Genomic DNA, 70,706 nt, shown 5'->3' on the forward strand with positions numbered 1-70,706 from the left:
CTTCCCTTGAGCTCTTCTTCAATCAAAGACTTTTCCCCAAACATCTCAGAAGGTCTCCATTGCGCCCTCCAGTCCTGAACGGAGTCCTGAACGGAGCCGAGAAGGAGGGTCTCAGGACCACCGTCTCCCCCCAGCAGCCATGGAGGGGAGACACATCTTGGGTGGAGAGGGGCCACACTGGGGGACTTTTGCTAGGCTTGTATTCAGGCGGGGAGAGGGGGGAGAAACCCTGCCTGGGGTCTTAGCCACCTCGAAGGGGGGCAGCCACGGCCCGGCTGGCCTTTCTGCCCACGTGGGAAGAGGAGGCTGCCCCTCCCACGGGGTCCTTTCCTCCCTCTGGTCAAGAGGAGGCAGGCTCCCCTGGGCTGCCTCTGCCTGGGGGGGGGGGGGGCTGCCAAAGGCACGGATGCCCAGTCAGGGTCCTGGTAAAAAGGCCTGGCGTCTCCTCCGGATGCCCCGGGGGTGAGGGAGGGTCTTTCCAGGTGGATCTCCCCTCTTTCTCCTCCTCCTCCTCCTCCTCATTTCCTCTTTCTTCTTTCCCAGGACGAAACAGCCACCCGGAAGTGACAAGTCGAGGTAAGCCCTGCCCTTCGGCCACTCACATCCCTCCCGACTTTTTCTGTGCCCACATCTGTGCCCCCCGCCCCAGATTTCTCCCTTGGCGTCCAGAGTGCTGCCCTAGCAGGGGTGAAATCCAGCCGGTTCCGACAGCTTCTGGAGAAATTTTGAGTAGTTTGGAGAACCGGCAAATGCCGCCTGTGGCTGGCCCCAGAGTGGGGAGGGGGTGGGGATTTTGCAGGGTCCTTCCCCTGCCCCGCCCACCGAGCCATGCCACGCCCACAGGACCGGTAGGGGGAAAAAAATGTGGATTTCAGCCCTTTGCCCGGGTCTAGGATGGCAGCCTCCGAGGATTGTCTGTCATGAACTTCGGAGACCCTCCCTCGTCTTCTCTCTGCATATGGGGAAACGTGCGCTGATCACAGCTGTTGGGAACTAAACACGGATAGCAATCAAAGCATTATGCGCTACTCCGTGTATTATCAGGATTATGTATTCTTACGGGAATTGCTGTTTACCCAGACTGCAAATAGTTTTGACTGCATTTAGTGCTTTTTTTTTCTCCTGGATCCTCCCCAAGGGTCCAAGAGAGCGAAGGATCCATTCAGAGGATTCTCTGGTGGGTTCTGGCGTTCGCTAGAGCTTGGTGCTTTTTGTAACGTTCCCATCCTCTGCTACCAAATGTGATGTTCCTGTGGTTCGCCCATGAGGCCAATGTGGAGAAAAGACACGGACACGATCTTTCTCGGGATGGAGCGACCCAGATTGGGGGTCTGGGAGCCCCTTTTATTGAGATAGGACAAAGGCAGGAGGAGCAATCAGCATGTGGTTAAAAACAGCCTGTAAAAGTACAATTTCTAATCTACTGCTCAGGGAAGTTCTGTCTATATATGGTCAAATCCTGGGCGTCATTGGTAGGGCACATCTCAGGATGTTCTGTTATGAACTATCAGGATGTTATGGAGTTTTAGGAGTTTGTTTTCTCCTGTGTGGTTCAGCGTGGCTCTGCATGCCCTGGTATGAACTGGGCCATGGGGGACCCACACCTACACAAGGAACTATATTACAACAGTTTTCCTGCAGGTGTTGTCAGGAGAATCATTTGGGGTTCCAACTGGAACCGGGGAAATAAAAGTGAGATTCGGACAGGCGTGTTTACTCCTGAAAGCAAAACAGTTTGCCTTGAGGGGGGGGGGCTGCAGGGAAGGGGGGGGGTACAGGAGGAGGTTGAAGTGTCTCTATGCTAGGGTGACACTTGAGGGAGGTGTGTGTGTGTGTGTGTGTGTGTGTGGTAGGTAGGTAGGTGGGTTTACTCTTGGGGACGTGCAGTTCCTCCTGGAGGAAGGAATTAATTTAATTGACTCTGCGTTTGCAGACCTTATCCTTTGATATGTGGATTGGGTCTGTGTACCTTATTTTTTTTGGGGGGGGGTGTTGCTAATTTTAGTTGATGAACTGATTCTCGGACCCTTGTGGATCTGTCAAGTGGCTGAAGGGAGGAGGGAAGCAGTCTAAAGAATAGAATATATTTGGGTAGAAAAACTCCTCGCAGTCTTTGTTCTCAAGCCAGTCGGTTTGGGGGGAAAACCCCCTTTCCCAGATTGTCCACTGGCGGCTGGGGATGATGGGAGCTCAGGGACGAATGCTTTCTCTTGCCTTGGTGCCAGCAGGTCCCCGCTCAGCAAGGTGGGTCCCTGTGTCCAGGATGCCGGCCGGCCGCTCTCCTGCACCGTCGGAAAGTCCCAGTTCTGGAGCTCCTACCGAGTGAACGTGACGGAGGTCAACCCCCTGGGCTCCAGCTTCACCCTGCTGGACATCATCGCCCACAGCATCAGTAAGCCCCCCTCCCTCCCCCGTCCTCATTTAGCGCCACCAGGGCATTAAGTGAAGCCGTTGCTAAGCGAGACTGCCAATGTGCTTAGTATCCTCCATCAGCTTTAGTCCTCAACGTACGACCTCAATTGAGCCCCAACAGGTTTGAGACAGTTGTTAAGTGAGTTTTGCCCCCATTTACATCCTTTCCTGCCCCGGTTCTTAAGTGAATCCCTGCAGCTGTCAAATGACTCACATGGTTGTTAAGTGAATCCCACTCCCCCTTCGACTTTGCTCGTCCGGCGGTCGCAAAAGGGGATGACGTGACCCGGGAATGCTGCGACCGTCATAAGTATAAGTCAAGTTGCTGAATTTTGGTCATGCGACCATGGGGATGCTGCAGTGGTCGTAAGTGTGAAAAAGGGTCATAAGTCCCTTTTGTCCGTGTTGTTGTAACTTTGAGCAGTCACTAAATGGACTGCTGTAAGTTGAGGATTTCCTGCATGTAGATAATGGGAGGAAAACATTCTAAAAATGCAAATGATCAGCTATAAATAAAGCTAAAAGGGAGGGAGGGAGGGAGGGAGGAGGCTGAGCGAGGGTGGGGGCAGGTGGGGTCTATTATTAATCTCAACCACTTCCCCCCCCATGTGAAAGGCAACTGGCAGAGTCTTGGTCAGGGGGGTGGGGGCTGACCTCACACCAGGGGGGGAGGGGGGAGCCACAGCAGAGAGGGACCTTCTACAACCCCCCCCCCAGCCCAGAATACCCTTCCTCCTCTGCCGGAATGGGGGGTGGGGGGTGGGCCAGTCCCCCAAGAGTGAGACGGTGCCTCAACCTTCCCAGACAGACGGAGCTTGGGCCCAGATAATGGGGGAAGGGATGGGGGGCCCTGGCTTGTTCCCCCTTCGGGGTCTTAGCTCCCCTTCCCCCCCCTCTGCCTCCCCTCCAGCCAAGCCAGACCCTCCGGAGCATGTCCGGGTGGAGCCGGTGCCCCTGGCCCCCCGACGGCTGCGCGTCAGCTGGGAGTACCCCTCCTCTTGGCCCAAGGAGCCCTCCTTCCAGCTCCACTTCCGGCTGCGCTACCGGCCCGTCCTTCACGACTCCTGGTCCATGGTGAGTCTGGGGGGGGGCAATGGGGGTGGGGGTCTCGGGCAGGGAGGGACCCCCCTGCTTCCACATGGAGGCTTCTGTGCCCTTCCCGGAAGGTGCCCCGTGCGTTTGGGTGGCTGGTGGAAGGGGGCAGTCAGTTCAGAGGGGCTGGGGGGGGTCCAGAGGGGCTGGGGTCAGCAGAGGGGGGGGCTGACGGGGGCCGCCTCCTGACTCGGCAGGTGGAGACCAGCAACGTGTCGGAGGTGATCACGGACGCCGTCATGGGCCTGGAGCACGCGGTGCAGGTGAGCGGCAAGGACTTCCTGGATGCCGGCAGCTGGAGCGAGTGGAGCCCGGAGGCACGAGGATGGCCGGCTGCAGGTGAGGGCAGGGAAAGGGCACCACCTGGAGGGAAATGGGGGAGAGGAGAACAGGGAAACCTGCACGGCGGACCTTGACTTACGATGACAATTCGGCCCAAAATTTCTCTTGCTAAGCAAGACGCTTGTTAAGTGAATTTTGCTCCAGTTCTTGCTCCTTGCTTGCCATGGTCCCTAAGTGAATCACTGCAGTTCTCTAGTTAGTCACAGGGTTGTTAAGTGAACCTGGCTTCCTCGTTCACTTCGCTTGTCAGGCGGTTGCAAAAGGGGATCACGTGACACCCCCCCCCCCCCGGGACACTGCAACCGTCATAAAAGTGAGTCAGTTGCCAAACGTCTGAATTTTGATCACGTGCCCCGGGGAATTGCAGCAACGGTCGTTAAGTGTGAAAAATGGCCCTAGGTCAGTTCTTTCATTGCCACTGACATAGCAGTAAGTCTTATCTACCGCTTCATAGGGCTTTCAGCCCTCTCTAAGCGGTTTACAGAGTCAGCATATCGCCCCCAACAATCCGGGTCCTCATTTCACCCAGATAGATAGATAGATAGATAGATAGATAGATAGATAGATAGATAGATAGATAGATAGATAGATAGATAGATAGATAGATAGATAGATAGATGATAGATAGATAGATAGATAGATAGATGATAGATAGATAGATAGATAGATAGATAGATAGATAGATAGATAGATAGATAGATGATAGATAGATAGATGATAGAAGATAGAAGATAGATAGATAGATAGATAGAGTAGATAGATAGATGATAGAAGATAGATAGATAGATAGATACATAGATAGATAGATAGATAGATAGATAGATAGATAGATGGATGGATGGATGGATGGATGGATGGATGGATGGATGGATGGATGATAGATAGAGAGGCAGAGAAAGACAGATGGCTGATAGATAGGATAAGAAGATTAGATAGATAGATAGATAGATAGATAGATAGATAGATAGATAGATAGATAGATAGATAGATAGATGATAGATAGATAGATGATAGATAGATAGATGATAGATAGATAGATAGATAGAAGATAGATAGATAGATAGATAGATAGATGATAGATTGATAGATGATAGATAGATAGATAGATAGAAGATAGATAGATAGATAGATAGATAGATAGATAGATAGATAGATAGATAGATAGATAGATAGATAGATAGCAATAGCAGTTAGACTTATATACCGCTTCATAGGGCTTTCAGCCCTCTCTAAGCGGTTTACAGAGTCAGCATATCGCCCCCAACAACAATCCGGGTCCTCATTTCACCCACCTCGGAAGGATGGAAGGCTGAGTCAACCCTGAGCCGGTGAGATTTGAACAGCCGAACTGCAGAACTGCAGTCAGCTGAAGTAGCCTGCAGTGCTGCATTTAACCACTGCGCCACCTCGGCTCCTGCAACTTTGAACAGTCACTAGATGGATGGTTATAAGTCGAGGACTGGCTGTATTTGCGGAGAGGAATAATGCTGCAGCCCAGGTGTTTCCCCGGCTGCCCTCCCCCCCCATTTCTTTTCCTTGCATTTTCCCATCTGAAAAATGGGTCCTGGGGCGGGGGGGAGACTTCAGGGCCGGCAGGCTCTTCCCTCGCGTGGCATTGGGGGGTTGAAAGGAGGCCGCCAGATCCGTTGTTGAAGCTGAGGGGAGACGGAGAGAGGCAGGAGGCTCATCTGAGACGGGTGAGTGGGTGGGTCGGCCCCAGAGCTGCGAGGCAACAGGGCTGGGGATTCTGGGCCTGGTGTGATGGCCCTGGGCCCCCTCTGTGGGCCTTGGCTGGCCTTCTCAGCCTCTCCACCCAAGGGGGGCAACTGCGCAACGTGAGCCTGTCATCTGCACCTCCATCACTGTCTGGTTTGGCTCTGCACACCCAACAAGACAGACACGGACTTCCAAGGAGAGTCAGAAGTGCAGAAAACACCATGGCTGCCAACCTGCCTTCCGTCGAGGGTCTGTAACACTGCAGGAGTCAAAAAGAGGGCTGTGAAAATATCGACGGACCCCTCGCATCCTGGACATCGATTGTTTCAGCTCCTACCCTCACAACAACATAGGGCACTGCACACCAAGACAACTAGACACACGGGCAGCTTTTCCCCAAATGCCATCCCTCTGCTAAACAACTGATTCCCTCCCCAGTGTCCCAACTATTCCCTAAGGCAGTGGTTCCCAAACTTGGCAACTTTAAGACTTGTGGACTTCAACTCCCAGAATTCTCCAGCCAGCAGAGCTGGAGAGCAGAGCAGAGCTGGCTGGAGAATTCTGGGAGTTGAAGTCCACAAGTCTTAAAGTTGCCAAGTTTGGGAACCACTGCGCTAAAGCTGCATTACTTCTCATCGTTCCTATCGCCCATCTCCTCCCACTTACAACTGCAGGACTGTCACTTCGTGGCTTGTATCCTCACGATTTACATTGATATTGACAGTTTCCTGATTGCTTATTTATACCCTGCGACTATCATTACGTGCTGTATCTTTTTATTCCTGATGAATGTATCTTGTCTTTCTCTTCCATTCTATATTCCCACTCTAATTCCCGTTCTGTCCTATCCCGTTTAGGACCCGTGAACTTCAATTCCCAGGATTCCTGAATTCTGGGAGTTGAAGTCCAGAGGTCCTAAGGTTCCATGGAGCCAGTGGGTCAGGCCGTGGGGAGGACTGTATCCCCCCCACACACACACCTTGCGTTTTCTCAAGCGGTCCAATTTTGTGCCTCTCCGTCCTGCAGGGCAGGTAGCTGAGCCCAGCGAAGCTGCTCCAGACACCTTTGAAGTGGACCCGCCAGCCAAAGAGCCCTCTCCGGCCCCCGACAACGAGCCAGTCGGTACGTGGGGGGTGGGGTGGGGGGTTGAAACTGAGGTTGGCAGGGAGAGCGAGGCCCAAGGTGCTCGTCCCTCAGTCCTGTCCGAGTTCGTTGCGTACATTCAAACCCAGAGAGCGCACACAGATAACTGGTGCATCAGGATTCATTAACTTCTTTATATACATAAGAATAGATGAATACAAGTACAATACTGTGAAGTAACCATGGTTCGCTCATGAGGCCAATGTTGAGAAAAGACACGGACACGAGCTTTCTCAGGATGAGACGACCCAGATTGGGGGTCTGGTAGCCCCTTTTATTGAGATAGGACAAAGGCAGGAGGAGCAATCAGCATGTGATTTAAGACAGCCTGTCAAACTACAATTGCTAATCTTCTGCTCAGGGAAGTTCTGTCTATATATGGTCATATCCTGGTCAGGATGTTTTATCTTTTGGGACTGGTTTTTTCCTGTGTGGTTCAGCGTGGCTCTGCATGCCCTGTTATGCACTGGGCCATGGGTGACCGCCACACCTACACAAGGAGTTATATGACAACAAATACTAACAGGTGGTTCTTCTAAGTAAAGACAAGGCAGGAGAGTTGCAGGCAAACACAAGCAGTTAGTTTCATTTCAGCAGACAAGCCCAGTCAAGACTGCTAGTTTACTTCTCAGAGCGGCAGGCTGCTAAAGTTTCAGTTTCAATTTATTGCTTAAGCTATGCCTATTCATTGGCTGACCTTGTTCCCGTGTCTCTCCCAGTCACGAATATTTTCACAAGTCCCAGGATATTTGCTTCGAAGGACGAAGATCTCTGCAAAGATATTTAGATTCCCATCACACTCTCTGTGTGTGTGTGGGGAGGGCCTTGCAGCTCCCTCTTGCTGGCCTGGCCTGGATTGGGGCCCCACCGCCTCTGCCCCTGACTTGTAAGGGGCAGGGCGACAGCTGTAAGGGGGTGCCCGCAGGGTGAGGGAGCTGACGGGAGGTCTTCTGTCTCCAGCAGGGCAGGGGGACTCCCTGGAGAAGCTGGCCACGCTGGTGTCGCTTGGGGTCTTCGCCTTCTTTGCCCTGGTGGCCCTGCTGCTCTTCGCCTTCCTGGTGTGGTAGGTGGAACAGCTGGAGACGGGACGGCCGGGTGGGGGAGCCTGCTTGCTCTCTGGGCTCGGCAAGCACCCTCCGTCTGAGGGGAGAAGCCTTGTAGGAGGACCTGGATGTGGATTCTGTCCTCCAGGTCACGGTTGCCCCAAGGGGGCTTTTCCCAAAGTCAGTGGGACTTTCCTTCAACGTGGGTTGCTTCTCGCCCAAGCAGCTTCCTGAGAATGAGCCCCTTGGGTGAGTTTTTGGAGGAAGCGCCTTTGTTGGGACAGTTTCTCCATCTTTCTTCCTCTCTCCCTCTTTCCGTGGAAAGGATCCGGGCGAAGAGGCAGAGCAAAGAGGCCGACAAGCACCAGGGAGTTGCTCTCAGCTGCCACCCACCTGAAGGCCTTGCCCAGTGAGTATGAAATGCCACCGGTAGTAAGAAAGAAATGCGACCAGTTCGGTGTTTCTGACTATCAGTTGTGACGGCACAATTTACAGTGGCTAGAATCGTCCTGCTTTCCAGCTGATTTAAATTTCACAGCTGATTGTCGGAAATCGAAGGTTCTGCGTCTGCTCCAGAGGGGGGGGGTCGCTCCCGGTTTGGCCCAGTTCGGGTGAACCGGTAGTGGCGGTGGCACGAGACTCCGCCCACCTGCCTGGATGCTTCTGCGCATAACCGTTGCAAGCGCAGGAGCAGGCATGCCAGCACAAGCGAACCAGTAGCGCTTTGCAACCCACCTCTGGCGCACTCGCATTGCCCGAACTGGTAGCGACGGTCAGTTGATTTCAGCCCCGCCCCCTCCCCTCGGTTGGTGGGACCCCGTCAAGAAAAGGGGGCTCAGGTCCCATGCAGGGAACAGTTGGGACCCTGCTGGGGGGAGGATCCTGGAGGAACAATCAAATCAGGGCAGGTCACTGTATATATAAGCCAAGAGAAAACCCCACACCCCCTTCTAGCATGGGTGGTGTTACCTCGCTGGGTCGTGAAACGTTGGCAAGGAAACAGTGAAGCTCAGGGAGCACCAAGGACCCCGCAGTTCAATCCTCAACTCCACAGATCCTCTTCCGTTGCTATCCAATGGGTGAAGAGGGCTCTTTTGGGGGGCTCCCCATCCATCGGAGGCCTCCAGGAGGTGGGAGGTTCCCATGGCTCAAAGTGGTCTCCAGAATCGAATCGTTTTTAATCCCGGGACATTTGTCCAGGCCAGAGGTGCCTGGGGAGGGCCTGCAGCTGGGCAGAAAAGATCCAGGTGTGTTGTGGGCAGAAGCCTCGGTCCCAGCACAAAGCCAGGGGCTGCTTGAGCCGAAGGAGGCTGGGGGTTTGGGGGGTCCACTTGTTGATAGGCTGCCCGTCCTAGGAGACCTGCAAGCGCAGCTTCCCTCCAGAGGTTGCTGGGTGCTCCGTCACTGGAGGCTTTCAAGGAGAGAGTGGACAGCCATTCGTCTCCTGCTTGAGCAGGGGGCTGGACTAGAAGACCTCCAGGGTCCCTCCCAACCCTGTTTTCTAAGGCAGATTTTGGTTTCCGTTCTGTGTTGACCAGCCTCTGTCTCTCTCTGTCTCTCCTTCCCTCTCTGTTCCTCTCCCTCCCTCCATTTCTCCCTCCCTCTCTCCATTTCTCCCTCTCTCCCTCCATTTCTCCCTCTCCCTCTGTAACTCTCCCTCCCTCCCTCCCTCCCTCCCTCCCTCCCTCCCTGCAGAAGGCCAGATCTTGTAGCCCAGCTCTTCCTGTGCTTGGCAGAGCAGCCTCCTCCCCCAGGCAGGGGACCATGGACCTCACCCACTGCAGCTGCTGTTGATTCTCCAGGGCACGTGACCCGGGCACCCGGCCCTGCCCAGCCACCCTGGACCTGCGCTGCTTATCTGCCGGAAGTTGGCATCGGAGGCCCAGCCGGTCCCACCCTCGGCTGCAAACAGGCTGCCTGCCAGAGGCTGCGGAGTTTGGACTCGTCCGGGAGCTGCCAGTGGGAGAAGGGCTGCTGTCGGCTGAGCCAGCCCCTGGCACCACCCGTCTCTCCCGGGAAGCCGAAGCTCAGCAGACTGGGGGGCAGGGGGGGGACCAGGCTCCCCAGGACGGCCTTGCTGAGAGAGAGAGAGAGAGAGAGAGAACACAGCCTGGCAGGACACCCGAAAGAGCCTTTGGCACAAGGGGAGAAAGACAGCCGACCAGAAGTGACGGCCGAGGCCTCCCTGTATGCCAGTTGTGGGGCTGTGTGTGTGCGTGTGTGTGTGTGTTTGTGTGCAGATACATCTGTGCTTGGTTTGGTTCAGAGAATTAAATTTCAAATTTTTTTAATGAATGGTGGCCAGTGCAAACCCTGCTTGCGCGGAGAAGATGCCTCGGGTTCTGCTCGGAGCCCTGCCCAGATGGACTCCCTGGCCAGAGGGCTCAGGACCCCCCACCGCTGCCTCTTAACAGAGCCCCCCCCTGGCTGTGACAGCCGAGTGCCAGCCACAAAGGCCAGAGGAAGACGGGCAGAGAGGTTGGCGTGTCTGCAGAGGCAGAGGGCAGTCCTTGGCTGCTCCAGAGGACTTCCAGCCCTGACCCCTGGCATGGAAGAAGTGGGCACCTGTCCGGGCTTGCTTCTCCCCCCCCCCCTCCCAAAGGAGGGCGGAGACAGAGTTCTGGAGTTGGGGAGCAGGGGGGGGGCCCACCTCCTGACACCAGCCAGGCACTATGTGGGAGGCAGCCCTGGGTGGGCAGGAGGAGGGAGACGGGCAGCGGGCAGCCTCGCCCAAATGGACAGAAGACTGGATGGGGTCACCGCAGGCTGGTGTGTGGACTCGCCCCTGGGTGGGCTTCTCTGTTGGCCACCAGACCTTGAGGGAATGAGACCCCCCCCCCAAGATGGGGAGGATCCTCTTTGGAACATGCAGGAGTCGATTGGAGAGGAAGAGGGGGGGGAAAGGGGGGGCTGCTTCCCTCCAGGATCCGCCCCTCTTTCCTGCATCCCTGCACCAGCCTCCCATCCTGGGGGTGGGGGGGGGAGCGAGGCAGCTGCCCTGAGTTCAAGAGCGGTTGGGTTGGAGGCCCAGGGCAGGTTGCCAGAAAGGAGAGGACGGCTGAGAACTAAGACCAGGCTAAAGAGGCTAGAAGGGGCCTTGGAGGCCATCTAGCCCAACCCCTTGCTCAAGGCTGGAGTCCCAGTCAAATGGTTCTCTGGTGGAAATTCAGGAGCCTCCAGTGTTGTGTGAAGAAAGGACTTGCAGGCGCCCTGCGAGGATGGAGGACCAGATCCGTCTCCAGACAGAGGACCCTTGGGGGTCCAATCTTGGCCTCGCTCAGGGGGAAGGGAGCGAACGGCCTCCCTTGAGGGCCTCCGACCACTCGCCACGGGGGCGAGAGTTACACTCCCATCAAAGAAATGGCGGAATGGAATCATTTTTAAAAGGCTGCAAAAGGAGAGACCGCATGAAATGTGAATGTCAAAAAAAACCTAAAATAACTTAAAATTATTTTAAGTACCATATTTTTCAGACTATAAGATGTACTGGTGTATAAGACGCACCAATATTTCCAAGAGGTACAGTAAGAAAAAGAGTTTTTGCCTTCCCCCAGCAGCCCTCTGCAGGCTTCAGCAGGGCTGGGGGAAGGCAAAAAAGCCTCCCTTTTGGAGAAAATGGCCCGTTTTTAGAAAACGTGGGATGTGGGGGCAGGGATTCGGGAGGCCAAAAATGGCTGCATTCGGTGTATAAGACGCACCAACATTTCCACGCTCTCTTAGGGGGGGGGGGAAGGTGCGTCTTATACGCCAAAAAATACGGTAATTGAATCGTTGAATTGGCCCATGTCAAGTTGGCCAAGGCAATTTGTCCCTTTCCCCCCACAGGGCATGAGTGGGTGGGCATTGCACAGACCCCAACGGCTAGTATGAAATTGTCTGCCCTAGTCCTCACCCGCCTTCCCAATTCGCTGGGGCTCCCAGTTCCAAGCTGGGGAGGGGCCCCGGGGAGCAGCCCAAAGCTTCTCTGGCTCCTCCAGAGACTTTGGTTGTGCCAGGCTGGCCCGGGCTTGTCCAGAGACGCCAGGCAGCCGAGCGGTGTGGCGGGAGAGCCGTCAGCTTTTGGCAAACCCCAGGGGCAGAAAACGGGTGGAAATTTCCTGAGCTCTGGAAGGCCAGATGGGCGGAGAGGCTAAAAATAGCCGGGAACAGGCTCTCCTGCCAGGAGCTGCCCTGGCCGGCCTCCCGGATGGCTCACGGCGGCCCTGCCCGCCCATGGGGGGGGGGGGCTACCTGGGAATGTGGGTGGAGGGGGACATTTGCACCCAAAAAGGCTCATTTCTGCAATTCAGAGCTGGGGTCCGGGGAGATGAGTAGCAACAGCAATAGCAATTAGACTTATATATACCGCTTCATAGGGCTTTCAACCCTCTCTAAGCGGTTTACAGAGAGTCATCATATTGCCCCAACAACAATCCGGGTCCTCATTTCACCCACCTTGGAAGGCTGAGTCAACCCTGAGCCGGTGAGATTTGAACAGCCGAACTGCAGAACTAGCAGTCAGCTGAAGTGGCCTGCAGTATTGCACCCTAACCACTGCGCCACCTCGGCTCTTATGATGAGAGGCCCTGGGTGGCTGGGAGGGGGTCCTGGGGTCCTGCCCAGGGAGGGACAGAGGTGGTGATGCAGAATTGGCACTTCTTGGGCTCCCTGGACATCTCTGGACAAGCCCAGGGTCTGGGGCATCAGACTCACACAGCTCATAAGGAAATCTGACAATGGGTGGAATATCTAATCTGCTTTCAAACAGGATTCTGGGCTTTTTTGGTGGGGGGTTGTTTAGTCTGGGTGTGTTATGAACTATGAACACCCCCCAAAGTTTGGAAGCTGGGGGAGTCAAGCCATTGATGCCTCCCCCAACAACTGGCCTGCAGCAGAGCCCCTCGGAACAGGGATGGCCAAACTTTTTCTAAAGGTGTGCCAAAATTGTGTATACACATGCTATCACATGACCCCCTGCGCATATGAGTGTGCACCCCCATGTGCGGGGGGAGTTTTCACCCTCCCAGGCTCCGGAGGTTCTCCTGTTCACCCCTTTGGGCCGTTTTTCACCCTCCTTGGGTTTCAGGAAAGCCTTCCGGTTGACCTGTTGCCCTCCCCAGGCTCCAAGGCTCTCCTGAAGCCTGTGGGGGTGGGCGAAAACTGCCTCCCCTTACCCCCCAGGGGGCCGAAAATCAGTTGGCCAGTGCACACATGGGTGCCGGAGCCGAGGGCTGCCATGCTGGCAAATATGGCTCTGTGCGCCACAGATTCACCATCATGGATCTAGAATAGCAGAGTTGGAAGGGACCTCAGAGGTCTTCTAGTCCACCCCCCTGCTCAGACAGGAGAGCCTACACAATTTGAGACGAATGGTTGTCCAATCTCTTCTTTAAAATCTCCAGCGATTGAGCGCCCACAACTTCTGGTGGCAAGTCGTTCCACTGGCTATAATAGAATCATAGGGGTGAAAGGGACCTTGAAGGTCTTCTAGTCCAGTGTTTCTCAACCTTGGCAACTTGGAAGATGTCCGGACTTCAACTCCCAGAATTCCCCAGCCAGCATTCGCTGGCTGGGGAATTCTGGGAATTGAAGTCCAGACATCTTCAAGTTGCCAAGGTTGAGAAACACTGTTCTAGTCCAATCCCCTCCTCAAGCAGGAGACCCCACACCATTCCAGAGAAATGGCCGTCCAGACTCTCCTTAAAATTTTCCAGCCTTGGCGCAACTCTCCACAACTTCTGGAGGCCAACGGTTCCCGTGATTAATTAACAGGGAAAAAAACAGTTGGGAAGGAAAGTTCAAGTTGGTTCTGAAGGCCCCCAGCTTCGAAGGCTGAAGTTTTATAAGTCAAGGCGCGTCTCTCTCATGTGGCCGTCCCACTTCTACGCAGGCACGCTCTTCCCTTTGTCTCAGACGGAGCATCGTTCTGCAGCAGGAACCTCATGAATTAGCAGAAGGTCATGATAATTGGTCCCTCCTGGGATCTCCTGACCCCGAATCTCCCAGCACTTTCCCCACTGGAGTCTGCAAGGGGAGGCTCAAAGTAGCTTTCTTGAATCTGGCCGTTTTTCTTCCTGCTTAAGGTCTGTCCAAGGTCCATTCAAGCCGGAAGGGCCAAAAGAGCTTCAGTGAAGCTGGAGCCTCGAACTCTTGAGCTCTTCGCAGCTTCGGGCCCTGGAGATAGAAGTCCAGGAAGGCAGACGCCCTCCACGGAGGAACAGCCAGGCCACAAATATTCTGGCCATCAACACAGCAACCTTGTTCTGCCTCTTAGCAATATCCTTGGCTGCCCAGGGGAGGTTTTGCTCACCCGGCTAGTGGTCGGCAACTGGCCAGCTACCACCGTAAGGGAGGGAAACTCCATGTGGTGCGGCTGCACCAGGTAACCGGGGGTCTCCGGCCTTTGACACACCTGTTGTGGTGTGGTTATGCTTCATTAAGGTCACAGGTGTTTGGTCCTTGATTGTTTTATGGCCTGGACTTTCTAGTTCTTGCAGGCTTTGTCCAGCTGCCAGCCTCTGGCCCTCATAAAGAGCCCCCCCGTCCATTCAATCCCCCCCCACCACCACCATGAAAGGAATTGGCAGAAGATCCTTTGGGGGTGTTTTGGGTAGTTCCCATGTCCTCGTCCAGGTGGAAGAGGGAGAAAGAAGTGGGCTGGGGGAACAAGGGGTTAAATGAGAGTTGCCCAATGCCAACCATGAGGTCCAGCCGGGCTCCCTGGCCGCATGCCAGGAGAAACGGAACTGGTTGGCACCTCCTGTTCCTGGTTCTACAGTCAAAGGCCGACCAGGTCAAGGCTGCTCGGTTTGGCCAATCGATCGTTTATGAGCAAATCCGGGATCATCCGGGATCAGCATTTAATGGGAGGAAGGAAATAAAAACTAACTTTAGCCTGGTGACTTTTCAGTTACTTCTCCCCCCCCCCCCTCAAGAATCCAGGCTCCCTTCAAATATGACTATGCAGCGCCCCCTAGGGGCAGAAGAGAGAGAGAGAGGTCGCTCAAGGTTCCTTTCAGGTCTGACCTTGCAGCGCCCCCTAGTGGCAGTGGGGAGAAATTGCTCAAGGTTCCTAAAGGGGCAAACCGAAGGGGCTTCATCCAGCGGAAATGAGGCACAGTGGGAGCAAGGGAGCCTGGGGGCCCCCAGGGTGAGCCTCAGTGCCCCCAACCCACTGGGGGGGGGAGGCAAAGTGGAACAGCTGAGGGCACAAGCCACACCTTGACTCTGGCACAGAACAGCCCTACCCAGCTGAGAGGACCACAGACCCATGCTTCCCTGCCTCCCGCCCAATGATTCTGCCTGTGCTTCCAGAGGCGGGAGACGCTTCAGAGGACCCTGGGGTGGGCAAGGCTGCCCTAAGGTGGGCATTCTGCCCCATTCAGCCACAGGCAGAAGAGTCCCAAGTGCTGGGAGTCCCAACTCACCAGTTGGGAGGGGGGAGGGGTCTGCCTTGATCCACAGTGAGGAGATGACCCAGAGCTGCCCCTTCGGACAGGGGAGGCTCCGTTGATCTGCGACAAGGGACATTCACGCCACGGGACAAAAGTTACATGCCAGCAATGTCGAAGAAATGGTGCAAAAAAGGAGGGACGGAAAGAAACGTGAATGACAAAAATTCAAAATATTTTTTAAATTACTTAAAATAATTAAGTAAATTGTTCGAATTGTCCCGTGGGGAAATTGGTGGTGAACTGGCCACAGCAATTTGGCAGCAGGGAGTTGTCTGTTACTTCGAGCCTTGGGCCGGTGTTCCTGCCATCGGCTGCCCTCTCAACCACCCAGACCTGGCAATTGGGCTGGGAATCCAAACCAGCCAAGGAGTGGCACATGGGCCTTCACTCACAAACAGCTCCAGGCTCTGTTTTAGGCAGCATCTCCAGTTGAAAGCCCCCCCCCCCCCGGTTATGACATTGGGCCTCCTCCCTATGCCCTCATGGGCTTGGCAAGGGTTGATCCTTGATTTAGAAACCTCTGTCCAGGTGTGGGCGTTTGATCCCCTCCTTCCTGCCTTGTTCCTTAAATCAGGGGTCTCCAACATTGGCGAATTTAAGACTTGTGGACTTCAACTCCCAGAATCCCCCGGCTGGGGAATTCTGGGATTTGAAGTCCACAGGTCTTAAAGTCGCCAAGCTGGAGACCTCTGCCTTAAATGAAAGGTATTTATTGAATTAATTTTTATTTATAACCTGCCTTTATTATGCCTGTAGCAATAGCAATAGCAGTTAGACTTATATACCGCTTCACAGGGCTTTCAGCCCTCTCTAAGCGGTTTACAGAGTCAGCATATTGCCCCCAACAACAATCCGGGTCCTCATTTCACCCACCTCGGAAGGATGGAAGGCTGAGTCAACCCTGAGCCGGTGAGATTTGAACAGCCGAACTGCAGAACTGCAGTCAGCTGAAGTAGCTTGCAGTGCTGCACCCTAACCACTGCGCCACCTCGGCTCAATGCAAGGAGAGGAACGTATCTAACACCACTTCCTCTTCCTATTAAATGAAGGATTCCCGAATCACCGCCAATTCAAAGTTCTCTGGCACTCGAAAAGAGCTCGCACCCGTTTTATACTTTTGCAAAACTTTTATTTCGGGAATATAGAGAGTAGAGAGATGAGTAAAGAGACGGGATGAAGAGGACTACCCCAAATGTGGAACGGATTTAAGCAGCAGCAGCAGCCTTAAAAGTTCGGTGTTCTCAGGATCAAGTCCATCGTTTTGCTGGCATGTGGGGCGAATTTCCCTGGTGATGTGTGGCAGCACCGTTGCGCTGTAGACAAGCTGCGAATGTTCCACCACTAGGATCACAACTGCCATCTGCGGCTGGGCTAGAGGGGAGCAGGGAGTTGGACTAGATCAGTGTTTCTCAACCTTGGCGACTTTAAGTCCTGTGGACTTCAACTCCCAGAATTCCCCCAGCCAGCTATGCTGGTATTCTGGGAGTTGAAGTCCACAGGACTTAAAGTCGCCAAGGTTGAGAAACACTGGACTAGGTGACCTCTATGGCCCCTTCCAACCCTATGAGATTCTATGAGCAACGTGTGGCTATAGGGAAGGGATGGGGAACGACGGCCCTTTCAATGGCTGCAACGTGGCTGGCTCAGGAATCCTGGGGGTTGCAGCCCATAAGTCATAAAGGGGCCATGGTGCTATGGGGGGAGCTCGGTGGCCCCTCCCCACTGTGGCCAAACCACAATCTGCAGCCCCCTTGCTCGCTTTCCCTTGAGCTGTGAGAGGAAGCGCAGGATCCTGGCCGGACTTTAGACAGGACCCCCCCCCTGCTCAAGAGCAAGAAGCCCCCCCCCATCACTCCCCAGCCCCTCCTGCCCAGGATCTCCGCCACAGGGCTGTTTTTGTCCCTGCAGCTGCTGTGGGGACCAAGAGCCCCCTCCTCCCCCTCCTTCAGTTTCCCACCTGCCCAATTAGGAGGGGTCCCTTCTGTCTCGCCAGCACATCCGGAGCCACGGGAAGAAGTAGAAGCACCCCCAGTAGATCCTGGAAAAGAGGGGAGGGGGACAGGAGAAGGCAGCACACACAGACACACACACACACACAGACACACCCTTGGTGAGAGAGCCAAGGCAGAAGGGGGTGGGGGGGGGCTTGCTGGGTGACGGCCATGGGCTGCAGCCATGCTGGACAGAGAGGGCCCGAGGGGGTGTCTGCAGGGTGTAGGTAGTCCTTGGCTTACAACACTTCACTTAGTAACCATATTGAAGTGCAGCCATGGTGTTTTCTCCTTAGTGGCCGTTTCCTAAGTCGAAAATCAGCCTCCTCTAAGGGCCAAATCGCAAACTATTCAGATCCATTTCCGTGTTGGGGGTGATTTTCTAATTACAAGCCGCCCTCGACTTACAACACCTCCGTTTAGTGACCATTTGAAATTGCAACCGCGCTGAAAAAAGCACCAGGGCCGCCGCGTTCCCCAGGGTCGCGTGGCAACTGGCAGGTACTTGTGACGGTTGTCCCCCTTTTGCGACCTTCGACAAGCCGAGTCTATGGGGAAGCCAGATTCGCTCAACAACCGTGTGGCTAACTTAACGACTGTGGTGCTTCACTTAACGAGTGTGGCAAAAAAGGTCGTAAAACGGGGCAAAATCTCTTCACAAACATCTCATTTAGCAAAATGTTGGGCTCCTCAGTTGTGGTCGTATGTCGAGGACTTGGGCCAAGCCGTGAGCCGCAGGGCCTGGCCTGGCTCCTGGGGGAAGTCAAGGGTGGGCTTGCTCTCTCAATATAAATGGGGGGACCCTCCTGCCCTGTTGCCAGCCCCCTGCCCCCCATCTCCTGAAGGCAGCCTTGCCCCCCCCCCCACCAGCATCTCCCATAAAGGGGGCCCTTGGCAGAGGGGCACAAGGGAAGCGCCAGAACCCCCAAACCTCCCCAGGGGGTTGGCCTCTGTCCCAGAGCTTGACCTCTGCCTGGGAGTTGGGGGCTTGGGCTGAGGGTCCTGGGGGGGGGCAGGGCTGGTACTCACTCCTCCTGGGCTGACTCCGATTCAAAGTCCAGCGTCCAGCTGCCCGGCTGCAGCGGCTCCCGGCGCTCCAGCCCCTCCTGCAGGAGAGGAAAGGCATCTCTGGGCGGTTTGGGGAGGGGGCGTGTCCCACATCCCCCCCGGGGCCCCCACCGCCCCCCCAGACCTCTCTCCCCCCTTTCCCACTTCGACCAAGGAAGATTCCTTTGCTGGTCCTCCCGGCCCTCGGAGGTGCCGTTGAAATCGCCCTTGGAGGGTCGCTTGCGGGAGGGGGGGGGCTCCTGCCCGGGGTGGGTGGTCCCACTTACCCGGAGGCGGCACTGCTGCTCCCGCCCTTCGGGGGGCCGCGGAGGCGCCTCTCGATCGCCCCGGTCGCTCTGCGGTCAAAGGAAGGAGAGGTGGGAGGCCGGAGGAGGCGCCCCGCCCGACCGCCAGCTGTTAAAAACGGTGTAGGCAGGGGGGGGGTCTGCTTGGGCGGGGGGGGCTGGACTAGATGACCTCCAAGGTCCCTTCCCACTCTGTTAGTCTGGAATCGGACTCAACGGCCGGCCCCACCCGCTCTACCTGCCTGGGACGCTCCGCTCCTGCGACCGGCGGCTTCTCGCAGCCCCGCGGCTCCCGCCGACGCTGCTCCAGGCGCTCGCTCGGCTTCTGGGGTGCAGATCGGGGGAGGGAGGGGAAGAGGGAGGGGGCGTCAGACCGGGCCTCCCCCCCCCCCGCAGGACTGGAGGGGTGAAAAGGGAGGGGATAACGGGCAGGGGGGGGGTCTTCTGCAGAACCCGCCCACCCCTCCCGCCCGAGCTTCTCCCCTAAAATCGGGGGGTTCTGCCGGCCGGATGGAAGGAGGGGTCTCCCCGCCCATGAACGGATTGGTCTGCTTGGCCGGGGGGGGGGGGCAGCAGGTTCTTCAGAAGGAGGAGGGGGCGCTTAAGGGCGGGGGGGGGGTAGAGGTGGAGGTGCCAGCCCGGGGAGGCCGCCTGCAACGGGGAAGAGGAGGAAGCTGAATCCCCCCCCCACACACCCATTTGGGGGTTCCTAGCGATTTCTCACTCTGGCTACCCGGGTCCGGTGGCTGCTGTGCCCGAGGAGGGTGGCACAAGTGTCCTGCTGGGGTCCAGATTGGTCAAGGGGGGGGTGTCTTTGGGTCCAGCCCCCTCCCTGCCCTTTGCCAAGGTGGCTGGACGGATAACCGAGGAAGGGGACAAAGGTCTGGTCACTGTGCGGGGCAAAGCAGGTGACCCACCTCCATGGCAGGGGAAGGGCCTCGAAGGAAGCACTGACCTTGTAGGGGCCTTCTGCCCGCACGCTCTCCCCCCTCCTCTCCCAGGGCAGCCTGGGCACCGCCTCTCTCTTCCCGGAGATGGCCTGGGCGGGGGGGCTCTGGGGGCTCTTGAGGCTGTACAGCTCAGTCAGCAGGGGCTCCATTGCACTTCGGGGGGGGCGGAGAGAACCTGGAGGGGGGGCAGAACGCAGCGGGACCGGGGTTGGCACCCAGAGCCCCGGTCCCTGCCAGCTGGGCTCCTCCAAGGCCCCCGTGGCTGTAGGACCCGGCCAACCTGCGCAGGGCCAGAGCCGAGGTGTGTGGGGGGGGGGGTTCAGAGAGGCAACAAATCTGGGCCCAAATTCTGATCATTTAATTGTGGGGATGCTGCAGCAGCCATAAGTGCGAGGACCTGTCCTAAGTCAAGGACGGGTTTCAGAGCCGTTGCAACTCTGAATTCTGGCTGAACAAATAAGTAAGACTTCTTGTCAGTGTTATCCACAGCCGTCGCAACTTCGAAGGGCCACTATACAAATGGCCGTAGGTCAAGGACTACTGTACCCGTAAATCTGTTTCAAAGCAGATGTAAATTTGATGGGGTTTTGGTCGAAGGGGAGACGGTCGCTGCCAAAAGGAAAACAACGCCATCAGCATCTTCGGGCAGAGCAAAGCAGGGGGCACACCCTGGCCTGGCTGCCAAAGGGCAGGGATGGCAGAGCGCATGGGCCCGCACCAGAGCGCTGGAAGCCCCAAGACCTGGCGGCTGGTGCACAGGCCTTCGCGGAGGGGCTTGGCTGGGCTTCTGGTGCTCCGGGGCACCCAAAGAGCAGCTGGCCAAGTGCCCATGCGCCAGCCGGAAGCCAGAAGAGCAGCTGGCGACACGCCCACAGAGAGGGCTCTGCGTGCCACAGCTTCGACATCCTGGGCATCAGGGGGGGCCTCTAACTGTGGCTTATTAGGTGTCCCAAGAGTTGGGCTCCAAGGCCGGGCAAGCAAACCACCATATGGTTCAGTGTAACAGGCCAGCTTTCTTCCCCTTTTTAATTCCTGGGGGGCTTCTAGGAATGAACTGGGCCTCCCCCCCTCCCGACCTTCCCCCAGGGAAGTTGCTGTTGGTGGCCCAAGGGAGCCCCCACTCCTCTTGCAAGTCCACCTGGTTCTCCTCCTCCTCCTCCTCCATGGCTACCTGGTCCACCCAGGTCCTCGGCCGCTTCCTTCTACAGAGGACAAGGGGCACGGGGGGGGAGGGTCTTCACCACGTGGGCAACTGCCTTTCCCGGAGACTCTGCAGGAAGCGGGCAGGAGCCCAAGATGGCTGCCAGCGTCTGTTTCTCCTGGCTGCAACGTCTCCGGGGTTCCATGGATGGGACCACCAGACTCAGGAGGTGGGGGGGGGAGGATCCCAAGGTGGGTGGAGGGAGGTGGGCTTCAGACCTTCATCCTGCTCTTCTTGACCTCTATGTATAACCTGGGCTGGGAGAAGAGCTTCTGCCCGCCATGCTGGACGAGGACTGGAGCTCAAATACATCTCTCTCTTTCTCTCTCTCTCTCCCTCCCTCCCTCCCTCCCTCATCTATCTATCTATCTATCTATCTATCTATCTATCTATCTATCTATCTATCTATCTATCTATCTATCTCTCTCTATTTATCTATCTATATCTCTCTATCTATCTATTAGCTATCTAGCTATATCTAGCTATCATACAGTATCTCTCTCTCTCTCTATCATATCTATCTATCTATCTCAATCTCTATTTATCTATATCTCTCTATCACCTATCTATCTATCTATCTATCTATCTATCTATCATCTATCTATCTATCTATCTATCTATCTATCTATCTATCTATCTTTATCTATCTCTATCTCTCTATCTATCATCTATCTATTAGCTATCTAGCTATATCTAGCTATCATACAGTATCTATCTCTCTCTCTATCATAACTATCTATCTATCTATCATCTATCTATCCATCCATCTCTCTCTCTCTCTCCATCCATCTAACTTCATCCATCCATCTCTCCCTATCTCTCCCTCCCCCCCCCCCTGCCCAGCATGGTGGGGAGAACCCCCTCCCCCCCCGCCCAGGCTACCCAGCCCTTCTGCCCATCCTATAGCTGTGGAGGGCAGGAGGGGGCCGGGAACAGCTGGCCGTGTTCTGTGTCCCTCCCACCCACCCCCATTCATCCGGAACCACCCCCAGAGGGCGGCTGGGTGAGGGTGGGGCTGCCCCCCCCCCAACCTGGCTGGGATTTCGATGCTTCATGGTGGTTTTCTGATGAGCCTCTTTTCTCCATCCAAAAATGTGCTCAGCATCTCAGATGTTGCCCAGAATTGCCCGTAAATCCACTCCTCCGGCTTCGGCTGCAGACGCAAACACACGCTTGTGTCTCTGCCAGTAGGAATGCCATGCATGGGTCAGTAAAGGTCCAGGAGGTCCCTTTGGGGGCGGGGGAATTTAACTGTGGGGGGGGGGAGAGGCTTAATTCTGTGCTTCCCAAACGTTTTCCTCTGTAACGCAAAAGTGCTGATCAAAAAGTCCCTTTTGGACTAAGAAAAGAGGCTTGCAGCCCATTAGATCTCCCTGTCAGGTCATGGATTCGAGTGTCGTCACCCCAAAAAAGATCCACTTTTCCCGATTTGGGGGAATTGACCCATGTTTGGGAATGTGGGGCTTAACCCTCCCTCCCTCCCTCCCTCCCCAGCCCCATTTCAACCAGGCTCCTTCCAGGGTTTTATTTCCAAGGAAAAAAAATTAGACCAATAGGGAAGTCCCTGACTTACGGCAGTCCCTGACTTACGACCACAAGTGAGCCCAACTTTTCTGTTGCTAAATGAGACCGTTAAGTGAGTTTGGGCACATTTTACAACCTTTCTTGCGACAGCTGTGAAGTAAATCACTGCATTTGTTAAGTTAGCCACCCGGCCATTAAATGAATCTGGCTCCCCCCCCCCCCGTTGACTCTGCTGGTCAGAAGGTCGCAAAACGGGATCACGTGGCTCCTGGACCCTGCAACCGTCATAAATATGAGTGAGTTGCCAAGTGTCCGAATTTTGACCACATGATTGTTGAGATGCTGCAACGGTTGGTGCCTCCCGTTTTTTTTCAGTGACATTGTAAATTCAAACAGCCACTAAATGAATTGTTGTAAGTTGAGGACTACTTGTGATTAGAAAATCAGCCCAAAAGTGGAAATGGATCTGAATGGTTCAGGATTTGGCCTTTGGAGGCTCACTTTGGAGTTAGGCCAATGGGGGAGAAATTGCCCCCAGCTGCAGGGAAGGATGAAGGCCGCTGATTGGCTTGGTTTTTCCCCTTTCTTTTCCCTTTGAGTCCTTTTTATTAAGTTTCATGGTAAGACGATGCTTTGGGAGAAACGAAAGTTAGAAGAACAAAGAGAAGAAAGTTGTGACTTCTGACGAGGCAAAAAACAATACAGAAACTTTTGTTTTCCTTTTTTTTTTAGCAGATTATTTTAAATTATTTTTTCCCTTCTGCAACACCTTATAGTCATTACGTCAACATTGTTATGTCATCATACCTGTACATGTATATAATATTTCGCTTCTATATTTACACACCTTTATACACAGTTCTCTATATATATTTATATATAGTTCTTGGGCTTAATTAGTTTTATTCTTGTTTTGCAGCCATTTGTACCAATTCTTCCAATGAGTCCCCTTCGGGGGAAAAGGGCAGCATATAAATAAAATAAACATTCAAACATTCAAATTTCATAATATTCCGACTCTTCTTTATCTTTTAATTTCAGTGTTAATTTGTCCATCTCTGCACAATGCAAAGTTTTTTTTTTAATCACTAATTCGTCCGAGGGGGTATTATTTTGTTTCCAGCCTTGGGCAAATGCTATTCTAGCTGTGGTTAGCAGATGTGTTAATATGTACTTAATTTTCTTTGTATATTTCCCTTTGATTATTCCCAGTAGGAAGATTTCGGGTTTGTATTTTATCTCTTCTCCTGTAATTTCTTGCACCCATTTCCAAATTTTTGTCCAGTATTTTTGTGTTTCCGGGCAGGTCCCACCATATGTGATAATAGGCCCCTTGTACTTTTTTACACTTCCAGCAGGTCGGCTTCATGTTTGGGTACATTTTAGCCAATCTTGTTGGTGATAAATGCCAACGATAAAACATTTTGTATATATTTTCTTTAAGTGCTGCTGATTGTGTTTAATTTATAATTTGTGTTCCAAATTCTTTCCCAATCCACTAGATCGATGTTGTAAGTTTTTGGCCCAGGCTATCATGCAAGCTTTAACTTTTTCTTCTTCTAATGTTACCTCTAATAAATATTTGTAAACTTTCGTTATGAATTTATTTTCCGGGCCAATTAAAATTTTATCTTTTGTTTTTCGTTTCACCACATTTTAAGCCACTTCTCCAATTTCAAAGTAAATCATCGAAACCTAAAAAATCAAACCTTCGGGGCTTTTTATTTTTTTTCCAGTTTTGAGCAAAAAGTCCAAAAGTTGTTTCCGAGTTTCCTTTGGACGACTCGGAAGGAGCCCCTGAGAAGCCCTTGGGGGTGAGGTCAGCCTCCAGCTGCGCCCCAAAATGACCCCCAATGTTTTTTGTCTGGCCCCAAAAGAATTATGGCCAAAGTTGCTGGAGTGGACAAGGCAGGTTGCCAAAACCCTTCACTGCGTGCATGAAAATCCGGGGGTGCTCAGGTGGCCCATCGGAGAGCACGCTGGTCCCCCAGAGACCGTGGTTGATGGCCATGTCACCTCAAAACTCAGGCACCCCGTTTGACATGGAGCGGATGAGATCCCACAGATTTGGCCTCCTCCGAATCCCATCTGCCGGCCAATGCCGGCTGTCGACCACCCAGAGGAGGGCCTTCTCTGTGGCTGCTCCGGCCCTCTGGAATGAACTCCCCGTGGAGATCCGGACCCTCACCACCCTCCAGGCTTTCCGTAAAGTCGTTAAGACCTGGCTGTTCCAGCAGGCCTGGGGCTGTTGAGTTCCATCCTCTGCTCGAATTGGTGTGCTTGTCGAGACCTTTTAAATTGTTTTGTGTTGTTGTCTGTTTTTGTTGCCTTCCCTTTTGTATTGTCCCCCCCCCCCCACTTGGTTTTGTTAGCCGCCCTGGGTCCCTCGGGAATAGGGCGGCATACAAATTGAATAAAACCTAAACTTAAAACCTAAACCTGATCTCTGAAACTGATAGAAGAGGCTTCTTCCACCTTTGCAAAGGGGCCCTTTCGCCCGTTCCCCCCCGCAAAAATACAAATCACCAAGTACAGGTAGTCCTTGACTTACGGCAGTTCATTTAACGACCTTTCAAAATTACAACGGCATTGGAAAAAAAGTGACTTGTGGTGATTTTTTGCACTTAAGAGTTTTGCAGCAGCCCCACAATTACGTGATCAAAATTCAGAGGCTTGGTAGCTGTCTCATATTTACGACGGTTTCAGTGTCTCGGGGTCATGTGGTCCCTTTTTGCGGCCTTCTGACAAGCAAAGTCAACGGGGAAGCCGGATTCGCATCACAACTGTGTCGCATCACTTAACAACTGCACAATGATTCTCTTAACAACCTGGGAAAGAAAAATCATGAAATGTTGGAAAACTCACTTAGCAAATGTCTCGCTTAGTAACAAAAAACGTTGGCCGCAGTTGTGGTCCTACGTTGAGGACCCGCCTGTAATTCTGATTTGATTTGATTTGATTTGATTATATTTATATGCAAAACTTTCTGGCAAAGCCGAAAGTTTTAAGGAGGATCAAATCCTTTCACAGGGCGGAGAAATAAATGCTTCGTATATTGGGTTAGATGGGGCACCGCAGAGGCAGGTGTTCAGGCGAGAAAAGAGCCTGATTGCTGGAGAGACTTTGAACAAGGGAAAAAAAGATTGATTCACATTCGCAAGCGGCAAATATGCTTTTTCTCAGCTGGGCTCGTATCTTTCTTAAAACCCCCAAACGCATTCAGGGACTTTCAGAAGATGCCCTCGGTTGCGTAAACGCTGAAAAAGTTCTCACGTACCAAAGAAAGAACAGAAAATTCTTTCTCCCCCCCCCCCCAAAAAAAAGAATTGACAGCCACGTTAATATCCTGTTGCAAAATATAATAATTCCAGACCGCCGGGGTTTTTCTCCTGAAGGCAAAACAGCTGGCAAACAGATGACCTTCTGATGTGACATCTTCTCCGCAATTTCTCAGAATTATTAGACATGACACTTCATTAGCTCTTGCAGAAATAACTCCTAGGGGGGGCTGCAAGGGCAGGAGCCTTTTCTCCAGTGACTGGAAGGTCTGAACTGCAGGTGTAAACCTCCTTCTTAGAGTCTTCTGAACAGGGGGTCTTCCTGCCCCTGGCCCATCCCTTTCCTGCTGTGCCTGGCACTTGGGTAAGATGCCCACGGATGGCTGCCAGGTGGGTGCAAAGGGCATCCAGCTGCCCCCAAAGTGCAGAGGGATAAGCGTCTCCTTCTGTCACCAAGGAGTCTGAGTGGGCAATCCCTTAAACCAGTGTTTCTCAACCTTGGCAACTTGAAGAGGTCTGGACTTCAACTCGCTGGCTGGGGAATTCTGGGAGTTGAAGTCCAGACCTCTTCAAGTTGCCAAGGTTGAGAAACACTGCCTTAAACATGAGCCAGCCGTGTGAGACGGCAGCTTAAAAAACGGATATGATCCCTGGTTGCATAAACAGAGACGTAGAATCAAAATCAGGTGAAGTATTAGTACTGCTTATAAATCCTTTTTTTTTAAAAAATAAATCTTATTTTGTTTGTACAAACTTCACATCTCTGCAACGCGTCGCCCTTTTTTTTACCTATCTGTTGTGTCTGTTTTATCTATACCCTTAAATCTTTTATAACTATGACTTCATATATTTGTGTATTTACATAATTTCATTCATTTTTTTTCATTCTATATATACGTGTTCTATGTATAGCAGTTTTTACTACATTTATGTCGTTTTGTGTAATATTTATTTGCTATAGTCTATCTCATATTTCAACCTTTTAATCCTTTTCCGGTTTTGTAGTTGTCTATTCTTTTGTTGATCTTTCTTCCTTTCTTTTTTTCCTTTCCTGCTTTCCCCCTCCTTTCCTCCAGCCAATTGTACAATAAATCCCATCCGGAGTAGCATTCCGATTCGTCTCTCTCTTTTAGTTCTTTCGTGAGCCTATCCATCTCTGCACATTCCAATATTTTTTTCAGTTACATTTTCTTCTGTTGGTGTATAATTATTTTTCCAGTTTTGTGGGAACATAATTCTCGCTGCCGTAACGATGTGTAAAGTTAAGTATCTAGTATTTTTTTTTTCATAATTTCCTTTTATAATCCCTAACAAAAATAATTCAGGTTTTAGTGCAATTTGATGTGTAGTAGCCAATCTTTTATTTTTTTTCCAATACTTTTTCGCAGCTGTGCATGCCCACCACATATGGTGGCATGTTCCATGTTGTTGATTGCATTTCCAGCAGAGAGGTCATTTCATTTCATTTCATTTATTATTATTTTTTTAATTTTTTTATCAATTTCATATATACATTCATACTTATATGATCTCATAACTGTTATTAATAATATGTATTTATGACAATTTTCCCCTACAGTTGACAATATACTTGAAGATTGCTTTCTTAACATCCCATAGATCCATCTTATCTTACAACGGTCCTACTTCTTCTTTCCTCCCTCCCTCTTTCCTTCCCTCGTTTCTTCTCTCCTACTCTCCTTCCTTCCCTCCTTCCTTCCCTCCTTCCTTCCCTCCCTCCTTCCCCTTCCCTCCTTCTCTCCTTCCCTCCTTCCTTCCCACCTTCCTTCCTTCCCTCCTTTATTTTCTCCTTCTCTCCTTCCTTTCCCCCTTCCTTTCCTCCATCCTTCCCCCTTCCTTCTCTCCTACATTCCCTCCTTCCCTCCTTCCTTCCCTCCTTCTCTCCTTCCTTCCCTCCTTCCTTCCCTCCTTCCTTCCCTCCCTTCTTCCCCTTCCCTCCTTCTCTCCTTCCCTCCTTCCTTCCCTCCCTACTTCCTTCCTTCCCTCCTTTCTTTTCTCCTTCTCTCCTTCCTTTCCCCTTTCCTTTCCTCCTTCCTTCCCCCCTTCCTTCTCTCCTACATTCCCTCCTTCCTTCCCTCCTTTCTTCTCTCCTTCTCTCCTTCCTTCCCTCCTTCCTTCCCTCCTTTCTTCTCTCCTTCTCTCCTCATTTATTAAATTTATAGGCCGCCCAATCCTGGAGGACTCCGGGCGGCTTACAACGAAAGAAGAAAAAAGAAAAGCAAAATAAAAGAATAGTTTAAAAATTCCCAACACACATACGTTCTAATCGGGGCTGGACCGTAACACTAAGGTCAACAGCCCCAGGCCTGCCAGAACAGCCAGGTTTTAACGGCTTTCCTGAAGGCCATGAGAGTGGGTGAGGTCAGGACCTCTGAGGGTAGCTGGTTCCACAGGGTCGGAGCAGCCACAGAGAAGGCCCTCCTCCGGGGGCCCGCCAGCCGACACTGACCGGCTGATGGTATCCGAAGGAGGCCCACCCTGTGGGATCTTATCGGCCGTTATAAATAGGTGAACACTCCAAGAACATTTTTGCAATTCTCGCTGGTGGAAGGTGCCATCTGTAGAACATCTTGTACATGTTTCTCTCCATAAGTCGTTGCCCTTGTTAATTTGTAGTTTATTTCCCAATTTTCCCCCCCATTTTGCTTATAAGTCCTTAGTAAGGCCCCACCTGGAATGCTGCATCCAGTTTTAGTCATCACGTTACAAAAAAGATGTTGAGGCTTTGGGGGAAAAATGCAGAGAAGAGCAACTCAGATGATTAAAGACTGAGACATAATGAAGAAGGGTTGCAGGAGCTGAATATGGCCAGCCTAGTGAAAAGAAGGTCTGGGGGAAACATGATAGCCATTATTCCAGTATTTGAGGGGTTGCCACAAAGAAGAGGGGTGTCAACTTATTTTCCAAAGCACCAGAAGGAAAGAGAAGCAGCGAATCACCAAGGAGTGAACCAACCGGGAATTAAGAAAAAACGCCCTGACAGTGAGGACAATTAACCAGTGGAACAGAATTTGCCTCCAGAAGTTGTGGGTGCTCCATCACTGGAGGTCTTTAAGAAGGGACTGGACAGTCACGGGTCTGAAATGGTATAGGAACCTCCTGCTTGAGCAGGGGGCTGGACTAGAAGGCCTCCAAGGTCCCTCTATTCTGAACTGAAGCAACAAATCAGGGAAGGTCTAAAGTTAAGCCCATGTTCTTCAACCTTGGCAAATTTAACATGGGTGGACTTCCACGCCACGAATTCTGGGAATGGAGTCCACCCGTCGTAAAGCTGCCACGGTGGGAACATCTAGGCCTAAGCCAGAGGTGGTATTCGGGTGAACCGGCAGTGGCAGCGGTGCGAGGCTCCGCCCACCCACCCAGACGTCATCACGGACCTTCTGCGCATGCCCAGACTTGCCGTGTGCGAGCGAAGGACGCACTCCCGCTACCGAACCAGGAGAGAAGAAAAAAGGACACCATTACTGGTCCAAACAATAGTTTATTGGTCCAAAGGTGAGCAGAGGACAATAGGGCCCAGGAGTGCAAAGAGCAGAAGTTCACCTAGATCGGAAGCTGACTTTCTACACGCACCAGATCCATTGGCGAGACCCAGCTTAGTTTAGTGGTTAAAGCAGGAGCTAGAAAGCAGGCGGCTCTGAGTTCTAGTCCTGACTCAGTTATGAAAGCCAGCTGGGTGAACTGGAGCCAGTCCCTCTCGGTCAGCCCAACTCACTTCACAGGGGAAAAATGCAGGTGATCCTCAACATATGACCACAATTGAGTCCAAATTGTCTCTTGCTAAGCGAGACAGTTGTTAAGTGAATTTTGCAGTCTTCCTTGCCGCTGCTGTTAAGTGAATCACTGCGGTTGTTAAACTAGTAACACGAATCCTGCTTTTCAGGAGGTCGCAAAAGGGGATCATGTGGAGACTCCAGAAAGAGTGCAGAGAAGAGGAACAAAGAGGATTAGGGGACTGGAGACTAAAACATGTGAAGAACGGTTGCAGGAACTGGGAATGTCTAGTTTAGTGAAGAAGAGGACATGGGATGATATAATAGCAGCCTTCCAATATCTCAGGGGTTGCCCCAAAGAAGAGGGAGTCAAGCTATTCTCCAAAGCACCCGAATGCAGGACAAGAAGCAATGGGTGGAAACTAATCAAGGAGAGAAGCAACTTAGAACGGAGGAGAAATTTCCTGACAGTCAGAACAATTAACCAGTGGAACAGAAGTTGCCTCCAGAAGTTGTGAATGCCCCAACACTGGAAGTCTTTAAGAAGATGTTGGATAGCCATTTGTCTGGAACGGTATAGGGTCTCCTGCCTAGGCAGGGGGTTGGACTAGAAGACCTCCAAGGTCCCTTCCAACTCTGCTATTGTATTGTATTGTATAATATTGTTGCAACCTAAGTTCTCATTCCAACTCATTGATCTGACACATGGCCAAGATTGTGTAATCATATTCGAACACAACCTTGGCTGACCCGAATCACTTCCTTCCTGCCAAATTCCCTGGCAAGGTGGATGTCTGGCACTTTCCTCCTGGCAGCCGAAGAACGGAAACGCTCTCTTGCCAGTCCCCACTTGCGCCCCGCAGCCTTTCCCCCATCCCTGCAATTCCTTCCCCCCCCGCCCCCCCCCGGGGAAATCCATCAGCTTTGCCTTGACAGAATTGCACAAAGGGGGCTAATTGTCCCTTCCTCTTCGCACGACTTATAACAAAGATTGGAATGAATGGGAGGGCATGGAAAAGGAAAGAAGAAAAGGAAACAAGAAAGCAGAGAGGAGAGAGGGGAGGGGAGGGGAAGGCGGAAGAGAAGGGAAGAGTTGGAAGGGACCTTGCAGGTCATTTAGTCCGACCCCCAACCCCCCCCGCCGCCCCAGCATGGGACCCTGTACCATTTCTGACAAACGGCAGTCCAGTCTCTTCGTGAAAGTCTCAAGTGATGAAGCTCCCATCATCATCAAGAGAAGAGAAGGCAGGAAGGAGAAAGAAAAACAAGAGAGAGAGAGAGAGAGGGAGGGAGAGAGAGAGAGAGAGAGAGAGAGAGAGAGAGAACAAAGGCAGCAAGGAGGGAGGGAAGGAGGGAGGGAGGAAAAGAAGAGAGAAATTTATTTATTTATTTATTTACTTATTTATTTACTTACTTACTTACTTACTTATTTATTTATTTATTTATTTACTTATTTATTTATTTATTTATTTATTATTTATTTATTTATTTATTTATTTATTTATTTATTTATTTATTTATTTATTTATTTATTTGACTTATATACCGCTTCATAGGGCTTTCAGCCCTCTCTAAGCGGTTTACAGATTTTTTTTAGCAAATTGAGTCAGCATATCGGCCCCACAGTCTGGGTCCTCATTTCACCCACCTCGGAAGGATGGAAGGCTGAGTCAACCTTGAGCCGGTGGGATTTGAACCGCTGAACTGCAGATAACAGTCAGCTGAAGTGGCCTGCAGTGCTGCACTCTAACCACTGCGCCACCTCGGCTCTTTTGAATATATAGATATATAGATATAGATATACATATATATATATATATATATAGAGAGAGAGAGAGAGAGATAGATAGATAGATAGATAGATAGATAGATAGATAGATAGATAGATAGATAGATAGATAGATAGATAGATAGATGATAGGGAGAGAGAGGGAGAGATAGGTATAGGTGTAGAGATATAGATAGAGATGTAGAGAGAGAGATAGATAGATATAGGTAGAGATAGAGATATAGATATAAATAGCAATAGCAGTTAGACTTATATACCGCTTCATGGGGCTTTCAGCCCTCTCTAAGCGGTTTACAGAGTCAGCATATATCGCCCCCAACAACAATCCGGGTCCTCATTTTACCCACCTCGGAAGGATGGAAGGCTGAGTCAACCTTTGAGCCGGTGAGATTTGAACCACCGAACTGCAGATAACAGTCAGCTGAAGTGGCCTTCAGTACTGCACCCTAACCACTGCGCCACCTCGGCTTTGGAGAGGGAAGGGATGAATGAAAGGAAGGAGGGGAGGGAGGAGAAGGAAGGAAGGAGGAAGGAAGAGAAAGGAAAAAAAACCAAAAGAGAAAAGGAAAAGAGGGTCTTTCCCAGCCAGGGAACTCGATGTGGCTCCTTTCAATTCCCTGCTGTTCTTTGGGTCTCTTGAGAACGGGGGGGGGATGGGGGGGACCGGCAGTGGCTGCCGGTCAGAGTGGCAGGGAAGGGATCTCGGGGAGTCCGGCAGATGCTTCGGCTGTCCCCCCCCCAGGGCTGCCAGGTAGTGAAGGGGACCAAGAGCCTGCTGACTCCGGCTTCTCCTGCTTGCCCCTTCCTTCAGCCAAGAGGGGGCATCAAACCCCCTTTGGGGAAGGCTGGCAGAGTCCTGCAGTTGCCAGCTGGGCAGTGCTGCCCTTCTCCATCTCTGCACCGGCTGCCAGGCGGCTTTGGTTTCTTCCAACCGCTTCCTCTTCTCTGCTGTGAGGCGGAGGAATCGTGGCCTTCCTGCCAGTGACTTTTCCGTGAACCTGCCTGAGGCTTAGCTGGGCATTCCCCTCCCTGGCACGAATCAGGGTTATTCACTGCATTTTTTTCTCCTTTTTTGGGGGCGGGGGAAGCTTTGGTTCCAGGGAAAACCGGTGGTGCCCCAAAGGAGAAGGGAAAGATGAGCCCCAGGAGGAGGACATCTCCCTCCCTGGGGCTGGGATGGAAAGCCTTGGTGCTTGCTGGCACAAGACGGACATGCCCTGCTCTCACCTGGCCAGGTTGGCATCGTTTTTCTGCTTTCTTCAGCAGGTGGAAAACTGGGCCTCATAGCAGGTCAAGGGAGGCAATTTCAGCTCCGTGGCAGCTTCTGCACAACATGCTCAACCGGAAATTTTAATAGATCTGGACACCCCAATGTTCTGACCCCCCCCCTCGTCCCACAGCAAAGGACACTCCGAGCCAGAGATAAATTACGGCATTTAATTAACAGACAGACAGGTCCTTGGCAGCAACTCAGCACAGACAAGCTCGGGCAGCAATGAGCACAGATAAGACTTGGCATCAATCCAGCCTGCCAAGTTTACAGTAATCCTGCGTTGACTTCTGCAAAGAGGGCCGTGTGCACAAGTAGACTTTTTATAGTCTGGAGAGGAGCCTAATGACCACCAGGTGAGTGCAATCACCTCCTGTAATTGCATAATTGTTCCTGACGCCTAGTAGCTCTTCGATGGTGTGCATCCAGGAACAACTCACTACTGGCTTCCAGCTCACTTTCCCTTGTCTCCTCCCCACTGGTCCAAGGCTCAGGCGCCTCCTGGTGGCCAACCAGCCTCTCTGCGCCCTGCTTGGAGTTGGAACCCTGTCCAGGGTCCTCCACATCCTCCAGAGCCGACTCATAGGGCCCCTTGCTGTCGGAGTCAGGTGGCAGCTCCAACGGCTCCTGCTGGGCCACAACACCCCAACATTTAAATGAATGAATGAATGAATCAGAATAGAGCTTGAAGGGACCTTGGAGGTCTTCTAGTCCAACCCTCTGCTCAAGAAGGAGAACCTATACTATTTCATATAAGTCTCTGAAGACTAGAAGACCTTAAAAGCAGCCATAACTTCTGGAGCGAGTTCTGTTCCACTAGTTAATTGTCCTCACTGTTAGGAAGTCTCTCCTTAAGTCCAGGTTGCTTCACTCCTTGATTAGTTTCCATCCATTGCTGCTTCTCCTGCCTTCTGGTGCTTTTGAAAACATGTTGACCCCTCTTCTTCTTTGGGGCAGCCCCTGAGATATTGGAATGCTGCTATCATGTCACCCGCTGGTCCTCCTTTTCTTTAGACTCACGAGCCAAATCCTGCAACGCTTCTTCATTGCGTTTTCGTCTCCAGGCCTTTGATCATCCTAGTTGCTCTTCTCTGCATTTTTTCCCCCAAAGTCTCGATATATATTTTTTTTTTGTAATGTGGTGACCAAAACTGGATTCCAGGTGTGCAGGATTCCAGGTGTGGCCTTACGAAGGCTTTGTAAAGCAGGACTAATACTTCATATGATTTTGATTCCATGCCTCTGTTTATGCAACTCAGGATCGTATTAGCTTTTTTGGCTGCCCTCTGCTTTCTGGGGATCTCCTTCCTCCCCTTCTCCCTGCCCTTCTACAAGCAGGTCCTGATCCACCTTTGTTGTAACATAAGTGTAGGCATGCAAAGGTATACAACCTGCTGACTCTGAAGTATTAAGAGCCAAGGTGGCGCAGTGGTTAGGGTGCAGTACTGAAGGCCACTACAGCTGACTGTTATCTGCAGTTCAGCGGTTCTAATCTCACCGGCTCAAGGTTGACTCAGCCTTCCATCCTTCCGAGGTGGGTGAATGAGGACCTGGATTGTTGTTGGGGGCAATATGCTGACTCTGTAAACCGCTTAGAGAGGGCTGAAAGCCCTATGAAGCGGTATATAAGTCTAACTGCTATTGCTATTGCTATGCTGAAACACTATGTGGATCAGCAGTAATGATTTACCATAAGGTCAGTAATACAAACTGCTGACTCTGAAGCACTAAGTAGGGCAGAGGTTACAACCTGCTGACTCTGAAGTATTAAGTGGGGTCAGAAGTTTGCATGCTAGTAAAAGATTTATTTGCTGACTATGGGCATTCTCTAGGTTCAGAGGTCTGTGTGGCAGGAGTTACCATATACCATAGACTTGTACAACCATGATTGGTCCACATAGACCTTGCAACTCCGCCCTTTCCTTATGTATGCTCAATAAAAGAGGCCTTCAGACATTGCTCTGAGTCGTCTCATCCCGAAGGGAACTTGTGTCCGTGTCTTCCTTCATCATTGGCCTCATGGGCGACCCGCGGAGAAATCGCACACCTTTCCTCCCTCAGAAGGTGTGCACAGCTCCCATTTTGCAGGTTGGATCCTGGCTCATGTAAGCCAGCCCCTCCTCCCCCCACCAAAGGATCACCAAGGAGCAGAGGACCCAGCCATGACCTCAGGTTGCTAAACTGAGATGCTGCTTCTTTGCAAACAGAACCAAGATCTAGAATAGGATCACGATGCTTCATTGTGTTGGAAGAAACGTCCCCCTGGGTTCAGCTCCAAAATGGGGAAAAAGACACGGGGAACATGGAAGCTGCTTGGGAAGATGATTTCCTTTCACCCCTACTTTTTATACTCTCAATGCTACCACCGACAATCATTTTGAAGAAGATGAACTGTGGATACGAACCTGCAAAGCAAGGACTGAAAATTTCGCACACTTGGTGTACATGGATGATTTGAAGCTGTTTGGTAAAAACAAAAGCTGAACTGAATTTATTAATTGAAAGCACAAAGGAATTTAGCCAAGACATTGGTATGCAGTTTGGAATTGACAAATGTGCAACAATGGAAACCAAAGCAGGCAAGGTCATAGAAGATGATGGAATAGAACTTGAGAATGAAGAAATGATAAAGGCAGTAAAACCAGAAGAAGGCTACAAGTACTTGGGGATTTTAGAGGCCTCTGACTTAATGCATAATAAAGTCAAGGAATTAACTTCAGCCAAGTACATTCGACGAATTCGCAAGATATTAAAGTCCAAATTGAGTGGAGGAAACATCATAAAAGCCATAAATACCTGGGCTATACCTGTGATTCGATACTCTGCAGGAATAATTGACTGGACCCAGATGGAGTTGGACAATTTGGACAGAAAACAAGGAAGCTTATGACAATGAATCATGCTTTGCACCCTAAAAGTGATGTTGACCAAGAGCAGAGGGTGGTCGAGGACTCCTACAAGTAAAGCAGACTGTGGAAGAAGAAAAACACAGCTTGAATGATTACGTCCAGAAAAGTGAAGGACCAATGATTAAGGAAGTAAATAAAGGAGGCCTTTTAAAGGCAACTAAATCAAAAGCTGAATATAAGAAAGAAGTAATGGAGAAGCGAGCTGAAAATTGGAAAAACAAAGCTATGCATAGCCAATACTTGAAAAGTATTGAAGGCAAAGCTGACCCAAAGCTAACTTGGAACTGGTTAAGATCAGGAGCACTGAAAAAAAGAAACAGAAGGCTTTATTTTAGCAGCTCAAGAACAAGCCTTAGCCACAAATTGCATGAACAGGTACATTAAAGAAAGAAACAGAGTCACTAATCCTGGCTGCGCAAGAACAAGCTATCCGCACAAATGCCATTAAGGCCAAAATCGAAAAATCCTCTGATGATGCCAAATGCAGACTTTGCAAAGAAGCTGATGAAACTGTTGATCACATACTCAGCTGCTGTAAAAAAATTGCGCAGACTGATTATAAATTGCAGCACAATTCAGTAGCAGAAATGATCCATTGGAATTTGTGCAAAAATTATATTAAAACAGCAACAAACTGGTGGGAACATCAGCCTGAAAAAGTCACCGAAAATCAGATGATCAAGATCTTGTGGGATTTCCGTATACAAACCGATAAAATACTGGCGCATAATACACCAGACATCACACTGGTTGAGAAAAATAAGGTCACAATCATAGACATCGCAATACCAGGTGATAGCAGGGTCGCCAAGAAGGAACATGAAAAAATCGCAAGATACCAGGACTTAAAAATCGAAATTCAACGACTATGGCACAAACCAGCAGTGGTAATTCCAGTGGTAATTGGCACATTGGGTGCTATTCCAAAAGCACTGGAATTACATTTAAAACAGTTAAAAATTGACAAAATCACCATCAGTCAAATGCAAAAACCCGCACTGCTTGGATCTGCACGCATATTACGAAAATATGTTACGACGTCCTAGGCCCCTGGGTGGGGCCCGACTAGTAACCAATGCCAAATCCGGCGAAACAACTGGCCGCTGTGATACAATTGTATAATAATAATAATCATCATATGATGATGATGATGATGATGATGATGATGATGATGATGATGGTTGGCCAGGATTTCTTAATGGGCACAAAATATCCACCTATAAAGAACTGCTGGGGGGCTGTTTTACTATGCAGGAAATTGGGGCTGCTTCCTGTCTTTAAGAACATGTTTTCTCCATTTCTCCTTTGGGGAAATATAATATTCTGCTTCTTTTAATATTCCCCAAAATATTGCATCCTTCTAGGAGGGGGGAAGGAGGCTTCCCACACATGTGATAACAAATGTTGCAGTGTTTCAGAGTTGCGTGATTGTCATTTGCGACCTTCCCAGACGGCTTCTGAGAAGCAAAGCGCTTGGGGAAAGCCAGGTTCACTCACTTAAGTGTGATTCACTTAACAACGGCAGTGATTTGTTTAAGAGGCCTGGCAAAAAGCTTGTGAAATTGGGCCCAGCTCCCTTCCTTCCTTAGCAAGGGAAATTTTGGTCCCAACTGAGGTTGTAAGTCAAGGGCTACCACTAGAGGGCAGGCTTTGCTGGACATCAGCAACAATTGATGTCCGCATTGGAGAACAACCAGATTGTGGGGGGAGGTTTGATCTGAAGGAGGAGGTAGCAATGCAGAGGGGGGGGGGTCTTGGGGCAGCCCAAGTCTCAGAGTCTGGTCACCAGGTGGCAGATGCCCTCAAGAAGACCCCACCTTGCTATAGGATAGGATAGGAGATAGGATAGGATAGTAGATAGGATAGGATAGGATAGGAGATAGGATAGGATAGGATAGGATAGTGAATAGAATAGAATAGAACGGAACAGAGGATAGGATAGGATTATAAAATATGGAATGGAATGGAATAGAATAGAATAGAAAATATGGAATGGGATAGGATAGTAGATAGGATAGGAAAGAATAGGATAGGATAGGATATGATAGGATAGTAGATAGGATAGGATAGGATAGTGAATAGAATAGAATAGAATAGAATAGAATAGAATAGAATAGAATAGAACGGAACAGAGGATAGGATAGGATTAGAAAATATGGAATGGAATGGAATAGAATAGAATAAGGAATAGAATAAGGAATAGAATATAGAATAGAATAGAATAGAATAGAATAGAATATAGAGGAATAGGAATGGAATAGAATGGAATGGAACGGAACGGAACAGAACAGAACAGAACAGAAAAGAAAAGAACAGAACAGAACAGAACAGAACAGAACAGGAAGTATTGTGAGGTCCCTGATGCTCTCTAAGCTTGGTTTTCTTGCAGACCTTTCATGACCCAACTAGGGAACATCATCAGTATTGGTGAACCAGTTTTAGATTGGTTCTATGCCAATTATTTCACTTATATTCTCATTTCTGATTTTATCTCTTCTTGGTGACCCAGCAGCTTTCCTGAAGGACCACCTTTCCCAGAAGCTGCCCTTCCAGATGTTGGCCTTGTTTGGGGCATGCCATGCCTGCCCCTGGAGGTGCCCAGGACTAGGAAGTGCCCCCCAGGAGGCAGGTGACTCAGTGCCAGGCCCTGGGGTGGCCTTCGGAGGTCTGATCCATCCCCTCTGAACGTTCCTTGGGCGGGGGGAGGCTTTACGGCCACCCCCAAAGTAGCTGGGAGCAGCTGGTTTCTGCTAAGAGGGTCTCTCTGGAGACCCGTGAATGGGAATCTGGCAAGCTGGTTTTCCTTTGTTTGATTTGAACTGAGTTTGTTATCCTTGTAGCTGTCAGGCCGTGAATTATGCGTCCATAAGGGACTGGCCATAACTCAAGAGCAGCCTGGCCCGAAGAGGCTGCCGGGGACGAGGCTGAGTTGAACGGTCTGGTCCAGGGGTGAAATCCACTTACCTTGGCTCCCGGTTCGCAAATGTGAGCGTGCCCGAACACTGCGACGGTCATAAGTACGAGTCAATTGCCAAGCATCCAAATTTTAAGTGTGTGACCACAAGGAAGTTGCAAAGGTCATAAGTGTAAAAAAAAAATAGCCACAAGTCACGTCTTTCACTCATGTTCTAACTTTGGTAGCTAAATGAACTGTAGTTCATTAGGCTACCTGTAGTTAGGAAGTCTATGGCATCACTATTTTTTGTTATGATTCTATGATGGGACGTGGTAGCTCAGTGGCTGAGACGCTGAGCTTGTCGATCAGAAAGGTCAGCAGTTCGGCGGTTCGAATCCCTACCGCTGCGTAGTGGAGTGAGCTCCCGTTCCTTGTCCCAGCTTCTGCCATCCTAGCAGTTCAAAAGCATGTAAAAAATGAAAGTAGAAAAGTAGGCACCACCTTTGGTGGAAGGTATGCAAGGTGGCGCAGTGGTTAGAGTGCAGCACTGCAGCCACTTCAGCTGACTGTTATCTGCAGTTCGGCTGTTCAAATCTCACCGGCTCAGGGTTGACTCAGCCTTCCATCCTTCCGAGGTGGGTAAAATGAGGACCCAGATTGTTGTTGGGGCGATATGCTGACTCTGTAAACCGCTTAGAGAGGGCTGAAAGCCCTATGAAGCGGTATATAAGTCTAACTGCTATTGCTATTGCTATAAGGTAACAGCGTCCTGTGCACCTTCAGCATTTAGTCATGCCGGCCACAAGACCACGGAGATGTCGGGATCAAATTATAGCACATACTATGTCGCTGGGGAACCTTCACCACTTGGGGATTCATTGGAAGAGATGTTAGGATTTTATGCTGTTTATTTTGACACCAAGCCCCCTGGGCTTTATTATACCCGCAATCCACTGTCACCTGCATGGCTGGAGCACCATAAAGTACCTGTAATAAATGAACAAAAGACAAGAAAACGGTGTTGTGTTCACAGCAAATGGGGCTCGACCTGTGGCGCCAGTGGCTTCCTGAGCCAAATTGCCTCTTTCATCCCCCCAGTTTGGCTGAAGAGGAGAATTCCAGTTTTGCAATCACTCCGAGCTCTTCCCGGGTCAGATCTGCAGATTAGCTGCCTCTGGAAACGGCATTTCACATCTCCTCCTCCTCCTCCTCCTTCTTCTTCCCAGTGAACCGGAGCAAAAAGAGGGTCTCGCTTTCCTTCATTCCGGCTCAAGGGTCTTGGCAGCGTGCCAGGTCGGGGCCTACAAACAAGACACAACAGTTGTGCGCAGGGCATCACAGATGTGCAGGAGTTACAGGTGGAAGGCAGAACCTTTTAGGCACGCTTGAGTGCAAGTCAGCGAGCTGGAAATTGTCTCGGTTACACCAGGATTAGGCAATAAAGGGGAAGGCCCCAGGAAGGTTGCAAACTCTGAACAGTGTAGAAGGAATACACAGTGACCTCCTCTCTTTCTTCTTCTCCTCCTCCTCCTCCTCCTCCTCCTCCTCCTCTCCTCCTCCCTCCTCCTCCCATCATCCTCCTCCTCCTTCTCTTTTCCCTTCTGATCCTGGGGGGGGGGGTGAAGACTTACACCCCTCAGAGAGGGCCCGCAATTTGGGGGTCCTCCTGGATTCGCAGCTGACACTGGAACACTATCTGTCAGCTGTGACCAGGGGGGCCTTTGCCCAGGTTCTCCTGGTACACCAATTGCGGCCCTACTTGGACAGGGGGGGCATTTCAGATGGTCACTCAGGCCTTTGTCACCTCAAGGCTCGATTATTGCAATGCGCTCTACATGGGGCTACCCTGAAAAGCGTTCGGAGACTACAGCTGGTCCAGAATGCAGCCGCGCGAGCGATATTTGGGTGTACCGAGATACACCCATATTACACCTGTCCTCCGTGGACTGCACTGGCTGCCAATTGGTCTCCGGACGCAATTCAAGGTGTTGGTCATTACCTTTAAAGCCCTACATGGCTCAGGACCAGCGTATCTGCGAGACCACCTACTGCCAACACCTCCCAACGGCCGATAAGATCCCCACAGGGTGGGCCTCCTTCGGATACCATCAGCCGGTCAGTGTCGGCTGGCGGGCCCCCGGAGGAGAGCCTTCTCTGTGGCTGCTCCGACCCTGTGGAACCAGCTACCCCCAGAGGTCCTGACCTCACCCACTCTCATGGCCTTCAGGAAAGCTGTTAAAACCTGGCTGTTTCCGGCAGGCCTGGGGCTGTTGACCTTAGTGTTAAGGTCAGCCCCGATTAGAAAGGTATGCGTGTTGGGAATTTTTAAACTATTCTTTTATTTTGCTTTTCTTTTTTCTTTCTTTGTAAGTCGCCCGGAGTCCTCTGGGATTGAGCGGCCTAGAAATTTAACAAATAAATAAATAAATAAATAAAATAAATAAATAAATAAATAAATAAAAAATATATAAAAAAATAAATAAATAAATAAATAAAAAACAAATAAATAAATAAATAAATAAATAAATAAATTATTCCTCCTCCTTCTACACCTTCTCCCTCCTCCATCCTCCTCCTCACGCTCCTTCTTCTCCTGCTCCTCTCCCTCCTTCTCTTTTCCTTCCTCTTCTTCCTCCTCCATCCCCTCCTCCCCTCCATTCTCCTCCTCCTTCTTCTGCTCCTCCTTCTCTTCTCTTTCTCCTTCTTCTCTTCCTCTCCTCCTCCTCCTCCTCTCCTCCTTCCTCCTCCTCCTCCTCCTCCTCTTCCCTCTCCCTGGGGCTCTGTGGGATGACCGATGGGCCAAGAGGTGGGGGGGGGAGGTCTGGTTGGAATAGCCGTTCCTTCAGGGAAGAGCCTCCTCCCCAACCCCATAAGCATCCTCTGCACCAAAGACCCTTTCTAAGGGTCCACCAGAGCCCCCCCCCCCCCTTTTCTCAGCTGCTGAGGGGGCGAGGTTGATGCAGGATCTCTGGATTGCCCAGGGTTGTGTCACTCACTGTTGCTCCTGTGATAGAGGGAGGGGGGAGGCAGAAAGGGCTGCGAACCCCTCCCAGGAAAAAGCCCAGAACTTCTGCAAATGCCATTTGTTCCCCCCGTTTTTTCCCACCATAAAATCCACTTTTTTACATTAAAAAAAAAAAAAAAGAATTTGGGAGACATCCAAATCCCATCCATCACCCTAGAAGGGACCAGTGAAACTTCTGGCCAGGATTTCCTGACCTCTGGCAGCATCTGTTGCTATCCAGGCTGCCAACTGCCTGAGCGAGAATTAGTCCGAGAGAGAGAAAGAGAGAGAGAGAGAGAGAGAGAGAGAGAGAGAGAGAGAGAGAGAGAGAGAGAGAGAGAGAGAGAGAGAGAGAGAGATTGCATAACTACAACTACCCGCAGGTGAAAGGAAAGGGGGAAACGAGAGCAGCTGCCGGCACATGGGCCACAGAAAGGAAACTATGTGCACCATTAAAACTGACTCAGACCCCGAACAGAGGGCTGGGAAGACCCTCCCACAAGTCTCCCAGTGGGGAAGGCGGCTCGTCTTGACCCGAAGGGTTTAACTGCCCTTCCAAAAGGCCTGCAGGGTTGGGGGGCAGCCGCATGTCGGGGGGTGCGGGTTGGGGGGGGGTTAGGATCGTTTGAAGTGCCGGAGCCCCACTGAGAAGGTGGGCTCCAGGGGGCCCAGGAGATGGCATCCTTTCAGGGAGCATCTATGCGGCCTCCCAGTCATCCAGGCTGCAGGTTGCATCCGTAATATATTCGTTTGTCAAACTTCTACAAGATTGCAGGTGCACATATGAACATAGAATGAAAGAAATGAATACAAATAAATAGGGAGGGTGGTCACCCTGGTGGGCTTACGCACGGCCCCTTCACGGACCTCTTGGGAACGGGGTGAGGTCCACGGTTAGATAGTTTGAGGTTGAAGCTGTGGGGGGGTTTGAGGATGTAACAACGGAGTCCGGTAGAGCATCCCAGGCGTGGACCCCTCTCTTGCTGAAGTCGGATTTCCTGCAGTTGAGTTCGGAGCGGTTGACCTTGAGTTTGTTATCGATTGTTTGCCCGAGTGTTATTGCGGTTGAAGCTGAAGAAGTCGTTGGCAAGGTAGGACGTCGTAGCAGACAATTTTGTGTACTGCGCTTTGGTCAGGCCGCAGGTCCAAGCCCAGAATTTCAAGCCTGGTGGCACAAGGGAATCCTGTTGTGAGCAGATATTGTATTTTGCAATATCTCTGGACTCGCTCGATGGTATTAATGTCCGATACACAGTGTGGATTCCAGGCAGGCGAGCTGTATTCGAGGATTGGTCTGGCAAAGGCTTTGAATGCCCCAGTTAGCAATACAATTCTCCAAAGGTGTTGCTGTTGTTGTTTTTTAAAGGGCAACAGGCCTTTCTTGGTCTCTTCCCTGGACAACGTTTCCCTTCTCATCCAAGAAGTTCTAACTGACTTAGATAAAAACTCAGGGTTTTTGAAACCATCTGGCACGCTCTCTGAGAGTCCCTGGGGCCACTTGGAAGTTTCCCTGTGCCCTCAGGGCCACCTGAATAATACAAATGGGTGAGGAGCCTTCTTGGAACGGCTGAAAGGACCGTGTTGTAAAGAGGAGACGGATGGTGTCGTATTGTTGGAAGAATTTTCCTTCTGGGTTCAGTTCCAAGTGGTGGTGGTGGTGGGGAAGACACTGGAAACATGGTGGCTGTTTGGAAAGATGGTTTTAATGGTGGACAGGACCACATGAAGCCTCGAAGATGTTGGGTGAAGAAGAAAAAAGGGAGAGATGCTGGGAGCGCCTGTGTTTTATGCCCTCTCTGGGCTTTTGAATCGGTTGTGAGACTCCCATGGGGGGGGGGGGGGGTCATGCAGAGGCAACTCTGTAGGTCCTGAGTCCCAAGCTTGGTTGACTCTCGCTGGGTGATGAGGTAATGAAAGGGCTTTGGGCAATTCCTACTATGGCTCTGCCTGAAGGAGGTAGATCTTTGTTATGTAGAATAGACTGGCTCAGGTAGAGGAAATGTTTCCCCCAAAAAGAGAAAAATTAAACAGTAAAGAAGGGAATAGTGGGGGAAGATTGGGAGAAAACCTGGGGAAACTTACCAGAACAATAAAATTAAAAAGGAAAAAAGATGTACTAATTATAAAAGGAGGAGGAGGAGGAGGAGGAGGAGGAGGAGGAGGAGGAGGAGGAGGAGGAGGAGGAGGAAGAGGAGAAGGAGAAGGAGAAGGAGGAGAAGAAGGAGAAGGAGAAGGAGAAGGAGAAGGAGAAGGAGAAGGAGAAGGAGAAGCTAGGTGGATGGATGGAAAGAGGAGAACTTAAAAGAAGTGGGATTTTTGAGAGACCAGGAGGGGAAAGAAAGGATTTATTACTGGAATAAAATGAAATGCGTTCGCATTGTTAATGGTATGTAACCAATTAAGATGTGAGGGAACTATATTGACATTATTAATTGTGGACAACTAATTAAGTGAAATGCTTATTCTATAAAACTTGACAGTGAGGATATAGGCCACCTATAGTACAATAGAACAAGGGATGGAAATGAGATGATAATTTTGGTTAACTTTAAGGGGCAAATAATGATATTGTTTATGTATTAAGAAGAAATTAAGCTTAAGATGAGATATATGGAAAGAAAATAATATGGCTGAAATCGGAAAGGGAAATATGATGTCAAATGAATTATGCATATGAGAGGATATTAAAGGGGAAAACCTGAGGAACACTTTGTTTATAAAAGAATTTAAAATTTGTAACAAAAAAAACCCCTTTGTTTATTTTTAAAAAAAAATAATAGACTGGCTCAGGCCTTAACTGACAAAGGGGGGGAGGGTGAGTCTGCCTCCCTTTTAGGGAAAATATTCTGCCCTTTTAATGTTTCCCAAAATATTTCATTTTTCTAGAAGAGGGGTGGGTGCTAACTTCCTACAGCATCTCCCCCCCCCCCTGTTGAGAGAGGCCCGTTCAATTTCGATGGGGACGGCCTCTTTGACCCCCCCCCCCGCCCCCCCTTCCAAACCTACAGTTCTCTCTGTCCACAATCCGGGCTTTGCTGCCTTCCAAAGAAGCCTTTTAAATGCAGGTGGAACTGCGGAATCTAGTCCTGATGAGTTTGTTCTCCCAGGTTGTGCCAAGCGTTTGTGAAGTGGTTGTTTTGTTTCCCCAAATGCGCAGGTCTCCACCTGCCCCACTGCATTGCCCAGTTTGTGGCTGTGTGTTTTGTCCTTCGGGTGGACAAACTTCGTCCTTAATGGCTTGAAAGCCAATGAACGACACTCAGGGTGCTCAGGACCAGATGGCTGCTAAGAATACGAATCCTTTCCTTCTCCAGCAGTCGGTTAGAACTGAAGAAGCTTCTTGGGTGAGAAGTGAAATGTCTTCAAAGGGGGAAAAAAACTCTAGAAAGGCCAGTTGCCGTTTGGAAAAAGCCCCTTTGGTGCATCAGAACCTCCTGGGAGCCAATGCAGCTCCCACAGCCTTCCCTTCCACCAAATTTCAGTGAAGGGTTCTTGTCCTTAAGACTCCTGGCCTCTCCCTAGATTTTTCTATTCTAGCTTCCTTTTCTTGCTTTCCTTTTGGCAGGAAAGGTGGGGGAACCAAGGAAGAGGGGGGGTTGCCTGCTTGGGAGGGCAGCCTGCAGGTCAGTCAGGCACTGGGGCTGCCCCTCGCTACCTGGGGCGTTTAGAGGGCTCCGCCAGGCTGTTGCCAGGTGCAGAGGAAGAGGAGGCCCCTGGCCCTTCTGCCTTTGCATCCTCTCCTCCAGCCTCCTCTCCCAAACCCAGACAGGCTGGGAACAGGATAGCGGGATGCTGAGGGTTAATGAAAAGAAGGACCAGTATTTGAGGGGCAGCCCCAAAGAAGAGGGGGACCGGCTTATTTTCCAAAACACCTGAAGGCAACACAAGGAGCGAGAGATGGAAACTAATCCAGGAGAGAAGCAACTTAGAACTACGGAGAAACTTCCTAGCAGTGAGAACCATTAATCAGTGGGACGTCTACGGAGATCCTCAGTCATCCAGGTTGTCCCAAAGGTCCTTTCTCTGAGCTTCTTGGATGAGAAGCAAAACGTCTTCAAGGAAGAACCAGAAAGTCCAGATGCCTCTTGACAAAAAATGCACCCTTGGGACAATGGGTGGAATGGCTCGACTCCAGAAGTTGTAGATGCTCCATCACTCCATCCATTTGCCTGGAATGGTCTAGGGTCTCCTGCTTGTGCAGGGGGTTGGACTAGAAGACCTCCAAGGTCCCTTCCAGCTCTGTGATTCCGTCATCCTGTCACTTCCTTGGCCTCACTCACACACACCATGCCAAGGTGGTAGGGGAAGAGGCAGCAGTGGGCCCAGCTGGGAATGGCTTTATGTGAAGAGGGATGACTGTTCCCACCATTGCTCTCCTCCTCCTCCTCCTCCTCCTCCTCCTCCTCCTCATGCCTCCTAGGACACTCCAAGTCAGAGCCCACCTCTTCAGAAGGAAGCTTCCCACACAGGGATGACCCCAAGGAACCCTTCGTGTCTCTGGGAAGCAGGCAGGGGAGTGGTAGGACTCCTTGTCCCAGGGCCTGGCATGTCCTCCCTCCTTGGAGCACCCTTCATTTTACACAGCCCAGCTGTTGGGAGGGCGAGATTCCACCCACCAGCCCTCTCCGTCTGGCTTCCCCAGCACCTCAGCGTAAGTGCACAAAGCCTCCGCCACTTGCCAAGCAGCTGCTCAGGTGGCCCCTGCGTGTGAAGGTGCAACATCTGGAAGAGGCCCAAACGTATCTCCTCGTTCTTAAACCCCATGGGCTTCTCAGCTGATGGAGGCGAAGCAACGAATTCCTGTCTTTGGTTCTCCATCCCCACCAGCCCAGCAAGGAGGTTTGTTGTCCCCAAACCTGGGCTCTTGCCTGGTGTCGAAGCCGATAAGCCCCCGGACACAAAGTGTGATACAGAATTGTACTTTTATTTTGGAACCAAGGCAGACGGAACCCCGGTTTGAAAAGCTAACCAAGGGCCAAGATTAGGATCTTACAGCCGTTTTTATAGTCAAGAGATGGTCGCCTTCAACTCTTTGCCCTTCCCCTAATAATATTGATTAGTTATTTGGATTTTAGCCCCTCTAAACCCTTTCGCTTGTTATGTTAAACAACTCAATGTCACATCACCTGCTTTTCATCCCAGGTCATGGATGTCTTGCAAATGTGCCAACTATATGGATTTGGGGTTTTTTCTTATAAACAAGCTATTTTTGTTCCTAACATCCTGGCTAGCGGCTTTAAGGAGCTAACCTCTGTCTCGTTGTTAATGTGCAGCCCCCCACTCTTACTATTGCAGAGCAGAATAAAAGAACAAAGTTTTTTTTATCTGAGGCAACTTTCCCGAGACCCCCTTCCTGCCACAGAGAAAAGAAAAAGCAGTTTAAAACTTTTGTCTGAAGCAGCAACACCCCCCCCCCCTCTGCAGTGAGAGACCGGAAAGGATCAAAGCTCTTAATTGCCAAGGCAAAGAAATGAAGGCAAGAGAAAATGTTTTATCAGCATTCATGTTCCTCCCTCTCATGTCCATCCCATCCACACCTGGGTCCTTTCTCCACATGGGACCCTTCCTCTGATCCCCAGGGCCTCATCTGGACATACACTCCATCATCGGATCCTTCAGGTTCATCTCCAGATAAAGTCACTGTTCAAGAGTCTCTTATTAGAGTTGGTTGATAGAATAACAGAGTGACAGAATAACAGAGTTGGAAGGAAAGCTCTTCTTTACAGATGTTGAGACTCTAGAAAAATTGCAGAGAAGAGCAACAAACTTGAATAAGGGACTGGAGGCTAAATCACGTGAAGAACGGTTGCAGGAACCAGGCATGGCTAGTCTAGTGAGGAGAAGGACCAGGGGAGACATGATAGCAGCCTTCCAATATCTCAGGGGCTGCCCCAAAGAAGAGGGAGCCAAGCTATTCTCCAAAGCACCTGAGGGCAGAACAAGAAGCAATGGATGGAAACTAACCAAGGAGAGAAGCGACTTAGAACTGAGGAGGAATTTCCTGACAGTGAGAGCAATTAACCAGTGGAACAGAAGTTGCCTCCAGAAATTGTTAATGCTCCAACACTGGAAGTTTTTAGGAGAGCCGTTTGTCTGAAATGTCTAGGATTTCCTGCTCAAGCAGAGGTTTGACTAGAAGACCTCCAAGGTCCCTTCCAACTTTATTATTCTATTCTATAGCATCCCTCTCTCTCTCTCTCTCTCACACACACACACACACACAAAACACACACACACACACACACACACACACACACACACAGAATCTATTTGCAAATTGAAGACACAGAGATAGACACGCTTGGTGTGATATTTGTGATAACCTGCTGCTGTCAGGACTGAATAGCTTACAAGCTGTTGCCAAGATGTCAGCACATGATTCTTTAAGAGCAGCGTAGCATCAACCTGGCATAACCTACAGGCCGGGAGTTGCTTAAACAACAAGCCCTGATATTCCAAGTTTTGCCAGAAAATAGTGGATTATATAAAGATGATTACTTGACAAGAGCTCAGAGGACATATTCTTCCCATAAACTCCGTGCCCCGGGGGTGGAACCGGAGAACAAGGCAGCGTAGATGGAGTCACCCTGCCCTTGTCCTGGCCAAAGGGGGGAAGAGAAATTTCGTGGCTTGAGTGGCCTGAGTCTTGATTGCACCCGACGAACTGCTTGGCTCAAGAGGATGGCTTTGTACAGAGGAGTATGATGAAATATGGGACTCATTCACACAGAACAAAGTAGGTTTGAAAAAAGACAGTTCTATCAGTGTATTAGGAATATAGATGTACTTGACAAGACTTACAAAAGAAATAGAAGACAGAGGAGAATGATATAAGATGTAGAGGAATAAGTACATTGAAAGTAAGATACTGTATATAGAAGAAATGTAAGTATAAATTACCATATTAGTAGATGAAAAATGTGTAGGTAGATAGGTAGGTAGAGATAGAGGGGGGGGTATACATGTACGGATAAAAAGAGTATAATGGAGGGTTACCGATGTGGAAATGTTGCAAAGATGATATTTGTGTTTTAAAAAATGGGGGGAAAAAACTGTTCAATAAAAACATTTTAAAAAAGAAATATAGATGTACTTGAATTGGGATTTGCAAATATACATATTTATATATATATTCTCTCTCCTATCTGCTGCAAACCCCATATGCAGTAAACTCTCCGTTCCATCCAGCTGCCCTGACTCTACCCCAAATTAAGGGATTTAGAGGGTCGTAAAAAGAGAGGCTTTTTATATACATTGCAATATAAATAGGTTGTGTGTGTATGTGACAGAGAGAGAGAGAGAGGCATGTTGAATTGTAATGGTTTGTTGTTATAATGACATACATTATGAGGGTGTTTTGGGGGGGGTAGAGCACTTTTTATGTGCTTTTTATTCCCCTTCTTTTTGTATGTATCAACATCATTACCATTTCTATGTTTTGCTCTTTTTATCTTCCTCTTGTTGTTAAATAAAAATCAATTTTAAAAGTTTTAAAACAAACAGGAAGTGCTGATACGCCCTGGTTCTAGAACATTGGCTGCTGCCTGGAATAAGCTGCCTGGTTAAGAGAAAGGATGAGACAATCAAGCCGTTTTTACTTAAAAACATATTTTTAATTAAGCGTGTGTCAGGACAGGTGTTTTATATATTAACAGCCAAGCAAGAAAAATGACATACATTCTTTATCGATAGTATAATGTTGCAGCGATCTGCATTAACAAAAGATTTAGAATTTGCTTCCCGCAACCATTTTTTTCTTATCAAATGTCAAAGTGCAGCAATTGTCGTTTTCAAGAAGGTCAACTGGCCACTGGTCAACTTCCAAGCCCTTCCAAGCCTTGGTCTAGGGCAGGACTGCCCAACCTTGGCAACTTTAAGACCCGTGGAACCATTTGGCATAGCAACCCAACAAGACAGATACAAACTCCAATGGACAGTTCGGACTTCAGGAAAGAAACAGTCACCACCAGCCTGCCTTCCACCCAGGACCTCTGCCCTGCGTGGGTCAGAAAGAGGGTGAGAAGATATCTGCAGGCCCCTCAGCTCCTGGGCATCAACTGTTTCAACTCATCCCATCGGGACTCTGCTGTAGGACATTGCATGCCAAAACAATTGGACCCAAAGATCGTTTCCTCTCCACACACACACCCACGCCATCACTCTGCTGGACACCTAATTCTCACAGCACTGTCTTAGGACTAAGGATATTTACCCATGTAGGAGGGCTGAATTACTACTATACTTTTCATCTTTTCTTCTAACTTTTCATATTGGTATCATTATATGATGATGATGATGATGATGATGATGATGATGATGATGATGATGTTGTTGTTGTTTTGCACGAACATTGAGAGGTTCTGCACTGGAAACAAACTTGTATATCTAATCACATTTGGCCAAATAAAGTATTCTGTTCTGTTCTGTTCTCTTCTCTTCTCTTATTCTACTCTACTCTACTCTACTCTACTCTACTCTACTCTACTCTACTCTACTCTACTCTACTCTACTCTACTCTACTCTACTCTACTCTATTTCTTATGCTATGCTCTGCTATGCTCTGCTATGCTCTGCTCTGCTCTGCTATGCTATTCTTAGGAATTCTGGGAGTTGAAGTCCATAGGCCTTAAAGTTGCCAAGGCTGGACACCCCTGCTCTAGGTGTGCATAAGGCTTCCTCTTGCTTAGAGTTCTGGGAAATCCCTGACACTTTAAGAAGAGCCTCCAAGATGCACTCAAGACTAGCTGGAGACCCTCTTGGTGGCAGGGGAAGATCAGGTTGGGCTGGGCAGCCCGTCTTCCAGGTGGACATTTCCAGAATCCATGCACAGAAAAGCGGTGGAGGGGGATGGGCGGGCTCAAGAGGGCAAAATATGCAGACAGAACCTGAGAGAGAATAATGCATGGGGTCCTGTCACAGGGAGGCACATCCCTGAAGAGAAGCAACCACGCTGAGATTCCAACCATCTGCGTTTCTTCTGGCTGGAGGTGGACCTCCTTCGGAGCTCAGCCTGGGAAGGATCCGGTCTTAGGGAAATGCTTTCCTGTCACAGAAGGGAAAAGCAAGAAGGTCACTTCCAGAGGAAGGAGGCATCCAGTTGTGGTTGGAAGTAGGGAAGACTTCATGTCTCTACTGGAGGCATGACCACTGGAGAAATCAGCACCCAGCCTCTTACAGAATTAATGGGGACAGGGCCCCCCTTTGAAGGGAGCCCAGATTGCCAGGTCTACTCTAGAGGCAGGAAGCCACCTCTCATGAGGTGGGTTCTCACCGGCTGAGGCATTGTCAACCACTGGGAACCTATGGTGCTCAACCTTTATGGGATCCACTTCAGCCACTGCCAGCATGAAGCGCAACGGGACAACTCACCATCAACTCAACTCATCTCAACTTCCATCAACTCCATCTCCACCTCCTCCTTCATCTTCATCTTCACCTCCACCTTCATCTCCAGCTCAACCTTCAAGATGAAGGTGGAGGTGGAAATGATAGAGGTAGAGGAGGAGGTAAAGATGGAGATGAAGGTGGAAGTGAAGATGGAGTTGATGGAAGTTAAGATGGAGATGGAAGTGGAAATGATAGAGGTGGAGGTGGAGGAGGAGGTGGAGACGATGGAGGTGGAGACTTGGGCAATCAAAAGTGGAGAATGTACCCCAAGGTCATCCAGCTGGAAGAAGGACGGAGCCGCATACCAGGCTGCACCGGAAGGCTATGGCAACATCTGGGGTGGGCTTGGTTGGTGATGGCAGGATGGGCAGAGGATGGGCGAGATGGAAGGTAGAACTTAGGGATGTTGGCACCCAATTCTCAGTTCTGGCTAGGCAGTACATGTAGTCCTCAACTTACAACGGTTTGTTTAGTGACCATTCGAAGTTACAGCGGCACTGAAAAAGTGACATATGACCATTTTTCATACTTACAATTGTTGTAGCATCCCCATGGTCATGTGGTTTACATTTGGATGCTTGACAACTGGTTCAAATTTATAATGTTGCAGTGTCCCAAGGTTACATGGAGGTGGAGATGAAGGAGGAGGTGGAGATGGAGTTGATGGAAGTTGAGATGGAGATGAAGGAGGAGGTGGAAATGATAGAGGTGGAGGTGGAGGTGGAGGAGGAGGTGGAGATGATGGAGATTGAGCTGGAGATGAAGGTGGAGGTGAAGATGGAGATGAAGGTGGAGGGAAGATGAAAATGAAGATGAAGGTGGAGGTGACGAATGGAGATGGAGATGAAGGTGGAAGTGAAGATGGCGTTGATGGAAGTTAAGATGGAGATGGAGGTGGAAATGATAGAGGTGGAGGAGAAGATGGAGATGATGGAGGTTGAGCTGGAGATGAAGGTGGAGGTGAAGATGGAAGTGGAGATGGAGGTGGAGGTGGAGTTAGAGATGGAGATAAGACCACCTACCTCCTAGGCAGATTTTTTGCCTTGTTTCTGGCTTCCCTCTTATCCAGGGCGTCCTTAAATTTAGAAGCCACCGAGGAGTCAGGCGGGAAGCAGAGTTTGCGATCTTGTCTGGTGATGAGCCTGAGTCAGGAGAAAATACAGAAAAACATTTGTGGGCCCTTGTCTACCATCTTTGCTCCACAAAACCATCAGGGGCATCACAGGGCAGTAAATGCGGGGCTGGGAATCTCACAGCCAGCTAGGAGTCGAAGCAGAGCGAATGCAAGCATTGCTGTTTCCCGAAGTGTGGCTCCAGGTCTCAGCCCTCTGATATAGCTTCTGCCTTCTCCTGCTCTCCAACGAGAGAGTCCTCACCGTTTTTGACTCAATCTGCTCTGGCCTTCCTCCAGGCCCTTCTTCTGTGCCTTCATCTGCCCATGTCCCTCTATTTGTTTGCTTGTTGGTTTAATTTATGTATTCATTCATTTATGAAATTTATTTGCCACCCATCTCGCAACTAATGACCCTGGTTACACTCCACAATCATAGAAACATAGCAGACAAAATCATTGACAAATAAAATACCACTTTATAAGGCCTTGGTAAAGCCACATTTGGAATCCTGCATCCAGTTTTGGTCACCACAATGTAAAAAAGATGTTCGAGACTCTAGAAAGAGTGCAGAGAAGAGCAACAAAGAAGATTAGGGGACTGGAAACTAAAACATATGAAGAACGGTTGCAGGAACTGGGTAGTTTAATGAAAAGAAGGACCAGGGGAGACAGGATAGCAACCTTCCAATATCTCAGGAGATGCCACAAAGAAGATTTGGGACTCAAGCTATTCTCCAAAGCATCTGAGGGCAGGACGAGAAGTAATGGGTGGAAACTAATCAAGGAGAGAAGCAACTTAGAACTTAGGAGAAATTTCCTGACAGTTAGAACAATTAACCAGCGGAACAGAAGTTGCCACCAGAAGTTGTGAATGTCCCAACACTGGAAGTTTTTAGGAGAGCCGTTTGTCTGAAATGTCTAGGATTTCCTGCTCAAGCAGAGGTTTGACTAGAAGACCTCCAAGGTCCCTTCCAACTTTATTATTCTATTCTATAGCATCCCACCTCTCTCTCTCTCTCTCTCTCTCTCTCTCTCTCTCTCTCTCCCTCCCTCCCTCCCTCCCTCCCTCCCCCCCTCTCTCTCTCACACACACAGAGTCTATTTGCAAAACACTGGAAGTCTATTCTCCTTTTTTGGGATTCTATATCTCTGTTCTTGGAATTTCATGGACATGAGAAACTTAGCTTTCAGCCTGGCTTTATTGGATGAAGAAATCAAGGATAGAAGTTCTCTCAATAGAAAACGCCAGACTCTAAGACCAAAATCTTTGTTCAAGTTGATAACACAAGAAACCAGATTCAATACTATCTTATAACGGCCTATATTGTGTAGAACCAATGAACAGATTGAGAATGCCAGCAGCTCACATCTGGCAGGGAGAGAGATTCACGGAAGGAAGCAGAGGGCCCAAACTGCAGGTCTTCTGGAATAAGTGTTCACAGCAGAGAACACCCATTTTGTGACCAAGTGGCTCCATTCACACAACACACCAAGCTGGATTCGTAGCTTTACTATAACTCAGCATGTTGTCTGAACCCAGCTCATGCCATGGACACAGCTCCAGGCAAAGGGCTCAATCCGAGACCTGGGATGAGCCTGGGATGATAACTGAATATTTAAATTAAAGTTTTGACTTTAAGATTCCTGCGCCTGGTTCAATGTTTCACATTGCAATTTAATCGAACGATTGTCAGCCACCGATAATCCCCTCTGGCAAAGTGTTTATAAGTCACCTGGGTTTAAATGTAAGTTTTTTTTAAAAAGCAAGTTTTTTTTAAAAAAACCATAAAGTTAAATAAAGTTTAAAGAAATATAAGTTTCAAAAAATAAATGAATTAAGAAAAACTATATAAGTTTTTTAAAAAAAACAAATGAATGCATTAAGAAAAAAAGAAACCCTGTGTTGTGTGAATGCAGCTGGGAGCAGAGCCCAACCCAGATAATGTGACCTTGTCCCCATGCCTGGTGCCCCGTGGCTGCCCTCCCAACCCCCCACCCCACCTACCAGGACTGCTGGCCACGCCCTTTCCTGCCCTTGTTGGGTACTCACACAAAAGCCTTGATGGAGCAGCCACCCTTCGTCTCCTGGATTGCGTAACCCTTGAACCTCCACAGCTGGTTGATGGAGATGGGCCGGTCTCGGGTCGCCTCGCAGCAGTCCTGTGACGAAAACATCCCTGGGGGGGGAAAGAGGACACAGAACTGGCAGGGCTTGAAGCCACCTCAGGGAGGGGTCACCAAAGCGGGCAACTTTCAAGACTGGTGGACTTTGGTTCCCAGAATGTGCCCTGCTGGCGGAGGAATCCTGGGGTTGAGGACCCCAAGCCTTGAAGGTTGCCCAGTGGGGAGAGCTCTAGTGAGATGTGGTTGCAATGCGCAGGCGGAGGAAAGCTTTTCGGCAGTCGGGGGGGGGTGTCAGAGAGCTTGCAAAGGACTCATTATTCGGCCATGGATTTTGGAGATCTCGCTCGAGATCTCCGTTTGGATCCGCATTGGATCGGTTGTCTGGCTTGAACCTCATAGCTGTAGAAAAGGGGGGCAGAAGGGCCTTTGAGGGTCCCCCCATGGAAACACAGCCCAAGAGATGGGGGGACCTGCTTTATGGCGGGAAAGTGTTGCAAAACGCTTCAATGCCGTTTTAATGGTTTTTACTTCCCCCCCCCCGCAGTTGTTTAATGTTTTTAAGATTTTAATTGTAATACATGCTTTTGAATTGGGAGCCGCCCAGAGTCATTTGCAGAGAGAGGTGGCTGTAGAAATCAAATAAATAAACAAATAAACAAATAAGGAAACAAACATAAACCACAAACGTTTGGTTGAAAAGGTCTCCATTAAATCCGGACTGCTTCTAGGAGTGAAGGGCAAATCAGAACACAGAATAACAGGAGTTGGAAGGGACCTTGGAGGTCTTCTAGTCCAGCCCCCTGCTTAGGCAGGAGACTCTCTACCGTTCCAGTCAAATGGTTGTCCAAGCTCTTCTGGAAAACCTCCAGTGATGGAGCACCCACAACCTCTGGAGGCAAATCGCAAGAGTTCCCCTCCAAAGCCTCTCTTCTCATTCAGCTGCTCCATCTCTAGCACAGTTTTCAAGATGGTCAGCATTTCTCAACCTGGGCAACTTGAAGATAGGATAGGATAGAAATATTGAATGGAATGGAATGGAATAGAATAAGAAATAGAATGAGAAATAGAATCCGATAAGATAGGATAGGATTGGATGGGATTGAATAGAATAGAATGGAATAGAAACATGGAATAGAATAGAATAAGAAATAGAATAAAAAATAGAATAAAAAATAGGATAGGATAGGATAGAACAGAATAAGAAATAGAATAAGAAATAGAATCCGATAAGATAGGATAGAATTGGATGGGATGGGATGGAATAGAATAGAATGGAATAGAAACATGGAATAGAATAGAATAAGAAATAGAATAAGAAATAGAATAAGAAATAGGATAGGATAGGATAAAACAGAATAAGAAATAGAATAAGAAATAGAATCGGATAAGATAGGATAGGATGGAATAGAATAGAATAGAATAGAAATATGGAATAGAATAAGGGATAGGATAGGATAGGATAGGATGAGCTGGAAGGGACATTGGAGGTCTTCTAGTCCAGCCCCCTTTCCATGCAGAAACAGACGTTGTTATCTAATTAAAGCAGTCTATTTTGTAACTCCCCTCCTAGCTCTATCACTTTTCCCCTCCATTCTTCTGGAAGATATGAGGACTACAGGTAGACCTGGACTTATGACCTCAACCGAGATAGGTGGACTTCAACCCCCCAGAGACCCCCAGCCAGCGATGCCAAGGTTGAGAAACCCTGGTGTAGCCTTCTGCCTGCAGAGTGAAGGATCCCTGCCCAGTGGTGAGGTCACCTACCTTGGGCTTGGAAGAGGCAGAGCCCAGCTGCCAGGAGGAGGAAGAGCACGAGGCGTGGAGCAAGGATCATCCTGAGCAGAAGTCGCTCCGAGGGCTGTCAGGGAGAGGGGAGACTGGCTCCTCCTGCCTTCTGCCGCCCTTTTTATGCTGTCCAAACCCGTTTTCGTTTTCCTTTCTCCCTTCTCTTGGCCGCTGGCCAAATCCTTCCTGCCAGTTTGAGGACTGTGGGAGAGCGAAGAGGCTTCCTGGCACGGACTTGCTTACTCTTGAGAAAGTTGTCAGGACTTTTGTGCAGCTGCCAAAAATGATGTCTCATTTCCATAATTTATTGTGCTTATTTACTCAAAGTTAATTGTTGATTCTAGTAAATACCACCATTGCCGTCGTAAAAAGAAAGGATGCAGATTCCAAGGGTATCATTTTCTCTCCCCCCCCCCCACCCACACCCCCCTCCAATCCTGTCTTCGGAGTTTGAGATAGCTGGAAAACAAATGGGATGTTGCAAAGTTAGTTGGCTGGAGTCGACAGGCGCTTCCTCTTCCAAGTTCTGGCTCTGGCTTCAGCCTTGGGAATGGGACGGGGACTTCTAAAATAGGCAGCCTGGTGGCCCAGCGATCCTTGGGTCCTCCTTTAGTGTTGCCCTGGGCATCCGCCTTGCTTGGGCTCGGCTGGCACCTTCCCCTGCCCGCCCTCCTGCTCAGTATAGTGTTGACCAATAGCAGGGACTGTTTGTAGCTCACGTTTCACCTGTGGGGGTCCTTGGTGGTCTCTCAGAGTTGGCTGTTTTCTTGCAGACGTTTCATTGCCCAACTAGGCAATGTCATCAGTGTAAGGAGGCAGTGGGGAGGAGGGGGAGGGGGAGGACAACAATGATGACTGTGGGGTCCTTGGTGCTCTGTAAGTTTGGCTGTTTTCTCCGAGGCTCCTGGCCAACTTCTGCAGAGATCATCCTGGCAGCTTTCCAAGCCAGAGAAGGTCTGTGACCGTAAATCCTCCCTCGAAAGACTTTGCTGGATGTGAAGGAGCAGAATTCACAGCACATTAATAAAAGGGTTTTTTGTCGGGCCAAGGAGTTTGCTTCATGTTCTTGGGAAGCCTCGGTCAGAGCATCACTTCAGTGCCGTTGTAACTTTGAACGGTCACTAAATGAACCGTTGTAAGTCGAGGGTTACCTTTAGAAGGACATCAGGGGCATGTTTGGAAGACCGGAAGGACCAATTGGGCAATATCACCATGGAGAAAACCCATCGATGCCGTTGAGAGTTAACACTTGAAGATGCACCATCAATGAGTAGGAAACGTCCAACTTTTTGGGAGTGGAAGGGAGACGGTGGAAGGAAGCTGAAGACGGCCACCAGCAAGGGAGATGGACTTGGGTAGAGTGATGCTGGGGACACCATTGGAGCACCTGAAGGACCAGGTTGGAGACCATCTACGTGGTCTTCCCAGAGCTGCTCCTGACTTGAGAGCATACAACTACTCCTTCATGCAGATGTTTCATTACCCAACTAGGTAACACCATCAGTGCTACAAGATGGTGAGATTTGTGAGAAGACAAAAGAGGATCACTGGGGGGGGGGGGGGTCCTTGGTAGTCTCTATGCTTGGCTGTTTTCTTGCAAATACTTCATTACCAACTAGGCAATATCATCAGTGCAAGAAAGGAGTGGGGACTGGAGGTTCTTTTAATATATAAGTGACAGTAGGAGTCTGGCTTTCTTCCTTGGTAGTTCCTTGATTGTTGTTTTCTGCTTGCTTGTTTGTCTGGTGTGAATCCATGCTTCTCTGCGATCCTCTCTCTCTTTTTTTCTTGTAAAGTCCTTGATGGTTTCTGAGTTTGGCTGCTTTCTTGCCAATGTTTCATTACCCATATAGGCGGTGGTGGGATTCAATTTTTTTTACTACCACTTCTGTGGGCGGGGCTTTGTGGGCGTGGCTTTGAGGGCATGGCAGGGGAAGGATACTGCAAAATCTCCATTCCCTCCCCACCCCACTAACCTGCTTTCCAGCTCCGTTCTCCTGTTCAGGGCAACAGAAGAAGATCAGCTGAGAGGCAGCAGGGGCGAGGCCAGCCTGTTTGCCGGTTCTCCGAACTTCTCAAAATTTCCGCTACCGGTTCTCCAGAACCAGTCGGAAGCGGCTGAATAGCACCTCTGCATACAGGCCACATCATTAGCACTGAGAGAAAAGACTAGTTGGGGGATGAAACATCTGCAAGGAAACAAGCATGCTCAGAGAGCACCAAGCACCCCGCAATCGCCGGTGCCCTTGAGGCTCCAGGCCCACCGTTCCCCTGACAGGAAGTCCTGCCACCCTTCAAGGAGGCCTGGAGTCACATTTCCTGGTGCCTGATTCTGGAACACAGCTCTCCAACCTGGTGCTCTCTGGCTCTGTTGGGTTAGAAATCCCACAATTCCAGCATTAATTACTGCAGCAATATTTGGTGAGGGGCTTAATGCTTCCTCTTTTCCCCAAGTCTTCAAATGGAGGACCCTCTTTTGTTTTAAAGGAAGGGTATTTTTCTCTGCCTTTTTTTCCATCAAATTGCTTCAGGTTTGAATATTTCCAAATATCAACCTGTGTGTTTCTCTTTTTCCCTCTTATTTTTTTATTTTATTATTTTCCCTCTTATTGGCCTATCTGAACATGGGGACGGGGGCTTCTGCCACTAAATCAGCATGGGGAAAAAAAGCTACTTTGGGGGTCATTTTATGGGTTTATTCAACACCCTGGAGCATAAACTAAACCGCTGGATTTGGGCGCCTCTCTGAGCCCCCAAATAATCAGCCAGAGTCGCAATTCACCAGGTTCCCTCCAAGGGTGGGTTTCAACCTCTTCTGTAGGCGTGGCCTGCTTTGTGGGAGTGGCTTGCCAGCCATGTGATCGGGTGGGAGTGGCTTGCCAGCCATGTGACTGAGTGGGCGTGGCCAACTTCTAAAATGTGGTGAAACTCACTTAACAACGCTCTTGCTTAGCAAGCAAAATGTTGGCTCAGAAACTCTGGCATTTGAAGCACGCAAGTCTTAAAGCTGTCAAGTTACAAGACCCTTAACCCTTTAGGAACCCCCCCCCCCAGCTTTAAGACTTGTGGACTTCAACTCCCAGAATTCCTCCTCCAGTCATGTTGGCTCAGGAACTCTGGCATTGAAGTGTGCAAGTCTTAAAGCTGTCAAGTTACAAGACCCTCGCACCCCTAACCCTTTAGACCCAGGGGTGTTCAAACTTGACAGCTTTAATACTTTAAGGCAGTGTTTCTCAACCTTGGCAACTTGAAGATGTCTGGACTTCAACTCCCAGAATTCCCCAGCCAGCGAATGGGAGATGAAGTCCGGACATCTTCAAGTTGCCAAGGTTGAGAAACACTGCTTTAAGGGTTAGACAGGACTCTTAGAGGCGGTTGGGGCGATTGGTGAACCAGCCAATCAGTGAGCGGCAGGCAGAGCTAGCGTGGCACAGGCGGGTGGTGGGAGGGAGCCTGAACCGGTTCCAAACGGCCTGGTAGATTTGTGGAAGAGGTTAGAACTGGCAGGAACTCACCCCTGGTTCCCTCCCAACTCCCCGAGATCATTTATCGAGCTGATTAAGCTTGAAGTGCAAACAGCGCCGGGAATTCATAATCCAAACAACCTTCCAATTGTGTTTATTAGCCCTGTTTTTGGCCTTTACGGCAATTAATTATAAATTCATAAAATAAACTATAAAAACACAACCCAGAGCAGTCCATCCGTGATAAAAATGAATGGGGGAGTGAGAAATCCAGATGGTGAAAACATCATAATTATGCAACTAATCAAATCCCAGGAAGGGAAGGAGGAGAGAAGGGGGGGGGCAGAGAGCCCCAGTATTCAGGAATGGCCAGAAAAGGGGGAGCTCTTTGGGGGCTGCAGCCAAAGCAATGAAAGAGTTGAGCACCCAAGGAGAGAGATGGGACCCTACCACGACCACCAGCAGGGCAATAGCAATAGCAGTTAGACTTATATACCGCTTCATAGGGCTTTCAGCCCTCTCTAAGCGGTTTACAGAGTCAGCATATATTGCCCCCACAGTCTGGGTCCTCATTTTACCCACCTCGGAAGGATGGAAGGCTGAGTCGACCTTGAGCCAGTGAGATTAGAACCGCTGAACTACAGAACTGCAGTCAGCTGAAGTAGCCTGCAGTGCTGCATTTAACCACTGCGCCACCTCGGATAGATAGATAGATAGATAGATAGATAGATAGATAGATAGATAGATAGATAGATAGATAGATGATAGATAGATAGATAGATAGATAGATAGATAGATAGATAGATGATAGATAGATGATAGATAGATGATAGATAGATAGATAGATAGATAGATAGATAGATGATAGATAGATAGATAGATAGATAGATAGATAGATAGATAGATAGATAGAGCAATAGCAATAGCAGTTAAGACTTATATACCGCTTCATAGGTCTTTCAGCCCTCTCTAAGCGGTTTACAGAGTCAGCATATTGCCCCCAACAACAATCCGGGTCCTCATTTCACCCACCTCGGAAGGACGGAAGGCTGAGTCAACCCTGAGCCAGTGAGATTTGAACAGCCGAACTGCAGAACTGCAGTCAGCTGAAGTAGCCTGCAGTGCTGCATTTAACCACTGCGCCACCTCGGCTCTTCTAAGGGCTGCTTGGAATCACCCATTTTCAGCTCAGCACTCCACAGCCTAAGGCCACAGTGATGATGATGATGATGATGATGATGATGATGATGATGATGAGGAGGAGGAGGAGGAGGAGGAGGAGGAGGAGGAGGAGGAGGAGGAGGTGGTGGTGGTGGTGGTGGTGGTGGTGGTGGTGATGATGGTGATCCATTCAGTTCTGTCCAACTCTTGGCAGTTCCATGGGCTTGTTGGTCTCCTTTGCTGTCTACTACTAGAGTAGCAGGATAACAGAGTTGGAAGGGACCTTGGAGATCTCTTGGTCCAACCCCCTACTCAAGCAGGAAAACCTCTGCCATTGCAGACAAATGGTTGTTCAATCTCTTCTCAAAAATACCCAGTGTTGGAGCATCAACAGCTTCTGAAGAGAAGCCATTCCACTGGTTGACTGTCCTCACTGTCAGGAAATTCCTCCTTAGTTCCAAGTTGCTTCTCTCCTTGATGAGTTTCCATCCGTTGCTTCTTGTCCTGCCTCCTGGTGCTTTGGACAATAATTTGATCCCCTCTTCTTTGTGGCAGCCCCTCCAATATTGAAACACTGGCATTATGTCTCCCTAGTCCTTCTTTTCATTAAGCTAGACACACTTAGACATGATTTCTTGTTGTTAGTTGCAGTTGTGTCCCACCCATCATGGTCCCATGGACAACATTCCTCCAGGCCTTCCTGTCCTCTGGAGTCCATTGAAGCTCACACCGACTGCTTCTGCGACTCCATCCAGCCACTTCCTTCTCTGCCGTCCCCTTCTTCTTTTGCCTTCCGTCCTTCCCAGCATGAGGCTCTTCTCCAGTGAGCCTTTCTTCCTTCTCATCAGGTGAGAAGTTTCCTCTTCAGGATCTGGCCTTCTAAAGAGCAGCCAGGGTGGATCTCCTCTAGGACTGAGGGTGGGGATGGCCTTGCAGTCCAAGGGACTCAATGCAGGATTTTTCTTCTCCAGCACCAGAGTCCAAAGGCCTCCATTCTTTGGCGCTCAGCCTTCCTCATGGTCCAACCTTCACAGCCATCCATTGCAACTGGGAAAACCAGAGCCTTGAGTAGATGCACTTTTGTTGGCAGGGTGGTGTCTCTGCTTTTTGGTATGCGGTCTAGATTTGCCATGACTAATGACTAGCCATTCCCAACTCCCACAAGTGTGGGTTGGGCAATTAATTTTCCATTCAGGGGCCATTGTGGAGGACAAAACCAACAGAGCTGTGGCATGCGCATACGTATGAAAATTGAAAAAGAAAACAGTCACCTTCAAAATAAAATCAATGCAATTATATTGCATGCAAGCATAGACTTATTTATATTGTACTTCTCATTTCCAATTGGCCTCATGCGGGCCGGACAGGGACAACCGAAGGACCAGACGTGGCCCAGGGGCCACAAAATGCTGAGGCCTGGTCAAGCCAGAAACCCGGTGGCCTAGCTGGTTTGCCTACCAGTGTCCAAATTTGCTCTCTCTTGGAGTCTCCTGCCTGAACTCTCTATCTCTACGTTGGTGCTTCTCAACCCGGGCATCTTTTCACAGATTACAGATTATCAGAGTTGGGAGGGATCTTGCAGTCATCTAGCCCAACCCTAGGTGACCCTATAGAAGCAAATCACAAGTGTTCCTGCCCAAACCCTATCTTCTAATTCAGCTGCTCCATATCTAGCATAGCTTTCAAGATGGTAAGTCAGTGCTTCTCATCCCGGGCAGCTTGGAGATAGGTGGACTTCAACTCCCAGAATTCCCCAGCCAAGAATTCTGGGAGTTGAAGTCCACTCATCTTTAAGGTTAACATTGGACTCGACTGAAGAGAGCGAAAGGCGTGTCAGGTCAAGGTTGAGGTGTGGGGAGCCACAAGTCACAGGAGGCTTCATAATCGGGTCCCTTTGGCCTCAGAAGGACCAACCTCAAGGTTTTCAGCAAGTCCCAAGAGCATTGCAAAATGGCGGCTTCCCAGGCTTCCCATCAAGCATCCGTGCCATCTCACCTTTCCGGAGAGAAGCCGGCTTGGCTTTCCCTGCAGCCCAATCCATCACCTGGTTCTCCCAGGTATTGTTCCCAACCCTGGGCTCTTGCTTGGTGTCGAAGCCGATAAGTCCCTGGACACAAGATACAGAATTATACTTTTATTTTGGAACCAAGGTAGAAGGACCCAGGTTTGAAAAGCTAAGATTAGGATCTTACAGCCGTTTTTATAGTCAAGGGATGGTCGCCTTCAACCCTTTGCCCTTAATAATATTGATTAGTTATTTGGATTTTAGCGCCCCCCCAAACCCTTTCGCTTGTTATGTTCAATAGCTCAATGTCACATCACCTGTTTTTCACCCCAGGTCACAGGTATGTTGCAAATGTGCCAACTATGTGGATTTGGGTTTTTTTCTTATAAACAAGCTATTTTTGTTCCTAATAATCCTGGCTAGCGGCTTTAAGGAGCTAACTTCTGTCTCGTTGTTAATGTGCAGCTCCCCACTCTTACTATTGCAGAGCAGAATAAAAGAACAAGTTTTTTTTTATCTGAGACAACTTCCCCGAGACCCCCTTCCTTCCGCAGAGAAAAGAAAAAGCGGTTTAAAACTTTTGTCTGAAGCAGCAAACCCCCCCCCCCCACTCCCTCTGCAGTGAGAGACCGGAAAGGATCAAATCTCTTAATTGCCAAGGCAAAGAAATGAAGACAAGAGAAAATGTTTTATCAGCATTCATGTTCCTCCCTCTCATGTCCATCCCATCCACACCTGGGTCCTTTCTCCACATGTGACCCTTCCTCTGATCCCCAGGGCCTCATCTGGACCTACACTCCATCATCTGATCCTTCACAGGTATGGTAGCTGTAGATGGCATGCTTCCCCTCCTTATAGGGTTTGAATTCTGCAGCGTCGTCTCTCGGGGTCAATTGCTAAAGCTACCAGTAGGCCTTGACATACGACAACAATGGGGACCAGACTTCATTGCTAAGCAAGGCAGTTATTAAATGAGCCGAGTCCGGTTTTACAAGGTTTTTTTTTAATTATTATTATTTTTATTTTATCAATTTCATATATACATTCACAATTATATGATCTCATAACTGTTATTAATAATATGCATTTATAACAATTTTTTCCCTACAGTTGACAATATACTTGAAAATTGCTTTCTTACTATCCCATAGATCCATCTTATCTTACAACGGTCCTACTTCTTCTTCCCTCCCTCCCTCTTTCCTTCCCTCGTTTCTTCTCTCCTGCTCTCCTTCCTTCCCTCCTTCCTTTCCTCCCTCGTTCCCCCTTCCCTCCTTCTCTCCTTCCCTCCTTCCTTCCCTCCTTCCTTCCCCCCTTCCTTCTCTCATACATTCCCTCCTTCCTTCCCTCCTTCCTTCCCTCCTTTCTTCTCTCCTTCCTTTCCTCCTTCCTTCCCTCCTTTCTTCTCCCCTTCTCTCCTTCCTTCCCTCCTTCCTTCCCTCCTTCCTTCCCTCCTTCCTTCCCTCCTTCCTACCCCCCTTTCTTCTCTTTCTTCTCTCCTTCCTTCCTTCCTCCTCTCCTTTCCCTTCTCTCCTTCCCCTTCCTCCTCTTTACCCTTCCACTCTTCTTCCCATTCCTCCCCTCTTTTCTACTTTTACATTCCCTCCCATTCTTCCTCTGCCTTTCCCTTTCTCCTATTCTCTTTTCTCCTCTCCTTCCTATCTTTCCTTCTACTCCTCAGGTTTTTTTAAATTTTAAATCAATCGCAGCAGCTGCCAAGGGAATCTGGTTCTCCCCACTGATTTTGCTGCTCAGAAGCCAGCTCAGGGGGTTAGAGATCGCGCGATTCCAGGATGGAAATATATATGATTACCAAGAATCTGAATTTGGATCACGTGATCACAAGGATATTGGGGTGATCGTATTGGGGAGGGCCGATTTTTGGGTGGCCTGGTGGTGCAGTGGCTAAAGCGCAGCATTGCAGGCAAGCTCTGACCACAGCCTAGAGTTCGATCCTGAGCGATTCTTGACTCAGCCTTCCGTCCTTGCAAGGTCAGTAAAATGAGGACCCCGATTGTTGGGAGGGGGGAAATGCTGACTCTGTAAACTACTTAGAGAGGGCTGTAATGCACTGTGAAGCGGTATATACAGTATTACAGGCTAACTCTGCCCACCGCCTGGAGTTCGATCCTGACCAACTCAAGATTGACTCGGCCTAGAAAAGTGTGCGTGAAATGTTATTTGGTAAAGAAAAGCTAGAAAAGCAAAGAAAACACACAGAACAAGAAATAGGAGAGAAGGGGTTGAAAGAGGGCACAAATGAGGTACAGGAAGGCAAAGTGGAAAAAAGAAGAATTGAAAATAAAATGCAGATAGGAGATTTCACTGGGATTTACAGTCACAAAGAAAAAGCTGACAAAGGGGGAGATCCCCCAGAAAGTAAGGAAAGGAAGAGAACAGGGGAAACCCTGGGAAAGTTATTAGAATAATAAAAGGAAATACCCTACAATCACAAAAAACAGGGAAAAGAAAAAGAAATTAGGGGAAAAGGAGAGAAGAAGAAAAAGGATTAAAAGTGGAATCTTTGAGAACCCAAGAGAAAATGTCTAAAAGAAGAAGAAAGGGAAAAAGAACTACATTAGTAGACTAAAGAGAATAGTAGTAAGAGTGTTATGGTTATGTGTTGTGGCCCAGCAGGAGCCGTTGGAGCTGCCACCAGACTCCGACAGCGAGGGGCCCTATGAGTCGGCTCTGGAGGATGTGGAGGACCCTGGACAGGGTTCCGACGCCAAGCAGGGCGCAGAGAGGCTGGTTGGCCACCAGGAGGCGCCTGAGCCTTGGACCAGTGGGGAGGAGACAAGGGAGAGTGAGCCGGACGCCAGTAGTGAGTTGTTCCTGGATGCCTGGCACCGAAGAGCTAATAGGCGTCAGGAACAGTTGTGCAGTTACAGGAGGTGATTGCACTCAGCTGGTGGTCATTAGGCTCCTCTCCAGACTATAAAAAGTCTACTTGTGCACACGGCCCTCTTTGCAGAAGTCAACACAGAATCGAATGTTGGAGAACTTTATATGAGCTTGGCAGGCTGGATTGCTGCCAAGCCTTATCTGTGTTTATTGCTACCCAAGCTTGTCTGTGCTGTTTTGCTGCCAAGGACCTGTCTGTCTGTTAATTAAATGCTGCAATTTATCTCTGGCTCGGAGTGTGCTTTGGTGTGGAACAAGGGGTGGGGGGGTCAGAACTGTTATGTAACTAATGATAGTATATTGTTAAATGTAGAAAAAAACGGAAAGAAACGCTCTCTAGGTTTAAATTGAATTAGAGGATATACGCTGTTTGTAGCAAAATATATCCATGGAGAAAATAAGAAATGAAAATTTGGTGAAACTGTGAAGAGGCAATTGAAGATATTGTTTATGTAGTAAGAAAAAATAATTATAAGGATGAAAAATAATAGAAGGTAATAATTTGGCTGAGTGTGAAAACAAGACTAGGATGTAAAATGGACTATGAAAATGAGAGGAGGTAAAAGGAAAGACCAGGACAACATTTTGTTCCTATAATATATATAATTTGTATTAAAAAATAAAAAAAAACTTGGGGGAAAAAAGGTTGACTCAGCCTTCCATCCGTCCGAGGTGAGTAAAGTGAGGTTGAGTCAAGTGAGCCTCTTGACCCCAGATTGTTGGGGTCAAGAGACTGACTCTGTAAACCGCTTAGAGAGGGTTATATAACCTTTCCAGCTTTGCGCTGGGGGGGTGGGGAGAAGGGATGGAAGCAATAGCGATTAGACTTATATGCCGCTTCCTAGGGCTTTCAGCCCTCTCTAAGCGGTTTACAGAGTAAGCATATCGCCCCCAACAACAATCCGGGTCCTCATTTCACCCACCTCGGAAGGATGGAAGGCTGAGTCAACCCTGAGCCGGTGAGATTTGAACCGCCGAACTGCAGATAGCAGTCAGCTGAAGTAGCCTGCAGTGCTGCATTTAACCACTGCGCCACCTCGGCTCTTTGGTTCCATGCAAGCAGTGGGCAAGCGATAAACACACATCACTCACGCAAATGAAGCGTGTGCGCACTCCCCGGCTTGTGTGTGTGCATTTGCCCTCCACTTCTGTGGCCCAGTCCTGAACCCTCAAGGCCTGGCAGTGGGCCACATCCTTGAGCGTTGGGGAGCTCTGCTATAAAGCACCGTGGAGAGGTAGATCTAAGGGTAATGGCTGTTGCCATTTTTTCCCCCATTGCCTTTGAAACTCCAAATAGTCACCCAATGGCTGGGAAGGTGAGATCTCCTTGTGCCGGGAATTTGTTCTCCAATCTCCAGCTGCCAAAGATCGTTGGCTGGATTTCCCTGGTGCCGAGTCTCCCTCTGTGGGGTGAGCCCCCCCCCCACTTCTTTTCCTTTCCATTAATTTCTCTTGTCAAGAGCTCCAGGTTTCACTTTTGTCCCAATTTGTCTTTTATTACTGCCCCTGACCTCCCCCCCCAAAAAAAAACCCCCACAGTTCTTATTCCGTTTGGTTGCTCCACGTTCTGTAGCTTCTTCTGGCTGATTTATTCCTCCAATATCTATCCCAGCTTCCCTCTCTAGTGAGCACCCACCATGTTTACAAACACAACGTAGCCCTAGCAATAAAATATGTGCCTAAAATCATTTCATAATGAAATGTCTGGTGAAAGACATCCAGCTGTGCAGACTGCCATAAGACAGAGGAGGGGCAGCCCCCTCGCCCCCAAGTGTCAGAAAGAGAGGCAGCCCCCTGGGACATCCTCAAGACACCCTCTCCAGACCATCTGGACAGATGCAGAAAGGAGCCCTTTGATTGACGAACCTAGAACAAAGGAGAAAGTTCCTGAGAGTGAGGACAATTATCCAGTGGAACAGCTTCCCTCCAGAAGTTGTTTGTGCTCCAACACTGGGGGTTTTAAAGAGAGGTTGGTCAGCCATTTGTCCAGAAGGGTATACAGTCTCCTGCTCAAGCAGGGGTTGGACTAGAAGACCTCCAAAGTCCCTGCCAACTCCTTTATCCTGTTAATTAACCAGTGGAAGAGCTTGCCTCTAGAAGTTGTGGGTGATCCACCACTGGAGGCTTTTAAGAAGGGACTGGATTTTAGAGATTTAGCACCCAATTGTTGGAAATGCGATTACTAATCAGGCAAGTACTACCATGAGTGGTGGGTGTGCCAAAAAAACAAAAGAATATTGGCGGAAAATTCAAAGGTGGCTGATAGAGTTAACCGAAGAATTCAAATAGAATTCAAACCAGAACTATTTCTTAATAATACATATTATTACGGCAGCAAGAATGGTCTTTGCCCAAAACTAGAAAAACAGGGAAATTCCACAAGAAGAGGAAGTGATTAAGAGAATTCTGATTTGTAATGAAATGGATAAATCGACGTGGGAATTGAAGAAGAAAGATGAATCAATATTACAAGATCTGGGATAAATTTTATCAATGGTTGGAACAAAAATGGGGAGACCCAAAATAAGCGATGACTAAGATTTATAGAATGGAGATTAGAATTATGTATAAAATTGTAACAGTGAAAATGTATTAAACAGGAACAAAGCAACATGGAGGGAAATACGATATCTTTATACAGTATTTGTAAATCCTGGACAGACCAATTGAAATATAAGGACGGTGGTTATGATATTTAACTTTATATTTTGGTATGTATGGCAAAGACACCCACAAGGTACACCCACATCACACCCATCCTCCACGAGCTGCACTGGCTCCCCATTGGTCTCCGAGCGCAATTCAAGGTGCTGGTTATCACCTTTAAAGCCCTACATGGCCTAGGACCCGGATACCTGCGGGACCGTCTTCTGCCGCATACCTCCCAACGACCGATAAGATCGCACAGGGAGGGCCTTCTCCGGGTGCCGTCAGCCAGACAATGTCAGCTGGCAACTACCCGGGGGAGGGCCTTCTCTGTAGCCGCTCCGACCCTCTGGAATAAACTGCCCCCAGAGATCCAGACCCTCCCCACTCTCATGGCCTTCCATAAGGCTATTAAGACCTGGCTATTCCGGCAGGCCACGGGCTGTTGAACTCACGACTGAGTTCCAGCCCCGATTAGACTGGGTGTATGTTGTGGCTTTTTTAATCTATGTTTCTTTGTTTTTAACTTTTCTATTTTTTAAATGTATTTGTTGTAAGCCACCTGGAGTCCTTCGGGATTGGGCGGCCTATAAATTCATTTAATCTAATCTAATCTAATCTAATCTAATCTAATCTAATCTAATCTAATCTAATCTAATCTAATCTAATCTAATCTAATCTAATCTAATCTAATCTAATCTAAAGACACTGCCAGAACGGTTACACTGCATCCAATGTTTTAATGTGCCTTCAATAAAAAAAACTTTTTAAAAAAAGAAGGGACTGGACAACCATTTGTCCAAAATAGTATAGGGTCTCCTGCTTGAGCAGCGGGTTGGACTAGATGACCTCCAAAGTTCTTGCTAGGTCCTTGGAGAACTAGAAGGCCTCCAGTTTTCTAATTTCTGTTATTCTACTATTCTGACTCTAGATCAGCTCTGGTTGACTGGTGCCGAGCGGAGAGGCCTTGTCACTTCAGCGGACACGGATGATGAGATTTCCTGGTTTTTCCTGTCTCTTGAAGGGAGTTTCAGGGTAGCCTTTTAAACTTTAAATCTGTTTCCAGGCTCCGTGTGGCTGCTTCTCAACAGAACAGGAAACCCTCTGCTGAGCCTTAGAGACGGTGGTTGAAGTTGGGTCTGGAATACGGGCGCCAGATGCGTTCAAGAGCCTTCTTGTGCCCTTGGCTTGATGTGGACTTACTTGGACTTAATCTTCGTAAATGTCAACGTCCATAAGGCGTTGCATTGTGGAGGCCAGGGGCAGGACGTCACGGATTACAGCACGCCATTGGTTCCGATTTAGGGCGGCTTGTTGGGCATCGGCTATCGAGAAGTGGAGTGGTTGAAGATCTTGAGCCACTTGGGATATCCACGTTTTCTTTGGGGCATTTCGTGCGATTTTCCACCCATCCGGTCGCAGCGAGTTAATCGATCGGTACGGTAATCGGCTATTGTCCATACGGCAAACGTGACCAAACCACCTAAGTCGTTGTCTTCTTAGGTAAAGTTCGATTGAAGTTTGGTTTTTACACAGCTGCAATACCGTTTCGTTTTTCCATCGGTCCCGTAGAGTTATGTGCATAATGTTGCGCAGGCATCTTAGCTGGAATCGCTCTAATAGGTTCAGGTCGCTTTTAAGTAAAGTCCACGATTCCGAGCCGTACAGTAAGATTGTGCGGATGGAAGCATTAAATATCCTCATCTTGGTCGCAATCGTCACGTCATTTTGGCTCCACAGGCACTTCCTTAAAGAGGCGAATGCGGCTGTAGCATTGCCAATGCAGCTTTTGATGTCATTTGTAGCCACTACACGTTGGCTGTCGATGATCGACCCCAAATATTTAAACGTGTCTACTCTTGGCTTGATGTGACTCACCCCTGGATGTCATGGCATGCAACAGCTGAGCAAACTCTCAGTCTTCCCGGGGTCTTTCCGGGCCCAGCTTACAGGAGAAGCCTTTGCCACACCCAGAGTAGATCTCTCCGCCAGGGAACAGGAGGGAGAGTAGATTTCCTCAAGCAAGAACTGAAGCTTCGTGGTTCTCCCCGGAAGAGTCTTCCCAGTTGGGTGCAATCTTGATAACTTTGTCCTTGTGGTAGGGAATTTTTTTCCCCCCTGCATCGAATCTACAGCTTTAGCGGGTGGCAGCTTGCAAAATCACGTAATTACTAATCTTAGGTATTAAGCAATCCTACGCAAGACGGCTCATCGGATGGTATTGCTCTCGTTTATCTGTGAATTGTTGGCAGCAAAGTTAAAAAAAAAGTTTAAATTCAGCCTGTGATTGTGCCACCCTTCATAGTTAGTAAGATAGGTAACTATTTTAAGTGGTCCCTTACTTCCGCAGGAGGAGAAGAGTTAGTGAAAATGAACATCTTACCAAAATTTTTATTTCTCTTCCAAATGTTACCTATACTTAAAAAAGATGTGAACCTTTTAGAATGGCAGAAGGGTATCAACAAATTTGTATGGGCAGGAAAGAAGCCGAGGGCAAAGATGAAAATAATGCAAGATGTACGTGAGAGAGGAGGATTGAAACTACCTAACTTAAAACTATACTATGATGCAGTGGCATTATCTGTAATTAGTGATTGGACTCATTTAACCAATGATAGAATATTGAATATTGAGGGACACGATCTGGTATATGGTTGGCATGCTTACCTGTTATTCAACAAAAAACTGGATAAGAATTTTAAAAGTCATATTTTAAGAAATGCTTTACTGTGGGTCTGGAAAAAATACCAATATAAATTAAATGACAAGATACCCATGTGGGCAATTCCTAGACACGCAATTGAAAATATGAATATAGCACAAAAACAGGATAGAATTACATAGTTAGTAAGATAGGAAAGAGGTCACTTTTTCCTCCTTGGGAAAAGAAAAAGTAAAAACTGCCCACCTCAGTTCTTCCCGGGGTCTTGCGTTGGCTCTGTCCCGCTGTCTGCTGGGCCTCCTCCTCTCTTTCCTTCCACCTTTTTCCAGCGTCCTCAACTTCTCCAGGGCTTCCTGTTGATTGATGGGCTGTGTG

General features: G+C 49.2%; 2 protein-coding genes across 2 annotated transcripts; one reads left to right on the forward strand and one right to left on the reverse strand.

Annotated features, from left to right (window-relative positions):
* Positions 1-406: 406 nt before the first annotated feature.
* On the forward strand, positions 407-8,228 carry LOC148045235 (interleukin-11 receptor subunit alpha-like). Its single transcript, XM_087715258.1, is given in 9 exon segments — positions 407-425; positions 468-576; positions 2,226-2,392; positions 3,323-3,486; positions 3,702-3,843; positions 6,589-6,684; positions 7,666-7,768; positions 8,074-8,113; positions 8,115-8,228. Coding segments are annotated over 9 exon segments (954 nt in total).
* Positions 8,229-48,670: 40,442 nt separating this feature from the next.
* Positions 48,671-55,580, reverse strand: LOC148045236 (uncharacterized). The gene is made up of 4 exons (XM_087717051.1): positions 55,469-55,580; positions 53,631-53,757; positions 51,489-51,608; positions 48,671-50,122 (listed from the first exon to the last, which is right to left on the reverse strand). The coding sequence occupies exons 1-4, from the start codon at positions 55,536-55,538 to the stop codon at positions 50,107-50,109; spliced, it is 333 nt and encodes a 110-aa protein (XP_087573177.1). The 5' UTR covers positions 55,539-55,580; the 3' UTR covers positions 48,671-50,106.
* Positions 55,581-70,706: the final 15,126 nt, after the last annotated feature.

The sequence above is a fragment of the Thamnophis sirtalis genome, unplaced genomic scaffold (assembly GCF_051295495.1).
Source record: "Thamnophis sirtalis isolate CommonGarterSnake01/CBP01778 unplaced genomic scaffold, rThaSir2_p1.2 scaffold_5, whole genome shotgun sequence".
Taxonomy (NCBI): domain Eukaryota; kingdom Metazoa; phylum Chordata; class Lepidosauria; order Squamata; family Natricidae; genus Thamnophis; species Thamnophis sirtalis.

Bases quoted from the DNA above. Each gene is read 5' to 3' on its own strand.
- LOC148045236 (XM_087717051.1), bottom strand. From the start codon at position 55,538: ATGATCCTTGCTCCACGCCTCGTGCTCTTCCTCCTCCTGGCAGCTGGG. The intron at 53,758-55,468 runs GTAGGTGACCTC...TTCCCCCCCCAG, and splicing joins CTGCCTCTTCCAAGCCCAAG to GGATGTTTTCGTCACAGGAC. The intron at 51,609-53,630 runs GTGAGTACCCAA...CTCCTGACTCAG, and splicing joins TGCTCCATCAAGGCTTTTGT to GCTCATCACCAGACAAGATC.